This window comes from Dasypus novemcinctus, chromosome X (assembly GCF_030445035.2).
Source record: "Dasypus novemcinctus isolate mDasNov1 chromosome X, mDasNov1.1.hap2, whole genome shotgun sequence".
Lineage (NCBI taxonomy): Eukaryota > Metazoa > Chordata > Mammalia > Cingulata > Dasypodidae > Dasypus > Dasypus novemcinctus.
The window spans coordinates 80,058,797-80,125,749 of NC_080704.1; the positions used below are offsets into that span (position 1 = coordinate 80,058,797).

The 66,953-nt window shown below is 41.3% G+C and overlaps 1 protein-coding gene and 1 long non-coding RNA gene across 3 annotated transcripts; one reads left to right on the forward strand and one right to left on the reverse strand.

Moving 5' to 3' along the window:
* Positions 1 to 41,806: 41,806 nt before the first annotated feature.
* LOC139438049 (uncharacterized) lies at positions 41,807 to 44,228 on the reverse strand. The gene is made up of 3 exons (XR_011647926.1): positions 44,045 to 44,228; positions 43,210 to 43,255; positions 41,807 to 42,203 (listed from the first exon to the last, which is right to left on the reverse strand). It is a non-coding gene; the product is annotated as an uncharacterized lncRNA (long non-coding RNA).
* Positions 44,229 to 44,400: 172 nt separating this feature from the next.
* PIN4 (peptidylprolyl cis/trans isomerase, NIMA-interacting 4) lies at positions 44,401 to 58,978 on the forward strand. 2 transcript variants are annotated; one of them, XM_071213070.1, is made up of 5 exons: positions 44,470 to 44,576; positions 45,319 to 45,453; positions 48,714 to 48,787; positions 57,538 to 57,657; positions 58,060 to 58,241. In XM_071213070.1, the coding sequence occupies exons 2-5, from the start codon at positions 45,384 to 45,386 to the stop codon at positions 58,216 to 58,218; spliced, it is 423 nt and encodes a 140-aa protein (XP_071069171.1). In that variant the 5' UTR covers positions 44,470 to 44,576; positions 45,319 to 45,383; the 3' UTR covers positions 58,219 to 58,241. The 2 variants fall into 2 exon arrangements, with proteins under 2 accessions (XP_004450494.1, XP_071069171.1); XM_004450437.4 differs by lacking the exon at positions 45,319 to 45,453 and having other exon boundaries at positions 44,401 to 44,576; positions 58,060 to 58,978.
* The last annotated feature ends 7,975 nt before the right edge of the window (positions 58,979 to 66,953 follow it).

Genomic DNA, 66,953 nt, shown 5'->3' on the forward strand with positions numbered 1-66,953 from the left:
ATCCACCAGCCATGTGGGATTGAAACCTGCTCTCAATTGAGAGGTGGAGTGGGAATCACCACCCGAGTCCTCAGGATGGAAGAATAAAATATGGATTAGAAAGGACTTACTGGTATTACACTATAGAATTATTATGACTCTAGCAATGGAAGCAATTACATCATTGAAAGGAAACAGGGGAAGCGGACTTGGCCCAATGGCTAGGGCAGCCGCCTACCACATGGGATGTCCATGGTTCAAACCCCGGGCCTCCTTGACCTGTGTGGAGCTGGCCCATGTACAGTGCTGATGCACGCAAGGAGTGCCATGCCACGCAGGGGTGTCCCCAGCATAGGGGAGCCCCACGCACAAGGAGTGCGCCCTGTAAGGAGAGCCGCCCAGAGAAAGAAAGTGCAGCCTGCCCAAGAATGGCACCACACACATGGAAAGCTGACACAAGATAATGCAACAAAAAGAAACACAGATTCCCAGTGCCACTGATAAGGATAGAAGCAGCCACAGAAAAACACACAGTGAATGGACACAGAGAGCAGACAACTGGGGGGAGGGGGAGAAATAAAAAATAATAATAATAAACCTTTAAAAAAAAAAAAAGAAAGGAAACAGTGGCCACAGGAGTTGCTGAAGGCAGGGAGATGGAAAAGGAGGTGTGATATAGGGGCATTTTCAGGACTTGGAGTTGTCCTGGATGATATTGCAGGGACAGCTGCAGGACATTATATACCTGCCATAATTGACTGATTGGACTGGAAGAGAGTGTAAACTACAGTGTAAACTATAATCCATTCTGTGTAGCAGTGCTCCAAAATGTATTCATGAAATGCAATGAATGTGCCACACTAATGAAAGAAGTTGTTGATGTGGGAAAAGTGGGGGATGTAGGGAGTGGGGCATACGGGAACCTCTTTTTTTTTAATATAACACTTCATAAGATCTAAGTATCTTTTAAAAATAAATTTAAAATATATTTTTAAAAATACATTACAGTGGAGACAACCAGCAAGATGGCAGCAGAGTAAGGCACTCCTATAGTCAACTCACGCTACAGGGCACTTAGTAAACATCCAGGGATAGCTAAAGCACCTGTTAAGGGGCTCCAGGAGACCAGAAGAGCACCCTGCAACATCCTTGAAAGAATGGAAGGAGGATACTGCCCTTCTGCAGAAAAGATTCATAAGTAGAGCACTCCATGCCCCAGAGGCCAGTGGCCATCCTCCACTGGAGGCACAAGTCATCTTGGGAGCTATTCCACAGCTGGAATTGGAAACTCCATTTCCCAAAAATGGTGTAGGAAGAGACGGTTGGGCACCAACTTCAGCTACTGAAGAGTGAATTTGGTGGGCTAAAGTATAATCCTAAGAACAGCTGAAGTTTGAACCTGTCCAAGTCAGAAAAAGGCCAGGAGCCACTATTTTAACTCCACCCCTGGTACAATTGGAAGCAGATGGACTGAAAATCACAGTGCTGATAAGGACCGGCTTCTTTCCATTCAGATCAGATTGCTGCTGTATAAGGCCCAGGCCCACCTCTGGCAGGGAGGAAGCTGAGGGTATGTGTGCCAGCCTCTCTGGGAAACTACAGGCCACACTATGGAGGTTGGTAATCATCCCATTCTGGCGATACCAGCCACCCTGTTTGCTGTTCCATGGCTGGAATTGGAAGCTCCATTTCCTAAAAAGAGGGGAGGGAGAAACAGCCAGCCACCAACTTCAGCTACTGATTAGTAAATTCAACTGGCTAAAGTATAACCCTAAGAACAGCTAAAGTTTGGACCTGTCCAAGTCGGAAAGAGGCCAGTAGCTGCCATTTTGACTCTGCCCCCAGCATGAGGGGAAGCCGGGCTGATTGAAAATTGCAGTCATGGTAGGGACCCATTTCTTTCACCAGATCAGACTGCAGCCATAGCCTAGGCTTCAAGCCCACCTCTTAGAGGGAGGAAGCTGGTGCATCCTGCACCATCTTCTCTCAGTAACTGCAGGAACGCATGGTTGGCACAGAGTGAATAGTTGGAAATCTACTGGGGCAACTGCTGTCATTTTGGACCTCTGTGGCATAGATTGCTGTCCTCACCTGCAGCTCCATCCACACCCCAGGCAGGGAAGAAAGGGGCATGAAGTTTCATCAGTCTCTCTGAGCAACTACAGTCTAGGCCTGCCCAACTTGGATTATTACATACAAAAGAACAGATGAAGTAAAGAACAGAAAAAAACTTGAACAAAGTTTCAAGGAACTAAACGACAGCAAGAGATGTGCAAGCATACGTGTCATGGGTGTCCCAGAAGGAGAAGAGAAGGGAAAAGGGGCAGAAGGAATATTTGAAGAAATAATGGTAGAAATTTTCCCAACCCTATTGAAGGACATAGATATCCATGTCCGAGAAGTACAATGCACTCCCATCTGAAAAAATCTGAATAGACAAAGTCCAAGAACCTGACTGTCTCTCCTGCACAGAAGCAGCTGGGCGGCGTTGGAGGTTCTCCAGGACCAGGCTGTTTCGGGATTTTTGCAGGGCAGGAAGTGTCTGGACATTGATTTGGTGGGAAGGTAATGGAGAGGATTAGTCTATAAGATATAATTGAAACTATTGCATGGAGGTGAGAGCTGCGCGCGGGACGCTCCCTCCTGGAGTGAGTGGAGCCGCAGAACCGGCGCTGCGGCCGTGCTTTTTGGAGGCTCTGTGGTACTGGGGAATTTGGGAGCCCTGGGCGGGCTGTTAGGGGGTTGACAGGACGGGACACCTTTGCAGACCGATTTGGGGAGATAAACGGGAGTTTTGTTGTGAAGCGGGGAATTTTTGATTGCGGACACAAGTAATAGCGCTTCCGCCTGGAGCCCCACCCCCCCAAAACCGGCTGCTGATCTGCAGCGGACTTAGATTGCTGGCAATAAAGCGACGTAACCGGGAGGCTGTTACAGGGAGTGGCGGGGTGGGGGGGGACACGTCTGGAAGCAAATTGGGGGAATATTTTGTGAAGCTTGGGAATTTCAGTTTTGGACTCTGTTGTCGACATTTCTGGCTGGAGCCCCACCCCCGGGCCTGGCTTCTGATCTGCGTCATTAAATTGGCTCCAGTGTAGAGGCGCCCTCAGGTGGCTGTTCTGGGGGCTTACAGGGTGGGAGCTGTCCTGAAGCTGAATTGATGATACATCCACAGAATAGACCCCAGCGAGTGAGTGAATTGCGGGGTTCAGACACATAAGATAGAGTTTGCAGATCTGACTTCCCCCATAGAGCTGGCACCCAGCTGCGGGGATCCCTGAAGGCTGTGTTACACTGCGGTGCTCCCAGGCTCCCTGTTGACCAGATTTGAGGTTGCCAGGTCTGAGTCCCCTAAACCCTGTTGGCCCTCACCCCAGAGACTCACACCTCTTGAGTCTTCAATTTCTCAGAATTTCCATCCCTGAATCCATCACGCCCTGAGGTCCATCTGACGTCCTTGAATGTCCTAGCCCTCAATGTTTGCGTTTTTTCTTTTTTGTTTTGTTTTGTTTTTATTTTCATTTTATCTTATTTTATATTTTTTATTTTTAGTTTTTTAATGTCCTGATTGCTAACATTGCATTATCCCCTAGTCTTTTCTCCCAGCAAATCCCCCAAAGTCTGTTTTTTTTCAGTTATTTAGGGTTTTTTTTTGTTGTTGTTGTTGTTGCTGTTGTGGTTGGTGTATATCTTTTTTTCTTTTCCCTACCTGTTCCCCGCCCTTTACCTACCCCCTTTTTCTTTCTTCCTTTCTTCTCTTTTTTTCTGTTTTTTCTCTCTCTCTTGTCCCTCATTTTCTTCTTATTTTATTTTATCTTAATTATACAATAGGTGCTGCAGGGAACACCTCACATTTGCTGGGTTTCCTCATCCTCCACTGCCTCATCTCTGTGTGAATTGATTTTGGCTACCTACACTATCCCCTTTCCCCTACATCTTGATATCCTCCATCATCTACTGTCTCTCCTATATTCCACCTCCCTTTCTTTGATCCACAAAGTGTCTAATTCTTAATTTCTAATACCTTTGTTTTGTTTTCTGTCTGTTATCCACTCTTGAAACTATTACCTTTCTTTTCTCTTTCCCTCTCTCACGAAAATACTAGCTTTTTAATTCATACCATATTCCTCCTATATTCAGTCGACTACCTCATTATAGGTACTCTACCTACTGCTATAACTCTACACAACTTACATGAATCTAATATCCATCCTCCCAGATCTCATATTGTTGCTCTGTTAACATTTATCACCAATACTACTTTACACTTTTTCCTTGCTTACACAATTGCCTTTCCCTGGCCCTAATACTTTCCTTCAAAGTGAACTCAACCAGCAATAAGAAATGAGAATAAGAAGAACAAAGTGATAAAGAGAAGATATAACACTTATGCAAAAACAACAGCTAATGAATCCCCAAGACTAGACAAAGAAGCTAAGGAACTGATTAAACCCATCAAGATAAAATAATGACCAGACAGCAACAAAAATCTACAAACCAAACCAGTAATCAGGAAAACATGGCTGAATCCAAGAAACAAACTAAAAATCAGGAAGGGGAGCAGAACTTCACACAAGTAATGAAAGATCTCAGAACATTTATCACTGACAAATTTAATGAAGTAAAGGAAGAGGTTAACAACATGAAGACAACACTTGGAGGGGAAATTGCAGACATACGCAAAAAGATAACAGATATGATGGGAATGAACCCCACAGTTCAAGAAATCAAAAATACACTTGCAGCAAATATCAACAGACTAGAAGAGGCCAAGCAGAGAATTAGTGATGTGGAAGACAGTACATCGGAAATCAAACAGATAGTAGAATTGGTCGATAAAAAGATAGAAAAAATCCAGCTAGGACTTAGGGACCTGAATGATAATGCAAAACGCTCAAACATACATATTATAGGCATTGCAGAAGGAGAAGAGAAGGGAAAGGGGTCAGAAGGAGTGTTGCAGGAAATAATGGCTGAAAATTTCCCAAATCTACTGAAAGAGACAGATGTACATAACCAAGAAGCACAGCGCACCACCAATCGTCATAAACCCCAACAGGCCCACCCCAAGACATATACTTGTCAAATTATCCAACGCTCAAGACAAAGAGAAAATTCTAAAAGCAGCGAGAGAAAAGAAACCCATCACATACAAGGGGAGCTTCATAAGACTAAGTGCTGATTTCTCATCTGAAACCATGGAGGCAAGAAGGCAGTGGTATGATATAGTCAAGGTACTAAAAGAAAAAAATTTCCAACCAAGAATACTCTATCCAGCTAAACTAGCATTCAAAAATGATGGAGAGTTCAAAATATTCACAGATAAACAGAAACTGAAAGAGTATGCCAACAAGAAACCTCCCCTTCAAGAAATTCTAAAGGGAGTTCTCCAGGAAGAAAGGAAAAAACAGGACAGGCAGAGTTGGAGGAGAGTGTAAGAGCAACAAAAAAGACAAAAAGAGAAGGGGGAAAAAAAAGCAAACAAAATATGACAAACACAAGTCCAATCAAAATATGGCTAACTCAAATAATTCCTTGAAAGTAATAACACTGAATGTCAACGGATTAAACTGACCTATCAAAAGATTCAGACTGGGACATTGGATAAGGAAATATGACCCATCTATATGCTGTCTACAAGAAATACATCTTAGATCCAGAGACTCATGGAGGTTGAAAGTGAATGGTTTGAAAACAATAATACAAGCAAACAATACTAAAAAAAGGCAGGAGTAACTATATTAATATCAGACAAAATAGACTTTAAATGCGAAACAATTATGAGAGACAAAGAAGGATACTACATTTTAGTGAAAGGGACTATCTGTCAAGAAGATCAAACAATCATAAATATTTATGCTCCTAGCAAGGGCGCCTCTAAATATGTGAGGCAAATGCTGGAAAAACTAAGTGGAAGAATATATGCATCTACAGTTATAGTGGGGGATTTTAATACACCACTATCAACTCTGGACAGAACATCTCAAAAGAGAATCACTAAAGAAACAAAACATTTGAACAGTATATTAGAGGAGCTGGATCTAATAGACATATATAGATCATTACACCCAAACACTGCAGGATATACATTTTTCTCAAGCGCTCATGGATCATTCTCCAAGATAGACCATACGCTAGGCCACAAAGAAAGGCTTAATGAATTCAGAAAGATCGAAATCATACAAAATAATATCTCTGACCACAGTGGAGTGAAGCTGGAAATTTGCAAGGGTCAGAGGCCCAGATTTCACGCCATGATTTGGAAATTAAACAGCACACTCTTAGAAAAACAGCGGGTCAAAGAGGAAATCTCAAAAGAAATCAACGACTACCTTGAAACAAATAATAATGATAACACAACATACCAAAATTTATGGGATGCAGCAAAAGCAGTACTGAGAGGGAAATTTATAGCCATAAATTCATATATCAAAAAAGAAGAGCAAAAATTGAAGAACTAACTGCACATTTGGAGGAATTAGAAAAGAAAACAACAAAGTAACCCAACAGGAAGAAGAAGGAAGGAAATAACAAAGATAAGAGCAGAACTAAATGAAAAAGGAAATAAGAAAGCACTTGAAAAGATAAACAAGACCAAGAGCTGGTTTTCTGAGAAGATCAATAAAATTGACAAACCTTTAGTAAGACTAACAAAGAAAAAAAGAGAGAAGATGCAAATACACAAAATAAGAAATGAGAAAGGAGATATCACCACTGACCCCACAGAAATAAAGACTATCATAAGAGGATACTTTGAAAAACTATATTCCAACAAAAATGACATTTCAGAGGAAATAGACAAATTCCTAGAAACACATAAGCAGCCCATATTGACGAAAGATGAAATTGATGTCAACAAACCAATCACAAGTAAAGAGAGAGAATCCGTCATTAAAAACCTCCCAACTAAGAAGAGTCCAGGGCCAGACGGCTTCACAGGTGAATTCTACAAAACATTCCAGAAAGAACTAACAGCAATCCTGCTGAAACTATTCCAAAAAATAGAAACAGAAGGAACATTACCAAACTCATTCTATGGTGCCAACATCACCCTAGTACCAAAGCCAAACAAAGACACCACAAGAAAGGAAAATTACAGACCAATTTCTCTAATGAACCTAGATGCAAAAATACTTAACAAAATACTTGCTAATCATATTCAACAACACATTAAACGAATTATACACCACGACCAAGTGGGATTCATTCCAGGTATGCAAGGATGGTTCAACATAAGAAAATCAATCAATGTAATACACTATATAAACAGATTGAAGGAAAAAAAATCACATGATTATATCTATAGATGCAGAAAAAGCATTTGACAAAATACAGCACCCTTTCTTGATAAAAACACTCCAAAAGATCGGAATACAAGGAAATTTTTTGAACATGATAAAAAGTATATATGAAAAACCTACAGCCAACATTGTTTACAATGGAGAAATCCTAAAATCCTTCCCTCTAAAGTCAGGAACAAGGCAAGGATGCCCATTGTCTCCCCTTCTATTTAACATTGTCTTAGAAGTACTTGCTCGAGCACTGAGGCAAGAACCAGATATAAAAGGCATTCACATTGGAAAGGAAGAAGTCAAAATTTCATTATTTGCAGATGACATGAGCCTATACACAGAAAACCCTGAGAGATCTACAGCAAAGCTTCTAGAACTCATAAATAATTTTAGTAAAGTCACAGGTTATAAGATCAATGCGCAAAAATCAGTAGCATTTCTGTACACCAATAATGAGTAAGATCAGCAGGAAATCAAGAAACAAATACCATTTACAATAGTAAATTAAAAAATCAAATATTTAAGAATAAATTTAACTAAAGATGTAAAAAACGTATACACTGAGAACTATACAAGACTGTTCAAGGAAATCAAAGAAGACCTAAATAAATGGAAGAATATTGCTTGTTCATGGATAGGAAGACTAAATTTGATCTACACATTCAATGCAATCCCAATAAAAATCAACACAGCCTTCTTTAAGGAACTAGAAAAACTAACTATGAAATTTATTTGGAAAGGAAAGAGGCCCCGAATAGCCAAAGACATATTGAAAAAGAAAAACAAAATAGGAGGAATCACACTACCTGACTTCAAAACATACTACAAAGCTACAGTAGTGAAAACAGCATGGTATTGGCATAAGGAGAGACACACAGACCAATGGAATCACATTGAAAGTTCTGATATAGAACCTCATATATATAGCCATATAATATTCGATAAAGCCACCAAACCCTCTCAACTGGGAGAGAGTGGCCTATTCAACAAATGGTGCCTGGAGAACTGGATATCCACATGTAGAAGAATGAAAGAGGATTACCATCTCACACCTTATACAAAGATCAACTCAAGATGGATCAAAGACCTAAATATAAGAGCCAAGACCATAAAGACCTTGGAAAGCAGTGTAGGGAAACATCTACCGGACCTTGTAATAGGAAATGGCTTCATGAATATCACACCAAAAGCACGAGCAGCAAAAGAACTAATAGATAAATGGGACTTCCTCAAAATTAAAGCCTTCTGCACCTCAAAGGAGTTTGTCAAGAAAGTAAAAAGGGAACCCACACAATGGGAGAAAATATTTGGCAACCATATATCTGATAAGAGACTTATAACTTGCATATATAAAGAACTCATATATCTTGAAAACAAAAAGATAAACAACGCATTTAAAAAATGGGGAAAATAGTTAAACAGATACTTCTCCAAAGAAGAAATACAAATGGCTAAAAAGCACATGAAAAAAATGCTCCAAATCTCTAGCTATCAGGGAAATGAAAATCAAAACTACAATGAGATACCATCTTACTCCCATAAGATTGGCAGCTATGAAAAAAACAGAAGAATACAAATGCTGGAGAGGATGTGAAGAAATGGGAACACTCATCCACTGCTGGTGGCAATGCAGAAGGATACAACCATTATGGAGGACAGTTTGGTGGTTTCTCAAAAAACTAACCATAGATTTGCCATATGACCCAGCAATTCCACTGCTGGGTATATACCCAGCAGAACTGAAAACAAGGACACAAACCGATATATGCACACCAATGTTCATAGCAGCATTGTTCACTATCGCCAAAAGTTGGAATCAACCCAAATGCCCATCAACAGATGAGTGGATCAATAAAATGTGGTATATGCATACAATGGAATACTACTCGGCTTTAAGAACAAATACACTACAAACACACGCGATAACATGGATGAATCTTGAGAACCTTATGCTGAGTGAAGCAACCCAGGCATTGAAGGACAAATACTACATGACCTCAATGATATGAAATAAGCAAGCTGCCTCAGAGAGCTAGAGACTGGAAGATAGGCTTACAGGAAATCGGGGGGTGGAGGAAGGATGTGAGCCGACGACTGCAGGGGTGGAATCTATGATGAGCTGGCGGAAGAATTTCTTCAGATTATCTAATCCATATTATTGCCAGAAGCAGATATCACATGCCCAAGAATTAAAAGAGCAAGGACAAGAAGACAAATAAATATATACATAGGTACATACATACATAGAATAAAGATGCTGTTGCCCCTCCCAGAACTCTTTGCCTGGCTAGCTTCTACTTATCCTTCAGACTTTCCCTTTCCCTCAAGAAAACCTCCCTTCTCCAACCTCTTGATTAGATTACTTCTTACTATTCCCACAACTCCCTCGACTTCCCCTTTCATAAAGCTAACCATGTTTTATTGAAATTATTTGTCTACTATCTGTCTTTCCATGGATATGAGAAGTAGGGGTGATCCCTTCAGGTATTTAATAAATGTTTATTGAGCACCTGTGTTCTACAGTAAACAAAATAAACGAAGTCACTGCTCTTCTGGAACCTACATTCAGGAAAAGGGAGACAGCAAATAAATATATATTGCAGATAATGCGTACAAGTGGTGATAAAGCAGGTGAAGTGATAGACTGTGACATAAGGGAGGAGGCCAGGCCATTCTGAGATCGGGCAGTGAAGGAAACCCTCTCTACTATGGTCACTTAGGGCCTTTCCAGCCATTGGAGGGACTTGATATATTATTAGCAGAGAGGTTTGCTATCACTGGAAGCTTTGGAAACACACTGCTTACATTTCCAAAAGCTACCTCTCTTTGCTCTGTTGAAAGAGGGGTGAAAATGGGGAGGCTAATTAGGCAGCTAATGCAAGAGTTTAGACAGAAAGGATGATAACCTGACTTGAAAAGTAACTGGTGAAGGGAAATCAAAGATTCTATCCCAGACTGGGAAAAAGGCAAGATGGGAAAAGGGGCAGAAGGGAGGATGGTACAAGTTATACTCCCATAAGGCAAGGTTGTTTGGGGTCAGGCCCTAAGCATCACTCCTGCTTGAGACTCTGTCAGGGAAAATAAGTCGGGGAGCAAAGGAAGGAGCCACTAGGGCCAGAGGCAGAATAAGAGATGGACTTTTAGGGGGCCAGGATAAATGGGGAGAGCCAGGGACTCAAGGTGCTTCTTGGGATGGTGGGAATGCAGCTGCCATGTCTCCCTCTTCCCTCTTTCACCGCAGCTCCAGCCTTGGCCTTTCCTTTTCACCTCCCTTCCTCATGAGAGAAGCTGTGGACCTGGCCATGTCATTGTGTTCCTGTGTCACCTGCATGTTCCCCACCCTCCACTTCCCTCTGCTTACACAAAACCCCTTACAATACATTTTAAATAAAAACCTGGAAAAAACAAAAACAAAAACAAAAAGTAACTGGTGAAAAGTCATTTGATTCTGGATATATATTTTGAGAGTAGAGCTGGCTGGATTTGCAAATTGCTTCACTCTATTTCACAAATATATAGCCAGGTCTTTAACAAAGGACCTCTCTTTGTATTTGTTGAATGAATGAATGAAGACATGATTTTCAGGTCCTTCTTGTCTGGCACCATTTCCATTGACAGTGAAAATCATTAAGCGCTATGAAAACTGTGCATGTTTTGATATTGCCTTCAAAGTGGTTCTCACTTAAAGACTGTTAAGCAGATTGTGCAAGAAGGAGATCCAATCTGAGTAAGGGTCTCTTGCTTCCTGCCTCAGTGCTCTTATTTTTATTATTTTTAGGCTATTATCTATAGATAATGGATAAAAATCTGCTAGAATTTGTATTTGTTCTATGTAAGCTTTATGGCTGACTTTAAAATCTGTCATCGATAAATTTGCCCAAGTCATAAAAAAAAAAACAAAAAAAAACCCTCCAAGACACATACTAATCAGAATGTCAAATGCCAAAGACAAAGACAGAACTCTGAGAGCAGCCAGAGAAAAGCAATGCATAACATATAAGGGATACCCAATAAGATTAAGCACTGATTTCTCATCAGAAACGATGGAAGCAAGAAGACAGTGTTGTGATATATTTAAGATACTGCAAGAGAAAAACTGCCAGCCAAGAATCTTATACCAAGCAAGTTTCTCTAAAAAGTGAGGACAAGTTTAGAATATTCACAGATAAACAGAAACTAAGAGAGTTTGTAACCAAGAGACCAGCTTTGCAGGAAATACTAAAGGCTGCACTACAGTTTGAAATGAAATGACAGGAGAGAGAGACTTGGAAAAGTGTCTAGGAATGAAGATTATATCAGTAAAAGTAACTAAAAGTGTCAAAAGAGTGGTGAAAATAAAATATGGCAGATAAAACTCAAATATTTTGGAATAAACTTAAGGAAAAACATAAAGCACTTGTATTGAGAAAACCACAGCTCATTGTTAAAAGAAATTTTAAGAAGATCTAAATAATTGGAAGAACATTTCATGCTCACAGATCAGAAGACTAAATATCATTAAGATGTCAATTCTGGGAAGCAGATATGGCTCAAGCAATTGGGCTCCTGTCTACCATATGGGAGGTCCAGGATTTCATGCCCAGAGCCTCCTGGTGAAGGCATGCTGGCCCGTGTGGCAAGCTGGCACATGTGGAGTGCTGGCTCACACCTTATACAAAAATTAACTCAAAATGAATCAAAAACCTAAATATAAAAGTAAGAACCACAAAGCTTCTAGAAGAAAATGTAGGAAAATATCTTCAATACCTGGTGGTAGGTGGTGGATTCTTTTTTTTTTTTTTTTAGTTTTTCTTTAATATTTTAAAGTATTTTTAAAAGAAACTTAGATTACATAAATGTTACATAAAAAATAAAGGGAATTCCCATATGCCCTGCTCCCTCCCCCTCCCATGTTTTCCCACATGAACAACTCCTTCATTAATGTGGTACTTACATTATAATTGATGAACACATTTTTTTTAAAGATTTATTTATTTTATTTAATTCCCCCCCCCCCAGTTGTCTGTTCTCTGTATCTATTTGCTGCGTCTTGTTTCTTTGTCCGCTTCTGTTGTCATCAGCGGCACGGGAAGTGTGGGCAGCACCATTCCTGGGCAGGCTGCACTTTCTTTCGCGCTGGGCGGCTCTCCTTATGGGGCGCACTCCTTGCGCGTGGGGCTCCCCTACGCGGGGGACATCCCTGCGTAGCACAGCACTCCTTGTGCACATCAGCACTGCACATGGGCCAGCTCCACATGGGTCAAGGAGGCCCGGGGTTTGAACCGCGGACCTCCCATGTGGTAGACGGACGCCCTAACCACTGGGCCAAGTCAGCTTCCCGATGAACACATTTTGGAGCTTTGCCACTAAGCATGGATTATATTTTACATTGTAGTTTATACTCTCTCCCACACAATTTTGTAGGTTATGACAAGACATATAATGACCTGTATCTGTTATTGCAATGTCATTCAGGACAATTCCCAAGTCCAAAAATGCTCCCATGTTGTACCAGGTTTTCCCTCTCCCTCCCCTCAGAACCTCCAGTGGTCACTACCTCCACTTCAGTAATATAAGTTCTTACATTGCTAGAATCACAATAAATCTACAGTAGAATACCAGTAAGTCTACTTTAGTCCATGGTTCATTCCCCAATCCTGAGGATTCTGGGATGGTGTTGTCCATTCCATCCCTAATTGAGAGGAGGCTTTGATCCTATGGGACAGATGGATGGGACTCTCTTGCTTGCAGTTGTAGACTCTCCCAGTTTCTTGGGATGGTCGTTGTCCGGTGGTGGATTCTTAAGGGAGATGAGAGGAGGATTGAGATGGACTCCTGATGTTTAATGTATGTAGAAGTTTTAATCAACTTTACTGTAAAAATGTGAAAATGGATAGAGTTGATGGTAACACATTATAGTGAGTAACAACTTGTTTATAAATGGGAATGTGGCTGAAAGGGAAGTCTGGGGATGTAAATGCCAATTGACAGAAAGCTAGAGAATAATCCAAGGATGGAATAACACAGTAAACCCAGAGGTGGATAAGAGTTGTGGTTGATGGTACAGACGCAAGAGTGTCCTTTGTGAGCTAGAGGAGATGTACCTCACTATTGCAGGGTGGTTGGAATGTGGAGAAGCATGGGAAAATATATCTGGAGTGATGTATGGACTGTGGTTAACAGTAATAATGTAATATTCATGCATCTATGCCACAGATGTACTGTGTTGATAATGGGGGAGTATGGAAAATGTGTGCCTAATGTACACCACGGACCTGGTAATAGTCTGATGATATTTCTCATAATCTGTAACAAATGTTCCACCATGATGTGGTGTGTTGTTGAGGGGTGTTGTATGGGAATTCTGCACATGTATGATTGTTTTGTAAGTTCACAACTTCTGTAATAAAATATATGTTTAAAAAAATAATAGGCAGTCTTGCCCACACACCACGGAGAGCTGATGGCCCACAAGTGCCAGAGTGCTGCCCAGCCCACAAATGCCATGGAGTGCCACCCACCCTGCAAGCATCATGGAGGGCCAACTCAGCAAGGTGACGCAACAAAAAGGGAGACAAGTAAAAAGAAAACACAGAAGCATGCACAGCGAATGGACACAGAGAACAAAACAAGTAAGCCACAAGCAGGCGGGGAATAAATAAAAATAAATACAGACACACAGAAAAAGCACAGCAAATGGACACAGAGAGCAGATAGCAAGCAAGCCGCAAGGGGGGGGGGTTGGATAAAAAATTTTAAAAATAAAAAAATAAAAAAATAGGGTGGGTTTGGGGGAAAATATGCCAAATGTAAGATATGGGCATATTAGTAGTAAGATTTTGACATATTCTTTCATAATTTATAACAAATGTTTCACAACAATGCAAAGTGTTAGTGGTGGGTTGATGTTTTTGGCTATTCAGAGTCCCTTACCCTTCCCAATACATTTAATACTTGCCTTGACTTTTCTATTTCTGCATCAAAGGTTGTTGGGATTTTTATTGGGATTGCAATGAATTTTTAAATCAGTTTGGGTAGAATTGACATTTTAACAATATTGATTCTTCCAGTCCATGAACATGGAATGTTCTTCATTTATTTGTCTTCTTTGGTTTCTTTTAGCAATGTTTTGTAGTTTTCTGAATACAGATCCTTTATGCCCTTGGTTAAGTTTATTCCTAAAAATTTTATTCTTTTATTCACTATCATAATGGAATTTTTTTCTGATTTCCTCTTCAGATCACACATCAGTAGTGTATAGAAACACTACTGAATTTTGCATATTAATCTTGTATCCCACCATTTTGCTGAAGATCTTTAAAAAAAGAATGAAGTTGGAGGATTCTCAGTTCCTGATTTTAAAGCATATTACTTAGCTATAGTGGTAAAAACAGCATAGTACTGGCATGAAGAAAGACAGATTGACAAGTGGAACAAAATTGAGAACTCTGAATTAGACCCTAACTTATCAAGTAATTTTTGATAAGGCAGTCAAGCCCACCCAGCTGAGCCAGAAAAGTCTATTCAACAAATGGTGCTGGGAGAACTGGATAGCCATGTCCAAAAGAAATAAAGAGGACCCCTATCTCACACTTTATACAAAAATTAACTCAAAATGCATCAAAGACCTAAATATAAAAGCAAGAACCATAAAAACTCCAAGAAGAAAATGTAGGAAGACATCTTCAGGATCTTGTGGTAGGTGGTAGTTTCTTAAACCTTACACCCAAAGCATGAGCAACAAAAGAAAAAACAGATAAATGGGACTCCTCAAAATTAAATAGTCTGCACTCCAAAGGACTTTGTCAAAAGGATGAAAAGGCAGCCAACTCAATGGGAGAAAATATTTGGCAATCACATATCCTATAAGGATTTAATATCCATGATATATAAAGACATCATATAACTCAACAACAAAAAGACAAGCTACCCAATTTTTAAAACGGGCAGAAGATGTGAAAAAAACAATTGTCCAAAGAAATACATATGGTAAAGAAACACATTTTTAAAAATGTTCAACATCACTAGCAATTAGGGAAATGTAACTCAAAACTGCAATGAGGTATCACTTCACACCTATTAGACTGCCCAATATTAAAAAGTCAGAAAACTGTAAATGTTGGAGAGGATATGGAACTACAGGAACGCATATTCACTGTTGGTGGGAATGTAGAATGGTACAGGCACAGTGGAGGACTGTTTGGCAGTTCTTAAGGAAATTGAAGGTAGACTTGCCATGTGACCCAGCAACACCATTACTAGGTATATATCCAAGAACTGAGAGCAGTAACACAATCAAAGAACAGCACACCAATGTTCACAGGGGTGTTATTTGTGATTGCCAAAAGTTGGAAACAACCCAGGTTTCCATCAACTGATGAATAAATAAATTGTGGTATACACACAGAATGGAATATTATGCAGCTGTAAGAAGAAATGAAGGGAAGTGGATGTAGCTCAAGCAATTGAGCTCCCACCTACCACATGGGAGATCCCAGGTTCAGTTCCCAATGCCTCCTAAAGAAGGCGAGCTGGCACAATGGGCTGTTGCAATGGACTGGTGCAGTGAGCTGACACAACAAGATGATGCAATATGAGACACAAGGAGGAAAATATAATGAGAGATAAATAAAGCAGGGAGCAGAGGTGGCTCAAGCAGGTAGGCACCTCCCTCCCACATGGGAGGTCCTAGATTCAGTTCCCAGTGCTTCTTAAAAGGAAGATGAGCACACAACGAACAATGAGGACAAACAGTGAGGGGATAGGGAGAGATAAATACATAAAATAAATCTTTTTTTTAAAAAAAAAAAGGAAGACAAGCATACAATGAACAGACAGTGAGTGCAAGCAATGAGAGTGTGGGGAGAAATAAATAAATAAATAGAATCTTTAGGGAAGTGGATGTGGCTCAAATGATTGGGCTCCCACCTACCATATAGGAGGTCCAGGTTTTGAAATCTGGGACCTCCTGGTGAAGGCAAGTTGGCCCATGCAGTGAGCTAGCCCAAGTGGAGAGCTGACCAGTGTGGAGTGCTGGGCCATGCAGAATGTTGGCCCGCACAGAATGCTGCCCCACATGGGAGTGCTGGACCACACAAGACTGCTGGCCCATGCAGGAGTGCTGGCCTGCCTGGAGTGCTGGCCCATGTGGAGAGCTGGCGCGGCAAGATGACACAACAAAAAGAGTCACATAGGAGAGACAATAAGAGACTCAGCAAACCAGGGAACTGAGGTGGCATAAGAGAATGATCGCCTCTCTCCCACTCTAGAAGGTGCCCAATGAGAATTCAAGCAGACACAAAAGAACACAGAGAACAGACAATGGTGGTGAGGGGGAATAAACAAATAAATCTTTAAAAATAAATAAATCTTTTTTAAAATTAAATTGTCTTTTTTTAGAAAGATACATAGCTCACAAAAAATGTTACATTAAAAAATATGAGGTTCCCACATACCCCACCCCCCAACCCCCACTCCTCCCACATCAACAACCTCTTTCATCATTATGGCACATTCATTGTATTTGGTGAATACATTTTGGAGCACTGCTGCACCACATGGATTATAGTTTACATTGTAGTTTATACTCTCCCCCAGTCCATTCAGTGGGTTACGGCAGGATATATAATGTCCAGCATCTGTCCCTGCAATATCATTTAGGACAACTCCAAGTCCCAAAAATGCTCCCACATCTCATCTCTTCTTCCCTCTCCCTGCCCTCAGCAACTACTGTGTCCACTTTCTCCAGTGAAGCATATAACATGGATGATTCTGAAGAACATTGTGTTGAGTGAAGCAAGCCAGACACACAAATACTCTATGACTCCACTATTATGAACTAAATATATTGTGTCAACAATGGAGTTAATAATTAGAATATAGGTCACCAGAAAATAGGAGAGTAGAGAATGGAAAGCTGAGGGTTAATCTGAGCAGAATTGGTAAAAATGTTGTTTGTAAATCTTTGGAAATGAATAGAAATGGTGAAAGCACATCATGGTGTTTTGCAATTAGCAGAGCTATTATATGGGCATGACAGTGCTCAAAAGGGAAAGTCTAAGGTCATGTATATTATGAGAAGGAAAGCTAAACACTGCAACATGGGACTGTATAAGCAAGTAAAACCTCATGTAAAACACAAATATGAGTGATATGCATATATAAGACTATTTTTACAAAATATAAATACAAATATACTAAAAAGAAGGAAAAAGGATAGCAGCTATGTACAGCAAGGATAAAGAGATTGAGAGGTGATGAGTTGTGTTTGTTTTTTGTTTATTATTATTATTATTATTGGAATAATGAAAATGCTCTAAGAATGATTGAAGTGATGAATGCACAAATATGTGATTACACCAAATACCACTGATTGTACAATTTGGATGGATTTATGCTTTATTAATATGTATCAAAATTTATTTGTTAAAAAAATCCATCCAATAACTATGATTTCCTATTTTGGAAATACTGTAACCAAAATGCACTGTGCAAAAATGTTTTCAGGATACCTACGTTTTCCTTACTTTGATTATATATTACCTCGAAAGGATATGATTAATTTTCATTTTAACAATTAAAATATCACTGACCTTGTTGATTGAATGTTCTGAATCAAATAATCATTGTTTGGATAAATTATTGAAATGTATGATGTTTTTATATAAATAAAGTTATTTTTTAAAATGTAAATATACTAGAGAGAAGGAAACAGAATAGCAGCTATGTATGGCAGGGGAAGCTTAGAGATTGAGGGGTGAAGAATTTTGTTTGTTTTTAGTTTTTTATTATTATTATTGGAATAATGAAAATGCTCTAAAAATGACTGAAGTGATGAATTCACAGCTATGTGATTATACAAATACCATTGATTGTACATTTTGGATGGAATTATGCTTTATTAATATATATCAATAAAACTGATTTGTTTAAAAAACAGAGTTCAGGGGAAGCAGATGTGGCTCAAGCAGCTGGGAGCCCACCTTCACATGGGTAGTCCCGGGTTCGGTTGCTCCTATAGAAGATGAGCAAGATAGCGAGCTGATATGACAGGCTGTCGCAGAGAGCTGATGCAGCAAGATGATGCAACAAATGATGCAGCGAGATGATGCAATGAAGAAATACAATGTGAGACACAAGTCGGGGCAGAGGTGGCTCAGCCATTGGGTACCTCCCTCCTACATGGGTGGTCCCCCATGTAGGAAGACAAGCACACAGCAAACAGCGAATGCAAGCAACAAGGTGGGGGGGAGCAGAAAAATAAATAAAATAAATCTTTAAAAAATAAAATGTACCAGAGTTGTTGTAGTTCAGTGGTTGAGCAGATTCTTCACATATACAAGGTCCTGGGTTCAATCTCTGGTACCTCCTTTAAAAAGTAAAAAAATAAAAAATAAAATGTACCTAAAAAAACACATAGAGTTCAGGAGTGGATGTGACTCAAGCAGTAGAGCTCCACCTCCCACATGGGAGGTCCTGGTTTGGTTTCCAGTGACTCCTAGAAAGAAACAAAAACAAACAACAAGAAAACAAATTAAAAAAACTAACTCAATGGAACAGATGTGGCTCAGTGGTAGAACACTGGCCTCCCACATACAAAGTCCCAGGTTCAACCCCCAGTCCTAGTACCTCAGAAAAAAAATTTCTTGGATATGACACCGTATGCATGATCCATAAAAGAAAAGAAAATTAAGTCTTTTGCTGTGCAAAAGACACTGTTAAGAGGATGAAAAATCAAGTTAGAGACTGGGAAGAAATATTTACAAATCACATATCCAGCAAAAGACTTATATCCTAGAAGAGAGAGATGAGAAGAGAAGACAAAAAGAGAAATAGATAGAGAAGATCACACAGCGAATGGACACAGACAGCAAAAACAGCAGGGAGAGGGTAGGGGAGAGAAAAAAAACTAAATAGGAGGAGAGGATGTGGAACACACAGTTGAGTGCCTGCCTCTCACATGGGAGGTCCCAGCAGTTCCCAATGCTTCCTGAAAAAACAAAACAAACAAGCAAAAATAAATGAAAAGGGGACTTTTCAGGAGGGGGAGGCAAGATGGCGGCTGAGTGAACTTCCCGGTTACTAGCTCCTGGGGGGAATTGGCTGGGAGGCATTGGAGACTCTTTGGGACCGGCTGTTTCGGGATTTTTCCTGGTCCGGAGGTGTCTGGACATCGATTTGGAGGGAAGGTAACAGAGAGGATCCATCTGTGAAATATACACGGAGATCCCAGCTACGTGTGGAGGATTCCCTCCTTGGGTAGGCGGAGCCGAGGCAGCTAGCACCGCGCAGAGCCCCGGCGGGCGGCGGCCAGGGTACCCGAGTCCGGCCGAGCCCGGCTGAGCTGCGGCGGGCGGGGGGGCGGAGCCCAGCTGAGCTCGGCCGAGCCCAGCCGCGCCGCACCGGGTGGCGAGCGGGAGAGCCGAGCCGCGCTGCACCGCGCCGGGCGGCGGGCGGGAAAGCCGAGCCCAGCCGAGCCCAGCCGAGCTGCGGCGGGCGGCGGGCGGGGGACCGGAGCCCAGCTGAGCCCAGCCGAGCCTGGAAGCGGGGTTTCTGTTCTTGTCCCCAATATTCTTCTTATACTATTTTACCTTAACAATACAATAGGTCCTACAGGAAATACCTCACATTTGCTGGGTTTCCTCACCCTCCACTGCCTCATTTCTCTGAGAATAGATTTAGCCTATCTACACTATCCCCTTTCCCCTACAACTTGATATCCTCCACCATCTGCTATCTCTCCTATATTCCATCTCCCTTTCTTTGATCCACAAAGTGTCTAACTCTTAATTTCTAATACCTTTGTTTAGTTTTCCATCTGGTATTCGTCCCTGAAACTATTACCTTTCTTTTCTCTTTCCCTCTCTCACGAAAACAATAGACTCTTAGTACGTACCACATTCCTCCCATATTCAGTCGTCTACCTCATTATAGGTACTTTCCTACTACTATAACTCTACACAATTTACATGATCTAACCTCCATCCTCCCAGAACTCATATTGTTGCTTTGTAAACATATATCACCAATACTACTTCACACTTTTTCCTTCCTTACACAATTGACTTTCCCCAGCACTAATACTTTCCTTTAAAGTGAGCTTAACTAGCAATAAGAAATTGGAATAAGAAGAACAAAGTGACAAAGAGAAGATATAACACACAAAAACAACAGCAAATTAATCTCCAAGACTAGACAAAGAAGCTAAGGAACTGATTAAACCCGTCAAGAAAAAATGTTGACAAGACAGCAACAAAAATCTACAAACCAAACCAGTAATCAGGAAAACATGGCTGAATCCAATCAACAAACTGAAAATCAGGAAGCGGGGCAGGACTTCGCACAAGCAATGAAAGATCTCAGAACATTTATCACCGACAAATTTGATGAAGTAATGAAAGAGGTTAACAGCATGAAGACAACACTTGGAGGGGAAATTGCAGACATGCACAAAAAAATAACAGATATGATGGAAATGAACACCACAATTCAAGAAATCAAAAATACACTTGCAGCAAATATCAGCAGACTAGAAGAGGCAGAGCAGAGAATTAGTGATGTGGAAGACAGTGCATTGGAAATCAAACAGATAGTAGAAGTGGTCAATAAAAAGGTGGAAAAAATCCAGATAGGACTTAGGGACCTGAATGATAACGCAAAACGCTCAAACATACGTATTATAGGCATTCCAGAAGGAGAAGAGAAGGGAAAGGGGTCAGAAGGAGTGTTGCAGGAAATAATGAATGAAAACTTCCCAAATCTACTGAAAGAGACAGATGTACATATCCAAGAAGCACAGCGCACTCCACTGGTCATAAACCCCAACAGGCCCACCCCAAGACATATACTTGTCAAATTATCCACTGCTCAAGACAAAAAAAAAATTCTAAAAGCAGCAAGAGAAAAGAAAACCATCACATACAAGGGAAACTCCATAAGATTAAGTGCTGATTTCTCATCTGAAACCATGGAGGCAAGAAGGCAGTGGTATGATATAGTCAAGGTACTAAAGGAAAAAAATTTCCAACCAAGAATACTCTATCCAGCTAAACTAGCATTCAAAAATGATGGAGAGTTCAAAATATTCACAGATAAACAGAAACTGAAAGAGTATATCAACAAGAAACCTCCCCTTCAAGAAATTCTTAAGGGAATTCTGCAGGAAGAAAGGAAAAAACAGGACAGTCAGAGATGGAGGAGAGTGTAAAAGCAACAAGAAAGACAAAAATAGAAGCGGAAAATAAAATAATACAAACAAAATATAACAAACACAAATCCAACCAAAATATGGCTACCATAAATAACTCTCTAAACGTAATAACACTGAATGTCAATGGATTAAACTCACCTATCAAAAGATTCAGACTGGGACACTGGATAAGGAAATACGACCCATCTATATGCTGCCTACAAGAGACACATCTTAGACCCAGAGACTCATGGAGGTTGAAAGTGAATGGCTGGAAAACAATCATACAAGCAAACAACAACCAAAAAAAGGCAGGAGTAGCTATATTAATATCAGACAAACTAGACTTTAAATGCGAAACAATTGTGAGAGACAAAGAAGGATACTATATTTTAGTGAAAGGGACAATTTGTCAAGAAGATCGAACAATCATAAATATTTATGCTCCTAACAAGGGCACCTCTAAATATGTGAGGCAAACGCTGGAAAAACTAAGTGAAAGAATAGATGCATCTACAATTATAGTGGGGGATTTTAATACACCACTATCAACTCTGGACAGAACATCTCAAAAGAGAATCACTAAAGAAACAAAACATTTGAACAGTATATTAGAAGAGCTGGATCTAATAGACATATATAGATCATTACACCCAAACACAGCAGGATATACATTTTTCTCAAACGCACATGGAACATTCTCCAAGATTGACCATATGCTAGGCCACAAAGAAAGGCTTAATGAATTCAGAAAGATTGAAATCATACAAAACAATATCTCTGACCACAGTGGAGTCAAGCTGGAAATTTGCAAGGGACAGAGACCCAGACTTCACACGACAATTTGGAAATTAAACAGCACACTCTTAGAAAAACAGTGGGTCAAAGAGGAAATCTCAAAAGAAATCAATGACTACCTTGAAACAAATGATAATGATAACACAACATACCAAAATTTATGGGATGCAGCAAAAGCAGTACTGAGAGGGAAATTTATAGCCATAAATTCATATATCAAAAAAGAAGAAAGGGCAGAAATTGAAGAATTAACTGCACATTTGAAGGAATTAGTAAAACAACAACAAAGTAACCCAACAGGAAGAAGAAGGAAGGAAATAACAAAGATAAGAGCAGAACTAAATGAAATAGAAAATAAGAAAGCACTTGAAAAAATAAACAAGACCAAGAGCTGGTTTTTTGAGAAGATCAACAAAATTGACAAACCTTTAGCGAGACTAACAAAGAAAAAAAGAGAAAAGATGCAAATACACAAAATAAGAAATGAGAAAGGTGATATCACCACTGACCCCACAGAAATAAAGACTATCATAAGAGGATACTTTGAAAAACTATATTCCAACAAAAATGACAATTTAGAGGAAATTGACAAATTCCTAGAAATACATAAGCAGCCCATACTGACGAAAGAAGAAATTGATGATCTTAACAAACCAATCACAAGCAAAGAGATAGAATCAGTCATTAAAAGTCTCCCAACTAAGAAGAACCCAGGGCCAGACGGCTTCACAGGGGAATTCTACAAAACATTCCGGAAAGAACTAACACCAATCCTGTTGAAACTATTCCAAAAAATCGAAACAGAAGGAACACTGCCTAATTCCTTCTATGATGCCAACATTACCCTAGTACCAAAGCCAAACAAAGACACCACAAGAAAGGAAAATTACAGACCAATTTCTCTAATGAACCTAGACGCAAAAATACTTAACAAAATACTTGCTAATCGTATTCAACAACACATTAAACGAATTATACACCATGACCAAGTGGGATTTATTCCAGGTATGCAAGGATGGTTCAACATAAGAAAATCAATCAATGTAATACACCATATAAACAGATTGAGAGAAAAAAACCACATGATTATATCTATAGATGCAGAAAAGGCATTTGACAAAATACAGCACCCCTTCCTGATAAAAACACTCCAAAAGATCGGAATACAAGGAAACTTTTTGAACATGATAAAGAGTATATATGAAAAACCTAAAGCCAACATTGTTTACAATGGCGAAATCCTGAAATCCTTCCCTCTAAAATCAGGAACAAGACAAGGATGCCCATTGTCTCCGCTCCTATTTAACATTGTCTTGGAAGTACTGGCTCGAGCACTGAGACAAGAACCAGATATAAAAGGCATTCAGATTGGAAGGGAAGAAGTCAAAATTTCATTATTTGCAGATGACATGATCCTATATATAGAAAACCCTGAGAGATCTACAACAAAGCTCCTAGAACTCATAAATGAGTTTAGCAAAGTCGCAGGTTATAAGATCAATGCGCAAAAATCAGTAGCATTTCTATACACCAATAATGAGCAAGATCAGGAGGAAATCAAGAAACAAATACCATTCACAATAGTAAATAAAAAAATCAAATACTTAGGAATAAATTTAACTAAAGAGGTAAAAAACTTATACATCGAGAACTATACAAGATTGTTCAAGGAAATCAAAGAAGACCTAAATAAATGGAAGAATATTCCCTGTTCATGGATAGGAAGACTGAATATTATTAAGATGTCTATCCTACCAAAACTGATCTACACATTCAATGCAATCCCAATAAAAATCAACACAGCCTTCTTTAAGGAACTAGAAAAACTAACTATGAAATTTATTTGGAATAAAAAGAGGCCCCGAATAGCCAAAGACATATTGAAAAAGAAAAACAAAATAGGAGGAATCACACTTCCTGACTTCAAAACATACTACAAAGCTACAGTAGTGAAAACAGCATGGTACTGGCATAAGGAGAGACACACAGACCAATGGAATTGAATTGAAAGTTCAGATATAGAACCTCATGTATATAGCCATATAATATTCGATAAAGCCACCAAACCCTCTCAACTGGGAGAGAATGGCCTATTCAACAAATGGTGCCTGGAGAACTGGATAGCTATATGTAGAAGAATGAAAGAGGATTACCATCTCACACCTTATACAAAGATCAACTCAAGATGGATCAAAGACCTAAATATAAGAGCCAAGACCATAAATACCTTAGAAAGCAGTGTAGGGAAACATCTACAGGACCTTGTAATAGGAAATGGCTTCATGAATATCACACCAAAAGCACGAGCAGCAAAAGAACAAATAGATAAATGGGACTACCTCAAAATTAAAGCCTTCTGCACCTCAAAGGAGTTTGTCAAGAAAGTAAAAAGGGAACCCACACAATGGGAGAAAATATTTGGCAACCATATATCTGATAAGAGACTTATAACTTGCATATATAAAGAACTCATAGATCTCAAAAACAAAAAGATAAACAACCCATTTAAAAAATGGGAAAAAGACTTAAACAGACACTTCTCCAAAGAAGAAATACAAATGGCAAGAAAGCACATGAAAAAATGTTCCAAATCTCTAGCTATCAGGGAAATGCAAATCAAAACTACAATGAGATACCATCTTACACCCATAAGATTGGCAGCCATGAAAAAAAAGGAAGAATACAAATGCTGGAGAGGATGTGAAGAAAGGGGAACACTCATCCATTGCTGGTGGGAATGCAGAAGGATCCAACCATTCTGGAGGACAGTTTGGCAGTTTCTCAAAAAATTATCCATAGATTTGCCATATGACCCAGCAATACCACTGCTGGGTATATACCCATCAGATCTGAAAACAAGGACACAAACCGATATATGTACACCAATGTTCATAGCAGCATTGTTCACCATCGCCAAAAGTTGGAATCAATCCAAAAGTCCATCAACAGATGAGTGGATCAATAAAATGTGGTATATACACACAATGGAATACTACTCAGCTGTAAGAACCAATACACTACAATCGCACGTGATAACATGGATGAACCTTGAGAATCTTATGTTGAGTGAAGCAACCCAGGCATTGAAGGACAAATACTATATGACCTCAATGATATGAAATAAGTTACCTGCCTCAGAGAGCTAGAGTCTGGAAAAGTGGCTTACTGGAAATCGGGGGGTGGAGGAAGGATGTGAGTTAATGTCTGTAGGGGTGGAATCTGTGATGAGCTGGGGGTAAGTATGAGCACAAAGAAGGGACAAAATGGGGGCAAGGGGTTACCTTCGGGTGGGGTTTTCTGGGTTTGAGGGGGGCTGGGGATGGGAAGAGGGGTAATATGGTCCAAGAAATAGGTGGGAGGGAGGGGCAACATACAAACATGGGAGAGTGCCAGAAGTTCATTGAGAACTAAATGTTGAGTAAAACGTATCAAAGTATAAGTAGGAGGGTTACCTGGTTAGGACGCTCAGGGGGTATGGTCTGATGCGGGAGGACTCCGGAGGGAATAGCTGAAGGCTCATTTTGCCAAGGTGGGTTCTACCATTGGGTGGGGTGGACCCATATCCTGGGGAAGACTAATGCCGTCGAATAGAGAGAACTGTATCTCTCGTGAGAAAGGACGGCTCCCAGGGCATTAGATTGGCAGGCGTTGTGGGCCCTAAGGGGAGGGGAAAATGGGCGTGCAATGGATGGAACAAAGGTAAATAAGGGGGCAAAAGAGGAGTTATGTGAGAGTACACGAGGATGAATATAAAACAGCTAATATTACACCAAAAACATATAGGGGACGACAGACTAATAATGAAAACCATAAGACAAAACATAGGATAACTAAAAAATTTAGAAAACTGTACAACCTAAAGTATGGACCACATAGTAATCACAAATGTTACCTTGTTTGAAAACTATAGTTTCAGAATCTGTACATCAGTTTCAGGAAATATGATATGAATAAGTTAAAAGATTATTGCTGTGGAAGGGAAAAGGTTTTATGGTGGATCTGGGGAAATACTGTATATTGTATATATGAATTTTGGTGATCTAAGACTCTTCTGAAGCTGACATTATGTTGGGATTCACTTTACGGGAAGTTTTGGATCACAGAGTGGTTCAACAATGGCAGCGGAGGAATACTGATATGGGGTGTTATTGACAGGATATATATGGTTGACAGGGAGTTATACAGGGCATATGCCCAGGGTATATGGTAATGTCTATATATACTCATAGTGGAAACAATTAAAAACAACAGCTGGGGGGTTACTGGGCTCCTGGCCGGGGGGTCACTGTTGTGGGCCCTGGGAGAGCAGCGGCAATCCTCCAGGTGCAACGGCAAGAACCAGGAAGGAAGGAGGGCCCAACAGTGGGCTCTTGATACTAATGGCTACACTTTTGAGCCTATGCACCTGCAATAAGAACAAGGCCTAGAGTAGCATTGTGCCTGGGGGTTTCCTCCTGACAGCCTTCATGTTACTCAAATGTGGCCACTCTCACAGCCAAACTCAGCGTGTAGATGTGATGCATTCCCCCCAGTGTGGGACACGACACCCGGGGATGAGCCTCCCTGGCACCGAGGGATCACTACCACATACCAGCTGAAGAAGCAACTAGAAAATGACCCTGAATTAAAGATTCAATGCTGAACAGCAGAATATACCTGTCTACATATAATAACATGACTTCGGGAAGCGGTTTGACCTAATGTAAGGGGGAAAAGGAAAGGAGAAATGAGATTATAAGGCTGTGAGTCTCTAAAAAAGAGTCTGGAGGTTGTCAGAAGGAATACCCCTATGTACAACTGAACAGAGTCTAAGAGACAGATAAGGTAGATACAACCCCAGGTATTGGTTCTTTTGAGGGATAAAGAGACCACGGGTTCTATGGTCATGGCAGAAGGGGTTCACTGCCATGACAGATGGCCCTTCTTTGGAGCTGGTGTTTCTGCGTGATGGAAATGGACTCAGAGGGGATCTCTTTTCACAAGACTTGCATGCTACTTTATTGGAATTGTAGTCGGTGCTGGGTTTAAGATATATGTAGGGGATTTGAATCTCTGGACTGATAATATGACACCCAGGCCCAGAGCCTCAACAGACTTCAGCTCCTACACTTTGACTTATTGGACTTACTCCACTCAGCTAACATCGAGTTGAAGAAGGTCAACCACCACAACATGGAGCCTAGAGTGTCTACAACTAGAAGCGGGAAGAGTGCATCCAGTACCCATGTGCAATCTAAGCCCTCACTTGACATCGGTGTGCAATGGACACAACCAATCCAATGTCCACAGAGAAAATGTGGAATGGGTGTGGGAACGGTAGCCATGGGGGCTGCTGGGTGTGGGGAACGGGAGGAAGAGATGAGATGTGGAGGCGTTTTCGGGACATGGAGTTGTCCTGGATAGTGCTTCACGGACAATTACGGGACACTGTAGCTCCCCCCAGGGCCCACTGGATGGAACGTGAGAGAGTCTGGGCTATGATGTGGACCATTGACTATGGGGTGCAGTGATGCTCAGAGATGAACTTACCAGGTGCAATGGATGTATCACGATAATGGGAGAGAGTGTTGCTGTGGGGGGAGTGGGGGCGGGGGCGGTGGGGTTGAATGGGACCTCATATATATTTTTTAATATAATTAAAAATAATAATAATAAATAAATATTAAAAAAAAATAAATGAAAAAAATCAACTCATGGTTGAGTACCAGCTTCCCACATAAGAGGTCCCAGGTTCCGTCCCTGGCCCTGGTACCACAAAAAATACAAAAAAAAAAATGTCAATAGTAAAAAAGACGAACAATCCAATTTAAAAAATGGGTAAAAAACACATGAACAGATATTTATTTCACTAAAATGGATATACAGACAACAAATATGCACATGAAAAGGTGATCAATAGCATTCATCATTAGGAAAATGTAAAATAAAACCACAATGAATTATTTCTTACTACTGCTTACTTATTATATTTACTATTGTAAATGTGAATTTACAATTATCTCCAGGTAAAAAGTTTTTAAAATGCAGTTAGAAAATGGCTAAAAGACATGAAAAGACATTTCAGCAAAGTGAATCTATGGATAGCAAATAAACTCATGAAAATACTTTCAACATCAATAGCCATTTGGGAAGTACAACTTAAGAACACAATAAGATACTACTACACACCTACTAAAATGGATAAAATTTTAAAATAATAACAATATAAAATGCTGGCAAAGATGCTGAGAAATTTGTCACTTATACATTGTTGGTGGGAACGTAAAATGGTACAGCCACTCTGGAAAACAGTTTGGCACTTTCTTTAAAAACTAAACATATATCTACCATATGACCCAGCAATCACACTCTTGATTAATTATCCCAGGGAAATGAAAGTTGATGTCCACACAAAAACTATATGCAAATATTCATAGCATTTTAATTTTTAATAGCCAAAACCTGGAAACAACCAAAATGTTCCTCAATAGGTGAATGATTAAACAAGCTGGGATATATCATACTATTCGGCAATAAAACAGAATAAAATATTGATACATGCAACAATTTGAAATGATGTCAAAGGAATTATGCCTAGTGAAAAAAATCAATCTCAAAAGTCACATACTGTATGATTCCATTTATATAACATTCTTTAAATGTCAAAATTATATAGGCAGACAACAGATTCATTTTTCCCAGGGATTGGTGGGGAGTGGTTGAGTATAAAGGGGATAGCATAAGGGAGATATTTGTGGTGATGTAATAGTTCTGTATCTTGATTGTGATGGTGGTTACACAAATCTACATATATGATATGGCACAGAATGATACATACACATTGTATCAATGCTAATTACCTACAATTGATAGTGTACTATAGATATATAAGATATATAAAATGCAACCATTGGGGGACTCTGGGTAAAGGGAGCATGGACTTTCTCTGTACTGTTTTACAACTTCTTTGAATCTGTAATTATTTTAAAATCTAAAAGTTTAAAATAAAAATTTGGCTTTAGGGAAGCAGCTATGGCTCATTGGATTGGTCTCCCATCTACTATATGAGAAGCCCTGGGTTCACATCACAGGGCCGTCTTGTGAAGGCAAGCTGGCCCATGTCCGCTGAGAGCTGGCACAGCAAGAAGACGCACCAAACAGAGACAAGCAGACACAGAAGAACGCGGAACGAATAGGCACAGAGAGCACACAGCAAATAAGCCACAAGGTGGGGGGGGGGGGAATAAATAAATAAATAAACAAACAAATAAATAAATTTGGCTTTAAAGCAAAACTAGTTATGACACATTGTAAGGTTTATGACATATGAATAAGTAAAATGTATAACAATTGTATTAGTCAGCCAAAGGGGTGCTTATGCAAAGTACCAGAACTCTGTTAGCTTTTATAAAGTGTATTACTTGGGGTAGAAGCTTACAGTTACAAGGCCATAAAGAGTCCAACTCAAGGTACCATAAGAGGTACTTTCTCACCCAAAGTCTGTTGTCACATGTTGACACAAGATGGTGGGTAATGTCTGTGAGGGTGCAGCCTTCCTGCTTCCTTTTAAGACTCTGTGATCCCAGCTTCTTCCAGTCTCAGCTGTAGGCTGGCATAAGGCAATCACTTTCCCCAGGGCTCATATCTTTCTGGGCTCAGCTGCTCTCTTCTCTCCACAAAGTCACCTATAGACTATCAGACTCATCTCTCTTTCCAGGGCTGTGCCTATTGGAGCATTCTCTCTTCTTGCGTATCTGCTTCTGTGTTCTCCTTCTCTATGTATTTACTTCCATGTGGGAATCTGTTTTATTCCCACCAAGGGGGTGGGAACTCAGCCCTGCACGCCCTAATGACATGCTCACATAAAAACCCTAATCTCAATTTTAAAAAGTAAAAGAGAAACCTCTGAGTGTGATACAACCTAATACACCCAGAGGAACAGACCGGTTTACAAACAAAATCCAATATCTGTTTTTGGAATTCATAAACAATACCAAACTTCTACAACAATAATGATGCAAAGATTGGGGGGATGGAAGTACCCCCTTTGTAAGGTTCTTATACTATGAGTGAATGGTATGATATCACTTCCAGGAATACTGTTGTGGTAGGTTGAATTATGTACCCCGATTTAGAAATCTTCATCATCTTAATCCACATTTCTCTGGGTATGAACTCATTGTAAATAGGACCTCTTGAAGATGTTATTTTTAGTTAAGGTTGGCCCAACTGAATGAGGGTGGGTCTTAATTACTGGAGGCCTTATAAACAGAAAGTTACAGGAAGGAGCTGGAAAAAGGAAGTTAGCAGGAACCTGGAAGAGAAGGGAGAGGACATCACCATGTGACATGAGGCACAGATGCAAGCCAAGAAACCCCAAGGATTGTGGCAAGCCAGTACCAGATGCTACTCACCCCCAGAAGGAAGCAAGCCTTCTAGCCTCTGAAACCATGAGACAATAAATTCCCCTTGTTTAAGCCAACCCATTGTGTGGGTATTTCTCATAGCAGCCTGGAAAACTAAGACAACTCTGAAAAGTTAAATCTGTATTCTATGAACTCTATAACAGGAGTTCTTAACAAGGAGTCCATGAGCTTAAATCGAAATTCAAAAAAACATTATTTTTGTGGGGATGTGTTGGTGCAGGTGTGATATATTTATTAAATAATACATAGTATAGTGTGGACTTAGTTAGGGGTCCATGGTTTTCACCAGACTGGCAAAGGGGTCCATGGAACAAAAAAGGTTGAGAACCCCTTCTCTAAAGCAACCACTAAAATAACACAACAAAGAGTTATAGATAATAGCCAACAAAGGAGAGAAAATGAAATCATAAAAAAAATTAAGTCAAGAAGGCAGGAAAAGATGAAAAAGTCAACAAAGAACAGATGAGACTGATAGAAAACATATAGGAATAAGGTAGATTTAAACCCAACCATACTAATAATCACATTAAATGCAAATGGTCTCAATACCTCCAATAAAAGGGAGAGAGCAAACTAAAATATTAAAATATCTAATTAAACACACCCAATTAAAGAAAAACCTAACTATATGTTCCTGAAAAGAAACCCACTTTTTTGTTTTGGTTTTTGCTGCTGAAACCCAAGGAAGAACCAAGGAAACCCAGTGTAATATAAAGACACAGGTTAAAAGTAAGAGGATTAGGAAGCAGATGTGGCTCAAGCAATTGGGCTCCTGTCTACCATATAGGACGTCCAGGGTTCAATGCTCAGGGCCTCCTGGTGAAAGCAAGCTGGCCCATATGGCAAGCTGGGCCACGTGGAGTGCTGGTCTGCACAGACTGCTGGTCTGTGCAGAGTACTTCCCTGTGTAGGAGTGCTGCCCCATGCAGGAGTGCTTCCCTGCGCAGGAGTGCTGGCCCATGCAGAGAGCTGGTGTAGCAAGATGATGCAACGAAAAGAGACACAAAGGTGCAGCAGATCAGGTAGCTGAGGTGGCGCAAGAGAATGATTGCTTGTTTCCCACTCCAGAAGATTCCAGGAATGGTTCCCAGAGCCGCCTAATGAGAATGCAAGCAGACACAGAACACACAGCGAATGGACACAGGGAGCAGACAATGAGGGGTGGGGAATAAATAAATAAATCTTTAAAAAAATAAATAAAACGATAGAAAAATATATATCATACTAACACTAATCAAAAGAAAGTAGGGACACCTATATTAATATCAGTTAAAGTCGATTTCAGAACAAAGAATATTACCAGAGCTAAGGTCATTTCAAAATGATAAAATTGCCAAATAATCAAGAGACAAAATAATCCTAAACATGTATTTACCTAATAACAGAGCTTCAAGTTACTCATAGCAAAAACTGATAGAGCTAAAAAAAATAAAAAGACATAGGCAAAAAACACTATTTCAGCTGGGGATTTCAACACCCCTTTCTCAACAATTAATAGAACAAGTAGACAAATTCAGCAAGGATACAGAAGAACTCAACAACACCATCAACCAACAGGATCTAATTGACATTTATAGAAGATTCCACCCAACAACAGCAGAGTACATTTTTGTCTCAAATTCACATGAAACATTCAACAAAATAAGCCATTTTCTGGGCCAGAAAACAAAACTTTACATATTTAATAGAATAGAAATCATACAAATGTTAGAGATAAGCATTGGGTGCCTTGGGAGCACAGAGGAGTATCTAGTCCAGCCTGGAAGAAGGAGGAGAAAAGTATCAGGAGTAGGTTGTTTTAGTCTGCCAAAGCTGCCAATGCAATATACCAGAAATGTGTTGGTTTTTATAAAGGGAATTTATTTAGGATAAATGCTTACAGTTCCAAGGCCATGAAATGTCCAAATCAAGGCACCATCAGAAATGCTTTCTCACCAAAGATCGGCTGCTGGCAAATCCTGGAGTCCTGCCACTTGGCAAAGCAAGATAGTGGCTGATCACTGCCATTCCTGAAGTCCTCTCTCTCACTGCAGGGTCAAAATGGCAGCTTCCTTTCTCTGTGTGTTTCTGCTTCCAGTTCTCAATTTATATAAGGCCCCAGGAAGAGCGTAGAGACCCAACCTGGGCCATACCTCACTGATAAAGTCCAATTAAAGGCCCTAAAGCAAAATAATCAAGTGATCTAATCAAAGTTCCCTTAACTGAATCTAATCAAAAGGCTCTAGCTACACTGCTTTACAGGCACAGGTATGGGTTAGCTTAAGGACATAATTTTCTGGAGTCCACAAAAGGCAAACCAGGACATAGGTAGTACCTGAGCTTAGTCTTGAAAGATAAATATGAGTCAGCCAAATGAAAAATGGGGGAAGAGTAGAGTACGCATGATTGTTTTGTAAACTCACAACTCCTCAAATTAAAAAAAAAAAAAGGAAAGCAGATGTGGCTCAAGTGATAGAGCTTCTGCCTACAATATGGGAGGACCTGGGTTCAATCCCTGAGGCTCCTGGTGAAAAAGAAGAAGAGAAACCATGCCCACATGGCAAGCCAGTGCCCATACAAGTGCCCACGTGGTGAGCCAGTGCCCACGCAAGTGAGTCATGAAGCAAGATGATGATGCGACAAAAAGAGAAACAAGGGGAGAGTCAAGGTGAAGCACAGCAGAGACCAGGAACTGAGGAGGCACAATTTATAGGGAACCTCTCTCCACATCAGGAGTCCCCAAAATCGAATCCTGGTGAATCCTAGAGGAGAGAAAATGAGAAGAAAAGACAACACAGACAGCAAAAACAGTAGGGTGGGAGGAGAGGAAGGAGAATAAATGCATACATACATACATACACACATACATACATACATAAATACATAAATAAACAAATCTTTTTTTTAAAAATGGGGGGAGAGCATTCCAGATAGAGGGAACAACAAGTACAAGGGCATGGAGTCCTAAGAGAAATAGTAATGTGGTATGATTGCAGCACAGTGGGGACTAGCAAGAAATGAAGCTGCAGATGTGAGCATAAAGACCCTTAGGCCTCCAAGACTAAGGAGCTGGATGCTAAGCTATCAGATAGTGGGGAACCAATAAAGGGTTGTAATTGTGAGAGTGACAGTGTCAGATCTGTGTTTCTGAGTTCTCCTACAGGAATGCTGCACAGGGCAGTTTGGAGGGAGTGGCAGAAAGATCAATGTTCTGATGGTCCAGAGAGTGTGAAACAAGCTGTTTTATTTTCCTCAGCTGCTCAAAGCAGATACCATAAAATGGGTTCAGCTTAAACAATGGAAATTTATTTGCTTACAGTTTTGAGGCTGAGAAAACATTCAAATCAAGGCATCATCAAAGCAATGCTTTCTTCCTGAAGACAATCTGCCAACAATCCTGGGATTCTCGACCACACGGCAAGGCACATGGCAGCCTTTCCCAGCCTCTCTTTTCTCTTCTGGGTTTCATTGCTTTCAGCTTCTTGCTTCCTGTGGTTCTTCTCTCTCTTTGTCTGAATTTCATTGTCTTATAAAGGACTCCAGTAAGATCAGATGTGACTTCTCTACACATGCCTCTTTTGCCCCCTTTATTGAACCTGTGGTTGGTGCTGGGGTTGGTGTGTGTATATCTGGGCTGTCCATGTGCCAGCTGGGTCCTGAGCTTCAGCAGAAGTGCAACACCTACTCTCCAATTCATTGGACTCGCCTAGCACAGCTAACAAGGAGGTGAGGATGTACAACCACCACACCAAGGAACCAAAAGAGTCTACAAATGCAAGCAAGAGCATCCCATCCAACAGCCATATGGGTTCGAAGTTCTCTCACAATTCAAGGTGGAGTGGGCATCACCATCCCAGAATCCTCAGGACTGGGAAATAAAATATGAACGAGAGTGGACTTACTGGCATTCTACTATAGACTTATTGTGATTCTAGCAATGGAAGAAATTATATCATTGATGTGGAGACAGTGGCCACTGGAATTGCTGAAGGCAGGGAGAGGGAAAAGGAGGTTTGATATAGGGGCATTTTTGGGACTTGAGTTGTCGTCAGTGATATTGCAGGGACAGATGGAGGATATCATATATCTTGCCACAGCCTACACAATTGTGTGGGAGAGACTGTAAACTACAACATAAACTATAATCCATGCATAGTGGCAATGCTCCAAAATGTGTTAATCAGGGAAGCGGACTTGGCCCAGTGGATAGGGTGTCCATCTACCACATGGGAGGTCCACAGTTCAAACCCCGGGCCTCCTTGACCCGTGTGGAGCTGGCCCACGTGCAGTGCTGATGCACGCAAGGAATGCCCTGCCACGAAGGGGTGCCCCCAGTGTAGGAGAGCCCCATGCACACAAGGAGTGCATCCGGCAAGGAGAGCCACCCAGTGCAAAAGAAAGTGCAGCCTGCCCAGGAATGGCACCACACACACGGACAGTTGATGCAGCAAGATGATGCAACAAAAAGAAACACAGATTCCCATGCCATGGACAACAACAGAAGCGGACTAAGAAGAACAAGCAGCAAATAGACACAGAGAACAGACAACTGGAGTGGGGGGGGGAGGGGGAAGGGGAGAGAAATAAACAAAAAATCTTTAAAAAAAAACAAAACAAAAAAACAAAATGTATTCATCAATTGCAATGAATGTACCACACTAATGAAAATTGTTGATGTGGGAAAAGTGGGGGGTGTGGGGAGTGGGACATACAGGAACCTTCTGTATTTCTTTTTAACTAATTTGTTGAAGTATATCACTCATACATAAACATACATAAAAAAGTGTATAATAGTTGTGAACTTATAAAACAGACATATATAACATCATACAGGACTCTCATAACTCACCCTACCACCAATAACTTGCATTGTTGTTAAACCTTTTTAACTAATGATTAAAGAGCATTGTCAAACTATTACTGCTAAACAAAGTATTTTTCCCCTAACCAATCTGATTATTATTATATTTATATCATTTATATATGAACATACATAAACAATTAAGTGTATAGTAAAAGTTGTGAACTTACAAAGCAAACATGCATAACATCATACAGGGGTCCCATACATCAACCCTCCACCAACACCTTGCATTGTCGTGAAACGTTTGTTACAAATTATGAAAGAATAATGTCAAAATCTTACTACTAATTGTAGTCCCTTTCGTACATTTGGTGTGTTTTCCCCCAACCCACCCTATTACTTTTGAAATATATTTTTATGACAGAAGTTGTGAACTTATAAAACAATCATGCACATGTGCAGAATTCCCAAACAATACCCCTCCATCAACACATCAAACTGTGGTGGAACATTTGCTAAAGGTAAGATAATATCATCTGATTATTACCATGTCCATAGTGTACATTTAGCTCACTTTTTTCATACTGCCTCATTATCAACACAGTACATCTTTCGAATAGATGCATTATCAAAACAGTACATCTTTTGAATAGATAACATAAGAATATTAATATTACTACTAACCATAGTCCATAGAACACTCCAGCCATATTTTTCCCATGCCTCTCCACATCCCCAACACCCTGCAGCAGTAATATACATTTGCTCTAGCTAACAAAGGACACTCTTGCATCCGTACCATCAACCGCAATTCTCATCCACCTCTTAGTTTACTGTGCTATCCAGTTCTTAGATTATTCTCCAGCATTCTGTCAATTGGTATTTACATACCTAGACTACCATTTTCAGTCACATCCCCATTTATAAACTAGCTGTTACTCACTGTGTGTTACCATCCACTCTATACATTTCTACACTTTTATAGTAAAGCAAATTAAAACTTCTACATACATTAAATATCAATAGTCCATTCAGTCCTCCTCTTACCTCCTTTAAGAATCCACCAACTACCACCAGGCCTGAAGATACTTTCCTATAGTTTCTTCTGGAAGTTTTATGGTTCTTGCTTTTATTTTTAGGTTTTTGATCCATTTTGAGTTAATTTTTGGATAAGGTGTGAGATAGGGGTCCCCATTCCTTATTTTGGCTATGGATATCCAATTCTTTCAGGACCATTTGTTGAATGGATTGTTCTGCCCAAGCTGTGTGAGTTTGACAGGCTAGTCAAAAATCACTTGACCATATATGTGATGGTTTGTTTCTGAGCCATAAATTCGGTTCCATTGGTCTATGTGTCTGTCTTTATGCTAGTACCATACTGTTTTTTACCACTATACTTAGTAATATGATTTAAAGTCTGGAGATGAGGCCTCGCTTTTCTTTTTTATGATGTTTCTGGCTATTCAGGACCCCTTATCCTTCCAAATAAATTTGATGGTCATGTTTTTAATTTTTTCTTTAATGCTGGTGGAATTTTTATCGGGATTACATTAAGTCTGTATATCAATTTAAGTAGAACTGACATCTTAATGATATTTAGTCTTCCAGTCCATGAGCATGGAATGTTCTTCAAGTTGTTTAGAACTTTTTTTTATTTCACATTGAGTTGCCATTTTCTGAACACAAGTTGTTCACATTGTTGGTTGTTTATTTCTGACTATGTGAGTTTTATCTGTCTTATCTTATTTTCACCACTCTTTTGACAATTTTAGTTACTTTCACTGATATAATCTTCATTTCTAGACTCTCTTCCAGGCCTCTCTCTCCTGTCTTTTCTTTACAGGCTCTAGCACATCCTTTAGTATTTCCTGAAAATCTGGTCTCTTGCTTAGAAATTCTCTCAGTTTCTGTTTATCTGTGAATATTCTAATCTTGTTCTCATTTTTGATATAAGGATATAAGATTGCTGGATATAAGATTCTTGGCTGGAAGTTTTTCTCTTGTAGTATCTTAAATATATCAGACCACTGTCTTCTTGCCTCCATGGTTTGTGGAGAGAAATCAGCACTAAATCTTATTGGGCATCCCTTATATGTTATGCATTGCTTTTCTCTTGCTGTTCTCAGACTTCTCTCTTTGTCTTTGGCATTTGACGTTCTGATGAGTATGTGTCTCGGAGTTGGCCTATTCATATTTTTTTTGGATGTGAGTGCATTGTGCTTCTTGGACATGAATATCTATGTCCTTCAATAGGGCTGGGAAATTCTCTACCATTACTTCTTCAAATATTCCTTCTGCTCCTTTCCCCTTATCTTCTCCTTCAGGGACACCCATGACACATATGTTTGCACACTTTTGCTCAATTTTTTCCATTCTTTTCTTCATCTCTTTTTTTGTATGTTCACTTTCAGAGGCCATTTCTTCAAGCTCACCAATCCTTTCTTCTGCCTCCTCAAATCTGCTATTATATGATTCCAAGGTTTTTTAATTTCATTCATTGCACCTTTCATTCCCATAAGATCTGCTATTTTTCTATCTATGCTTTCAAATTCTTCTTTGTGCTCATCCAGTGTCTTAATATCCTTAATCTCCTTACCCATCTCATTGAATTTATTAAGGAAATTTGTTTGAACATCTATGATTAGTTGTCTCAACTCCTTTATGTCATCTGGAGGCTTATCTTGTTCCTTTAACTGGGCCACAGCTTCCCGTTTCTTGGTGTGGATTGTAATTTTTGGTTAGTGTCTTTGCATCTGGATTACTAGAGTATTTATTCTGGGTGCAGTTTTTCTCTTTAGTTTAGGGCTTCCTGCCCTTTCTCCCTTGCTGGTTGTGCAGTAGGAGCCAAGCATGTAGTTGGTGCTGTAAACTGTGGAGGCTCAAGCTGCCCTCATTGCACCAGGGACCAGTGAAGCTTCTTCCACCTTTCTCCTTTGCCAGGGGTAGGGACAGTCACAGCTGTGAGGAATAATCCAAGTCATGTGGGCCTAGACTGTAGCTGTCCAGAGAGACTGATGAAGCCTCATGCCCCTTTCTCCCCTGCCTGGGGCAGAGATGGAGCTGCAGGTATGGGCAGCAATCTATGCAGTGCAGGTCCAAGATAACCATAGGTGCCCCAGTAGACTTCCAATTTTCAGTCTGTGCCAGCCAAAGGTACCTGCACGTAGTTGCCTGTATAGGCTGATGCAGGGCCCCCCAGCCTCCTCCCTGCCAGAGGCGGGGCTGAAGCCTAGGCTAGGGCTGCAGGCTGATCTGGGTGAAAGAAACTGGTTCTGACCATCACTGTGATTTTCGGTCCTGGCTTCCCCTCAGGCTGGGGACGGAGTCAAAATGGCGGCCACTGGCCTCTTTCTGACTTGGGCTGATTCACACCCCAGCTGTTCCCAGGGTTTTATCTTAGCCATCCAAGTCTATCAATCAGTAGCCAAAATCGGCAGCCAACCGTCTCCTTCTCCTGTTTTTGGGGAAACGGAGCTTCCAATTCCAGCAACAGAATAGCTCCTCAGGCAGTTTGTGCCACCAGAGTAGAATCATCACCAGTCTCTGAAGCTTGGCCGGTAATTTCCCAAAGAGGCTGGCGCAGGTCCCGGTAGCTTCCTCCTGCTGGAGGTGGGGCTGGGGTCTAGGCTGGAGCTGCAATCTGACTTGAATGGAAAGAAGCCAGTCCCCACCAGCACTGGGATTTTCAGTCCACCCCGCTTCCCCTCATGCCAGGCGTGGAGTTAAGATGGCAGCTCCTGGCCTCTTTCTGGCTTGGACAGGCTCAAACTTTAGCTGTTCTCAGGATTATACTGTAGCCCACTGAATTTACTCATCTGTAGCTGAAATTGGTGCCCAACCATCTCTTCCTCCCCCGTTTTGGGGAAGTGCAGCTTTCAATTCCAACCGCAGAACAGCCCCGGAGGCGGCTTGTGCCTCCAGTGGAGGATGGGCACCATTGTCTGGGGCATGGAGCCTCTACTTATGAGCCTTCTCTGCAAATGGGCAGCCACCTCCTTCCACTCCTTCAAGGATGTGGCAGGATGCTCTTCTGGTCTCCTGGAGCCTCCAAACAGGTGCTTCAGGTAACTCCAGAGAGCTTGGGGTATTTACAAACTGCCCTGTAGCAGGAACCGACTCTAGGAGTCCTTACTCAGTCACCATCTGCTCCAGATCTTTTTTTTTTTTAATTTCTCTCCCCCCCTCCCCAGTTTCTGCTCTCTGTGTCCATTCGCTGTGTGTTCTTCTGTGATCTTCTGTGACTGCTTCTATCCTTATCAGCAGCACTGGGAATCTGTGTTTCTTTTTGTTGGGTCATCTTGCTGCGTCAGCTTTCTGTGTGTGTGGCACCATTCCTGGGCAGGCTGCACTTTCTTTCACGCTGTGTGGCTCTCCTTATGGGGTGCACTCCTTGGGCATGGGGCTCCCCAACGTGGGGGACACCCCTGCGTGGCACGGCACTCCTTGCACGCATCAGCACTGCACCTGGGCCAGCTCCACACAGGTCAAGGAGGCCCGGGGTTTGAACCACAGACCTCCTGTGTGGTAGGCGGCCACCCTATCCATTGGGCCAAGTCCGCTTCCCCAGATCTATTTTTAATTGTAACATTTTGTATGATCTATGTATCTTTTAAAAATAAATAAAAAATATATTTTAAAAAAAGACCCATCCTGATTGAGGTAGAACACACCTTAACCGAAGGAACCTCATCAATATGTTCTACTTACAATGGGTTCACTCCCACAGGAATGGATTAACTTTAAGAACATGATTTTCTAGGGGTATGCACAGTTCCAAACCACCACAGAGGCAGTGGGGAAGAGGGCAGGAATGAGTGCAAGAGACAATTAGTGGATCCTAGTTTCACGCTGATGAAGTATATTTGAAGGCACACTTGCTGAAGAATATGCTTGGTGAAGTGTTTAGGGTGAAGTACACTGATGTCTAGAAGTTTCTTTGAAATGCATAACAGATTACCAAATGAATATTTGATAATGTAAATCTAGCAAAATGTTCATTGTCCACTGTAAAATGATGGTGGGATGAAAGCTATTTCGGAGGCAGAATCCATGGGACATTGAGACCAGTTCCTGAGGGTGAGGATGCAAAAGAGCACTTCTGCCAATATCCTCTCTCTGCCTCTCTTTATTTTAGTGAAATCGAGTACAGTTTTACTTAATGGGAAAGTATAATCAGTATCTGTGAAAGAAAATCCAATTTAAAATACTTAAGTAGTGGAGCAGAAGTTGCTCAAGTTGTTGACCACCTGCTTCCCATGTACAAGGTCCTGGGTTCAATCCCCCATACCTCCTAAAAAAATATTTAAATAAACATGTCTGTATATAAAAGGAATAGTAGTATAATTACCCCATTAAGTTACTCTTCTTGATAGGGAATCGTCTCCCTTGAGAACAAGCGCTTGGGGCCACTCGGGATGCTTAGGTCTTCCAACTCCCTGACAAGGCATCAAGCACAAAGAAGTGTTTCCCACAGTGATAAGAGATGCTGAGGGCCTCTAATCTGTCATACCACTACAAAAGCAAAAGACAGTGGAGACAATGGAATGTCATGACTATCAAAAACAATAAGGAAGTGCAGAGAAGGGACAGTGGCTTACTATACCCATCATAGAGGGACTGCTACCAAAATGAATGGTGGCTAAGACCTTATTGAGCCTACAGCTGACTGCCCATTCTCCCAACAGGGCTGTGTTCTTTCTCCTTGCCTCTGTGTATTTGTGGCTTGGGAGGTAAGGCCAGCAGAGCAGAAAGAGGTGATCTCATAACATTCCAGGTTACTCATAGCAAACACGCCAATGCATAAACCAGAGTATAACTTTTATTTATGTCTCATGGAAAGAATATAAGTTGATCCTGGTGCCTTTTGGCCAGGGTGCACCCTCCCAGGTCTCAAGTCCCTGACAAGCTGACTTGGTCCTCAGTAGGTTAAATGTTGAAAATACACTGAAAACAAAAGGAGCTGGGTGTTCTTGGATGTTATTTAGGGGATGGCAAAGCCTAGGGGAGCACGGAATTTTGGGTAGGGTACCAGCATGGAAGTCAGACATACCCGAGTTTACAACGTGACCCTGCCACAGACCCCATCTGTATGTTTCTTAACTTCTCTGAGCCTGTCTCTTTGGCCCTAAAATGGCAACAGCAACAAATAAGGCCGCTGTGAAAACAAAAAGAGACCAAGAAGGGAAAGCACCTGGCCCATGGTACACATGCCGTTTGTGTTGGTTGCTCTCCACTGATTCTGATGAACACTGCCTCTGAAAAAAATTTGCTTCAGTAGTGTCTGGAACACTAATTTCTTCCAGAAACTATGGCTCTTTTGCTTAGACAATGCTGGACAATTTATTCCATTGCACAGGAAATCTTCTTCTCTGACTCCCTTCTCTAAAAAAAAAAACAAAAAACAAAAAACAAATGGGGAAGAAATTGCAGCCCTTTGGTTGTGGAGCAGGTGGGATGGGGCAGTGAGTCTGGGCCAAAGTCTATAAACCTCTGTCCTGGTAACAGCATTGTTAGCTTCCCTTTCCTGGTGCTCCTAGTTTAAGTAATGCTTGGAAAAATAGTCTAAAGTGATAATTAATAGAAAATACAACTGGCAGCCATTACTGGCTCTGACTCACTTGCAGTTGTTACCATGGTTTCAAGGCTTTCTTCCCCTCTGTTCCCTCTGCCCTCTCTAGTTAATTTGTCACTCTCCTTGACAGTCTGCCTCCACAGACTGGTTCAGCCTTAATCCAGTATGGAAGCTGGCATTTTTATTGTTTGCTTTGCCTTCTTTTATCCTGAATAAAAAAGAATCATGCATGTCATTATATATAAACAGAAAAAAATAAAAGTTATCCACAAACTCACATTTTAGAATGAACACAATTTTATCATAACTCCTTCCCCATCTTTTTCCTATGTACCCGTATATGTGCATATTGCATAGAGATAGTACATAACTTTGTATCTGGCTCTCTTAAAGTGGTTTTGACCTTGAAACCCCCAGTGGACCTATGCCCATCCTTTTCTCCTTGGAGTTGTTGGCCTGTAGCACTGCTTTGGGCAAATTCAGCCATTTATATAGGCTTGATTTTTTTTTCTGCTGTTATTATCTGTTGGAATTTACAGAGCTCTCACAATGTTCCAGGCACCAAAGCATTTGCCAGGCACATGAGCCATTTAATCTGGTTCTTCATTCAGATAGGAATTCTAGTTGACTTTATACCCAGTCTGCAACTGCCATAGCCAATCACAACAGGAAAGGTTCTTTCCATTGAAAAATCTGAAGTAAGGGCACTTCCTGTGCCTCCTGGACCAACGAATGTGAGGCTACACTGCCATTGTCAACACTCCCTCTCATCTCCCAGCTGGACCTGGAAAGTTAGTATCAGGGATGGAACACACCTTGAAAGTAGAGGAGGAAAGCAATGATTTCCTCAGCACTGGGTATGTTCCCCAGAATTGATAACCCAAATCTGAAACAAGAACTGCTCAAGATGTGTCCAGAGGTCACATCAGAGTGACATGAGGGAAGCTGCTTGTTACATCAGAGTTGTAGATGAGGACAATCTCAGAAACACCTCCAAAGCTGACGCCCTAGTTTGGGTATGAGGCAACTGCCAACTCCAGTAGGTCATGCGGTGGTTTGGAGCTGTCATGTACCCCAGAAAAAAACACATTCTTTAACTTAATCCATTCCTGTGGGTGTGAACCCATTTTAAGTAGGACTTTTTGATGAGGTTACTTCAGTTAAGGTGTGGCCCATCTCAGTCAGGATGGGTCTTAATCCTATTACTAGATTACCTTATAAGCAAGCCACAGGAAGCAAGAAGCTGAGCATCAACGGAACCTGGAAGAAGAGGAAGAGGTCAGGAGAGGCCATTGTATTACCATGTGATCCAGGAGCCCAGGACCAAGGATCACAGGCAAACAGCCAGCCCCACAATGCCAGTCTTCAGAAAGAAAGCATTGTGTTGATGATGCCTTGATGTGGACACCTCAAAACCATGAGCTAATAAATTCCCATTGTTTAAGCCAACCCATTGTATGGTATTTGCTTGAGCAGCAAAGGAAACTAAAACAGGTTGTATCCAAATTGAACTGAGCTGGAGGACCTATATATTCTGGTTGGTGGTAGCAAGCTAGGACAACTCTTGGAGTGGAGAAAAAGCCCTGATATTATATACAAATTACAGTGATGGAGGGCGGGACTCACAGAAGAGGAAAAAGAGTGCGAGCCACAAATTCAAAAAGATTCACTTCAAGCTAACACTAAGTATGAGCTAGCCATTGTTATATGTGCTTTACAAAATTTAATTCTCTTAACAACCTGTAAGTAGGAACCTTTTTACAGATCATGAAACTGAGCCAGGGAGAGGTGAGGTAACTTCCCCAAGGTTACAGAGCTCATAAAATAGAAGGTAGAGCAGGGATTTGAAGACAGGCAGCCTGGCTCCAGAATCCATACTTTTAATGTCTACAGTATGCTGCACCACCATAGAAATTTTGGAAAATACCCAGAAGCATACACAACGATCTGTACTATCGTTGTACTATCACCACTGGTCACATTTTGCTGTATAGCTTTCCGGTCCTTTACATGCATGTATTATATAGCAAATGGAATCAGATTCTATACCTCGGTCTGTAACCTTCCTTAAGGGCACTTCTCCTATCTGTACCCTTGGCCTTACAATCGTCATGTTAAAATTATCCTTTTGTATGGCTGAAACATTTAAGGAGTACCCAACTGAGAAGGACAGTTAGACTTCTTGCAGTTTTTCCTCCATCGCGGACTTCTGCAAGAAATGCTGGGCAGCGGGTGCAAATAAGAACTGGAGAAAGAAACAACAAAAATCGTGGAGGAGGAGTTTACCCGCCCTAACTCTACTTCTGGCTCCACCCTCTACCGAGTGTTAAGCTTCTTATTGGTCAGATATCTTCAGCCCCATTGGTCGGAGGGTGAAGGTCCTGGGTCTGCCCTAGTCTGTGCCTGCTTCCAAAGCCGCGGTAAGAATGGCTGATTGCGATGCTGCTTTCCGGCATTGTTTACGACATCCCCAGGAGGTCCTAAGGGGTTTTGTTAAGGAAACGTTAGCAGTGGAGTGTTCGACAACAAATTTCGAAGATGCCACCTAAAGGAAAAAGCGGTTCTGGAAAAGGAGGGAAAGGTAGAGTGGCCAGAGCAACAAGGGAAAATGGGGGTGTGCGAGGAGGGATCAGACAGGAGACCTCCAAGGTCCGCCGGGACGAAGGCAGCGGATGGCCGCGGCCCCGTGTTGCTACCATAGATTGTGTCTGGAGTGCCTCCAGTGAGGCTGAGAGGACAAGTGGCACAAGGACCTACTGGAGTTGTAAGAGCATTTTGGGGTATGGTGCAGGAACTGTCCTGGTAGGTGGTAGAAGCCAGTGGGAATAGTTACTCGGAGGTGATGATTTAGGATTATTTCAAGGAGTTATTGGGGCTCTAAATTTTAATCTTATCAAAAGTCAGCAATGAAAAGAAGTCCACATTGATCATGTTCCTTAAAGTTCCCTTTGAAGTGTACAGGATGCCATGTCTGTCATCAGAGAAGGGCTCGTCTATTGAACAGAAATGTATATTTCACTCGCCGTGCTAGGCGCTAAGGATATAAAAATAAGACTCAAATCTTACCTCCTGAAGTAGTGGGGAAGGCAGAAGCACAGTAATTATAAAGCATTGTGCTGAATTCAGTGCTGAGAAATGCATATGGGATATTATGGAGACTGAGGAAGTGTCTCATCTAGCCTGAGGAACAGGAAAGGGAAGACTTCCTGGAGATGACTTAGGCAGGCCAAGATGGGCAGAGGAGGGTAAGGCAAAGCCTAGCTGACACAGGGTCCAGCAGCAAAAGAACTGAGGTGAGACACAGTATGGTGTATACCTTACAGTGTTGCTGGAACAAAAACTCAAATGGAGAGGGTAGCAATGAAGACAGAGAGAAATCAAATCATACATGATGCAAAGAACAGTGATTAAGAGTCAGGAGACCTGTAAAGAAATTGCTGCAATTGCCCTGGTGAAAGGTAAGGGTAGCCTGAACTAAGATAGTGACTGGGATTGGAGAAGAGAGAACAAATTCTATAAATGTTTAGGATGTGAAATAGGACTTAGTGATTTATTGGCTGGGGATGGGAAGGGACATGGTATAGTTCTAAGTTTTCTGGATTGGATTTCTAACGTGATGTTGGTTCTGCAGACTAAAATCAAGAATATTTGGGAGCAAAGGTGGCTCAGGGAGTTAAGCACCTGCTTCCCACATGGGAAGTCCCAAGTTCAATCTGCAGTGCCTCCTAAAAAACAAACAAACAACAAGCAAAACAAATGAAAAAACCAACTCTGGGGTGGTGATGTGGCTCAGTGGTTGAGTTCCAACTTCCCACACATAACCAGCCCCAGTACCTAAAAAAAAAAAAAAAAAAAACTTGAGCAGGATGAGTTTGCTTTTGGATATGTTGAGTTTGAGGTATTTGTTGGACATCTAAGTGGAGACATAGTCAGAAGGTGGTTAGAGTCCAAAGGAGAAATGTAGGTTGTACCGGTAGGTTTAAGAAATTATTAACATGAAGATGATAGTTGAACCCATGAGTGTATGAGATTACCCGTGGCTGGCTTATAGAATGAAATAAGCAGAGGGCAAAAGATTTGATCCTCATGTTACCAAATTTTATCTAGATTCTTGACTATGCTGCAGAAATGAATTTCAAGAGCACATCGGGTGAGTTAGGCCAGTAATTTACTCAGGTAGGGAGGGACGAGAAATGGGAGATCAGAGGTTCCAGGTAGAGAGAAAGGGGCCGAAAAGTGATGAAGAGAGCTGATTTACAGATTACAGTTTCCCATTATAGGTTATAAATGCCCAGGTTTTACTTGCATGGCCACATGGCAGAGGAAAAACAGGAGAGCTGTGTGCAGAGGGCAGGGACAGGTCCACAGGTGAGAGAGAGCACAAGTGCTTGTTCAGGCCTTCCGCTTGGCTTTTTGAACTGTTAAGTTATCCCACCCCTTTACTGGGCAGGGGAGGAGTTCCAGCTGTTCGCTATTTTGGTTGAGTACCCCACCCATCAATCCCCCATGAGGGCCCAATGATAAAGTCCTTGGGGACTATTTGGGGCTTCTCCTGGCTTCCAGAAGAAGCCTTTGTTCTGAATGGCAGAATCTTGGGGAGGGTCTACTAGCAGCCATCCTGGGGGTTATTGATGTCCACATGGGCTCTCCTGTCAGGTTCCAGATGCATCTGTTGCTTCCCTATCTTACTAGCCTGCTTGACTGGGGCAGAGAAAGAGACAAATAGATACAGGAAATGCAGTAGAGTGGTGTCCCAGAGGCCAGAGAAAGCAAAAAGTTTCAGGAAAGAGGATATAGCCTATCAAGCACAGCAAAGAGGCCAAATTAGATAAGAACCAGAAAAATAGTTCTGTTTAGATTTAGAAATGAGAGATAGTCTTAAGGCAAGAGTAGTTTCAGTGGAATTGGGAAGATAGAAGCCATACTGTAGTGATTAGAGGATGGAACAGGGAAGTGATAAGGCAGAGATAATGGGTGTGGACCTCTCTAGAAAGTTTTAATTTAAAAAACATGGAGGGAAACGGACTTTGGCCCAGTGGTTAGGGCGTCCGTCTACCATATGGGAGGTCCGTGGTTCAAACCCCGGGCCTCCTTGACCCGTGTGGAGCTGGCCATGCGCAGTGCTGATGCGCGCAAGGAGTGCCGTGCCACGCAAGGGTGTCCCCCGCGTGGGGGAGCCCCACGCGCAAGGAGTGCGCCCGTGAGGAAAGCCGCCCAGCGTGAAAAGAAAGAGCAGCCTGCCCAGGAATGGCGCCGCCCACACTTCCCATGCCGCTGACGACAACAGAAGCGGACAAAGAAACAAGACGCAGCAAATAGACACCAAGAACAGACAACCAGGGGAGGGGGGGGACATTAAATAAATAAAAATAAATCTTTAAAAAAAAAATGGAAATTGGAGGGCAGATAGAGGAGGACAAAGGATTAAGGAAAAACTTTGTTTCTTCAGAATGGGGAAAACTTGGGCATGAGGATGAGATGAAAGAGCAAGTAGAGTTAGAGAAGTGAAGATACAGGGGAGTGAGATTTAGGAGAAAATAGGGTCCAGGACAGAGGTGGAGCAGTTGACCTTTGAATAGGAGAAGGAACACCTTATGCTTGGTATCAAATTGGGGCCAGGGAAAGGAAAGGGGTGGAGGTTATAGAAGTTAAAGTAGAAGGCAAGGGTACTTGCTAAGACTGAGGGGCAGGGACTACGTAGGGGTCTTGAGGAGAGTGGTAAAGGTTTGAAGGTAATGGGAGAGGCAATGAAAGAAACACAAAATAAAAGGATTGCTTTCAGGGCTGAGAGTTTCCCGTGCATACTATGCTGGTCTCCCATCCTGGAATGACTCCTCTTTATCCTTGTCCTTTCTTCACCTGGTCAGTGCCTGTTCATACAGGAACCCTTCCCTGACTGGCTAAAATGTCCCACTGTGCTTCCCTAGCCCCTTGCCCCTAACTGTCTCTTTGCACCTAATGCATTCTACTTAAATGATCTTTTTACATATCTGTCATCCCCACTAGAATATGAGTTCCTTGCAACAACCTGTGGTTTATTCATCTTTGTATTTTCAGTAGCTGGCACTTAGTAGTTACTTAGGAAACCTTTATTGAGCTTAACCCTTAATCTGGCAGTAGCTCCCAGGAATGCCAGCGTCTCGCAGTCAGTATGCTGCCCTTGACACAGAAGTTGACATAGTAAAATGACATAGGTAAGATGCTGGCTGTGGTTGTTAACCTGAATATCAATAACTTTTCTTAGGAAGGCATCAGTAGACAATGTACTAGCTTCCAGGGATTTAGAAATAAATGCAGTCTTTAGTCAAATATGTATAGTGAGAAATCTTTACTTAAATCTTTCTTTGGAGATTTTTACTTTTCAAAATTGTGAGTGCACTAAGGCATAATTTACAGTGTTTATTAGAAATCTTACAGAGCTCAGGGGTTTTCCCTTTAAAGACAGGATTTGAATTTGGGTCCATAGAATCTAGAGACTCTGAAGCTCTCCTTCACCCATTTTCTCACTCATTTGTGAAGGGTTTATATAGGGCATGAATTTCTGGTTTTAAAAGACGTGGGCCACAGATTAATTTAGCTTGATGTAATACAGTGTTTGGCAGAGTTCTCTTTTGAAGCTTGGTGCTGTGACAGAAATATCAACTTCTATTGTGTGTTGGACTTTTCTGTAATTAGTGAGGTACAGTTTGAATGAGTACCTGTCATCTCTTCTCCAAAGGGGGAGCAGCCTCTGGGAGTGACAGTGCTGACAAGAAGGCTCAGGGTCCTAAAGGTGGTGGCAATGCAGTCAAGGTGAGTTATTATTTCCTTTTTTTTTCCATGTTAAATATAAATAACATATATATAAAAGGGTGTGTGTGAAAGAAAAAGGCAGTTTGCTTATTAATTCAGTCTCAGAGGCTAGCCTAACACTGATATAAAATTAAGATAACAAAAATTGGAAAATATAGACCAGTGTCACTTATGAATAGTAATTCCTTTAAAATATTTTCTTAGTGGTTAAACAGATTCCTGCTTCTCATGTATGAGATCCCATGTTCAATCCCTGGTACCGCCTGAAAAAAAAAGGTTTCATTAACATTAGAAACATAATTTCACATTACCAGGAATCAATCAAATAAAGAGTGAAAGACCTTTTAAAAAAATTTTTCTCAAATGATTTCTTAGACATCAGAATTTCTTCATACTCTTAGTATTGGTCCTCAAAATGTATTGAGTTACATCTTCCCAGTAAGTGAATAAGTTATTTCTTGGGATGAAATCATATTTTATGAACCAAGTTTATAGGTAAGTGTTAAGAGGCACCTCTGCTGAATAAACAGGCTCAGCAAGGGCTCAGGTTTCATTAGATAGCTTCCCCACTGGTGAATTGCAAGCCAGGGCCCTCACTATGAAAATGGGGGTAGAAGACAATCAGCAAATAACTTCTTAAAGTGCTAACCTAGTAGTCCCAGAGGAGTTTTGCCCTGAAAAACTCTGCAAATGGATAATGAAATCTGCAAATGGAACTATACTAAGTGCTATATAACAAGGCACTTGCTGTGTTTTAGCCAGGACTTGGGAGCCTATACATTGATTCATTCATTCAACAGGGATTTGGTGATAGTATGTCCTCTGCCAAGCACTGTACTAAGTTTTGGGGAGTAAAAAGTTAACAAGATTTGGTCTCTGTCATCACAGTCTAGTTGGGGAGCAGTTAGGTAAATAATTAAATTTCACTGCTGAAAGATAAGTTCAGTAATGGAAATGCATCATACAAGTTCAATAATGCATATGCACCATATATATATATACACATATATCTCATAAATGGTATGGGCTATTCTGCCCATCTTTCTACTCAATGAACATATGCCCCAGAGAGAGAGAGAGAGAAACAGATGATATGAATCTGCTTTTTTGTACTTGGCCTCCATCCTTGTATGAAATTCAGCCATGTTAAGTGGGATTCTGGTGTCCCGAGATAGGTCTCTATAAAGCATGGCCCCTAAATACGATCCAGTGTTCAATTGAAGAAGAAGCCATTGTTACAACTCTGGGGGCTGGGGAGACTGACATGTTGGTCTCCAGTATGGCATCTTCATAAGGGGTATTCTAGGGTAATTTTGGCTACATACAGTTTTCACCTAATGTGCTTTCTAGGCCCAAGGCACAGAAGCACAAGCATGCAGGGGACAGCAAAGGAGTACTGGAAAGGAGAAAATATGTCAGGGAGCATTACAGAAGCTGAGGAGAGAGTGGCAGGCAGGGGCCTAGAAAGCAGTGCACCTTATGTATGGATTTTGCAACCTAACCTTAGAGACTATTCCTCTGTTGTATATGGCTTTAAAGAGGCATCTTGTCCTCTCTGGAAAAAAATGAATAAAAAGTTCATTGTAGCTATAAATGAGGTATATGGAAAGGAGTGGCATGTAATTAATAGAAAAGTAGATGATAAGGGTTTTTTCACTAAATATTTTGAGAAAATTGTAGATTCCCATACAGTTATAAGAAATAATATAGAAATTGCATGTATCTTTTACCCAGTTTCCCCACAATGGTCACATCTAGTACCAAACCATAGTTCAACAGGATATTGGCATTGATACAGTCAAAATACAGAATGGCTGCATCACAAGGATCCCTCCTATTACCCTTTTATAGGTATATCCCCTTCCCACCCACTACTACCTCCACCCCTTCCTTAACCTCTGGGAGTAACGAATCTGTTCTCTATTTCTATAGTTTTATAATGTCAAGAATGCTGTATAACTGAAATTATACTGTGTGTAACCATTTTGGGATTGGCTTTTTTCACTCAGCATAATTCTCTGGTGATCTCATTCCAGTTATTGCGTGTGTCAATAGTTTGTTCCTTTTTATTACTGAGTAGCATTCCATGGTAGAACTACCAGAGTTATGTTCAACCATTCACCTGTTGAAGGAGAGCTGAGTTTTTTTCAGTGTTTTTGAATGCCCCATCAGTGGAGGGACCCTGGAATCCACCAGCCTCTTACTGTCTAGGTTTCTTCCATATTCTGCCTTTCTCCTTTAGGCTCCACTCCTGTGCCTACACCCTGCCCTTGTCATCACTATGAGCTGTTCAGCTCCTGAAATCCACCTGCTCACCACAGCTTCCCTACTTCCCCTTCACTTCCTGCCTCCCCAAATCCTGTTTTTCTCCTCACACAGACCTCCAGGTTTTTGAGCCCACCCTGTTCTCCCAGGCTTTGTGTTTGTTCCACTATTCACTGTATTGCCTGTAAACTGGAAATTAAATCTAAGGGCTTGATAATTGAATTGAGCAGCAACTCATTTTCCTTTCAGTCCTCCACTGCATCCACCTGCAAAATTGCAACTTCAAGATCATTCCAGTGGTCTGCTTTCTTTGCACTTAAACTCAGAACTATTGGGCCCTGTCAGAGAGACACATGACCTTGGGGATTAGGGACCACTAATGCATTGTCTGTAACCTTACCTAGGCCCCCGAAACTCCTCAGTAATCTTAGAACTTGATAGATTTTGAAATAACTTCAAACAGGAAAGTTGCAAACATAATACAAAAATAATACAAATAGGGAAGCGGATGTGGCTCAAGTGATAGAGCTTTCGCCTGCCATGTGGGAGGACCTGAGTTTGATCCCTGGGGCCTCCTGGTGAAAAAGAAGAGAAAGCATGCCCACGTGAGTGCCCGCGTGATGAGCCAGTGCCCCGCACAAGTGAGTCACACATAAAGATGATGATGCAACAAAAAGACGATGGGAAGCGGACTTGGCCCAGTGGTTAGGGCAGCCGTCTACCACATGGGAGCTCCGAGGTTCATACCCCGGGCCACCTTGACCCGTGTGGAGCTGACCCATGTGCAGTACTGATGTGCACAAGAAGTGCCATGCCAGCAGGGGTGTCCCCTGCATAGGGGAGCCCCACACGCAAGGAGTGCGCCCTGTAAGGAGAGCCGTCCAGCACAAAAGAAAGTGCAGCCTGCCCTGGAATGGTGCGGCACACACAGAGAGCTGACACAACAAGATGATGCAACAAAAAGAAACACAGATTCCTGTGCCGCTGACAACAACAGAAGCGGACAAAGAAGATGCAGCAAATAGACACAGAGATCAGACAACCGGGGTGGGGGGGGGAAGGGGAGAGAAATAAATAAATAAATCTTAAAAAAAAAAAATCACAATAAAAGTAAATTACAGAGCAATTCCTTTAAAAAAAAAAAGTGTAGCCTGCATAAGAATGGTGCCACCCACTCGGAGAGCTGGCACAACAAGATGACGCAATAAAAAGAGACAGAGATTCCCGTGCCGCTGACAACAACAGAAGCAGACAAAGAAGACGCAGCAAATAGACACAGAGAACACACAACCGGGGTGGAGGGGGGAGGGGAGATAAATAAATAAATAAATCTTTAAAAAAGAGAGAGAGAGACGAAGGGGAGAGTCAAGGTGAAACACATCAGAGACCAGGAACTGAGGTGGCGCAATTGACAGGGAACCTCTCTCCCCATCAGAGGTTTCCAGGATTGAATCCCAGTGAATCTTAGAGGAGAGAAAATGAGAAGAGAAGACAACACAGCGAAAACAACAGGGCAGGAGGAGGGGAAGGGGGAGGGGAATAAATAACTTTTAAAAAATAATAATACAAATAATACAAAATAACTCTAATATACCTGCTACCAAGATATCCAGATTTATCAGCTTTTAACATTTTGCCTCATTTGTTGTATCATTCTTTTTATCTCTAGCTATCTACCTACTAAACTTTTGAGAGTAGGTCATATACATTGTACATCTTCACTGTTTAATGCATCTATATATATTTCCTAAGAAAAAGAATATTCATTAAGTATAGTTATCCAGGTAAAGAAATTTACCATTGATATAAAGCAGTCTTTATTCCTTTTTTTTTTTTTTCAGTTGTCCCAGTGGAGTCTCTGGGGATGATTCTAATGTATAGCCAGGGTTGAGAAACACCAAGGTAGTCTCGTGGGATTGGTGTGAGGATTTAATGAGATAATACATGCAAAACACTTAGCACAGAACCTAGCAAATATTAAGTACTCAATGTTTTAATATTTTTATTACTTTCACAGAGAAAATGGAAACCAGACCTATAGTCAAGAACTTGACCTTCCAGCCTCCTAGCAACAATATTATCTTCACCCACACCTCCCATCTCTCTCATCTCACCTTTATTCCTCTAACTAATCCTTCAGGGAGTACTCTAGATACCAGACCTTACTCCTTCATTTTTTCCCACCCTCCTTCTTTGCTCTGTCTTCAACCTTTCCCTCTTTACTGGATCTTTCCCTTCAGTCTGAAAATATGCCCAGGGATCGTACATCTTCAAAATACATGCATGACTTCAACCCTTTTCCTCTAACTAGAGCTCTTTCTCCTTTTCTAACTTGAGTGCGTACCCCCATGCTCGTTATCGTCCCATTTACCATTACTTCCTCAGTCAACCTTCTGCACTCTGGCTTCTGTGCTTAACACTCTGAAATTTCTTTTGCTAAGTAAATTTATTATACTTATTGCCTGATTTTTTTTTAAAGATTTATTTATTTATTTATTTCTCTCCCCTTCCCCCCCCACCCCAGTTGTCTGCTCTCTGTGTCTATTCACTGCATCTTCTTTGTCCGCTTCTGTTGTTGTGAGCGGCACGGGAATCTGTGTTTTTCTTTTTTTGTTGCGTCATCTTGTGTCAGCTCTCCATGTGTGTGGCACCATTCCTGGGCAGGCTGCACTTTCTTTCACGCTGGGCGGCTCTCCTTATGGGGCACACTCCTTGCACATGGGGCTCCCCTACACAGGGTACACCCCCATGTGGCACGGCACTCCTTGTGTGCATCAGCACTGCTCATGAGCCAGCTCCACACAGGTCAAGGAGGCCCGGGGTTTGAACCTCGGACCTCCCATGTGGTAGACGGATGCCCTAACCACTGGGCCAAGTCCGCTGCCGTTACCTGATTTTTTTTTGAATTACTTAATCCTATTGACCATTTCCTCCTTGAAACTTTCTCCTGCCTTAGTGTCTGTTAACAAACTTTCTTCTATTTATTATTAGGTCCTTCCATTTTATTTTGCTTTTGGAGCTTCTTTTTTTGCTTGTTGCCTAAACATTGATATTCTCCACCGTTGCTTGTAGCCAGCCTTCTTTCCTCATCCTCTTTTCATTCTGCATAATCTCCCTGGGTAATCTCATCAGCTCTCCCTGTTTCAACTACTACCTCCATGCTGATTGCTCCCGAAGTTCTGTAGCTTGAATCTCTTCCAGGTGTCAGACCCAGATATACAGTTGCCAGGTGGTCAGTTACACTTGCAAACCCCACAGGTACTGCAAACTCACATCGAACCTGTTAAACTGTCCAAACCAAAATACCCATTTATTAATTTATAAAATGGCAATGGGATTCCCTTTATGTGACCATAAATGCTCATGTGTACTTCCCCAGTAAATGAATCAGAAAGTTGCTTCCTCAGTGTGAAGGCAGAAAGAGAGCAGTCTGGAAGCTGTTTTACCCAGGACAAATTGAGGTTTGATGCACCATCCTTGTCCCTCAGCAGGCCATCTCTCTAGTGTCCAGATTGCTTATCCCCATCTCTAATGGACAATGCTGGGCACATTCTATAGAAATTTGCCCCTCTGAACCCTGATTTTTGACACATTCTTTCCTTTGATATGTTCATATCTTCAGTGTGGCTCCTCCAGTCAGGAATTATTCCTGTGGGCCTAGGACACTCCACTTAACCCCCTCAAATTTCAGTAGTTTAACCCTGAGTGCCTAGTTTGCTTGTCTCTGAATTTATAAAGGAGACACCCTTTGTGCCACACATACCATGTACAGTTTGAATCATTCTTTTTGAATGAGAAATGGTAGATTCTGTAAAATATATATTGATAAAATCATTTTATAGAATATGCTGGGTTTTTTAAACCACAGCTTTATGTAAATGTAGATCAAATTTGAATACTTTTGTAGGGTTGAATATTAATATTCAACAGATAATACTTATTCAAACTGGTGAATTGTGGGGGATGGGGGAAGATTTTTACCCATGGGACCTCTTTTGGTAAAGAATAATTCCTATTGGGGAGGTTTTCATATCATGCCCATTCTGATAATGTAATAGCAACTACCATTTATTGAATGCTAGCTGCATTATCTCAGTCATCACAACTCTTTGAGGATACATAATACTGTTATTTTCTCCAGTGCACAAATGGGGAAACACTTAGAGCTTTAAAGACTTGCCTGAGATCATACAGCAGAATTGGGATTTGACTCCAAACTCTCAACCATTATTATGTTTCCACTGAGGTATATGGTAAAAAATGAAGGCTATCCACAGCCAGATGCCTGTTTTCCAACTAAATCAGGTTCTAATATAAATACCTAATACAGGGTGCCTAAGAGTTACCTCCTGAGAGCCTCCATGTTGCTCAAATGTGACCACTTTCTAATCCAAACTCAGCATGTAAATGCATTACCTCCCCCTCAGCATGGGACATGACTCCTGGGGATGAGCTTCCCTGGCAACGAGGGATTACTACCAATCAGTAACTGGTGATGCAACTAGAAAAAGATCTTGAATAAAAGGGGGAAATGGTAAAGACAAATGAGTTTATATGGCTAAGAGTCTTCAAAAAAGAGTTGGGAGGTCATCAGAGGGGTTGCGCTTATGCATGCCTCAGCAGGATCCCAGAGACAGCAAAAATAGATACAATCCCAGGTACTAGTGCTCCTGAGGGCTATGGAGACACACAGGTTCTAAGGGTGTGGCAGATAGCTTTGGAATTCAGTGCCTTGCCAGTGGGCCCTACTTTGGAATTTGTGTTCCTGAGTGTGATGGAGTTGGACTCAGACGTGACCTTTCTACACATGCCTCTTCTGTCACTTTTACTGAACTTGTGGTTGGCACTGGAGTTGGTGTATACTCAGACTTGAATCTCTGGACTGTCCATGTGCCAACTAGACCCTGAGCCTCACCAGAGTTGCAACTCCTACTCTCCAGTTCGTTAGACTTACCCAGGTCACAAACGGAGGTGAAGATGGTCAGCCATCACACCAGGGTACTGAGAGCACCTACAACTGCAAGCAGGAGAATCGCATCCATCAACTATGTGGGATCTAAACCCCCTCTTGATCACCATCCCAGGGTCTGCTGAGACCAGCTCAGCCGTAGGTCTGCACAGAGGGAAGGCAACACAGAACTGAAGAAATAAAAGGACAGAAAGAAAGACACAAGAGAAGAAACAAAGGTGGGAACAGGAGACTTCACAGCTTTTGGATCTGAGAGCCTCATCCCTAGTTTTCACATCTATTTATTTGAAAGCTAAGGAGCAGCTGTTTGCTACAGGAAGCAACTTGCAACATCTTATACAATAGCAGAAAACAACTTGCAACATCTTCTACAATAGCAGGAAGCAACAAATAGGTAAGCCAGTTTGCCACAACAAGGGTCCACAGGATGGAGGAATAAAATATGGATTAGAGTGGACTTACTTTTATTCAATTATAGAACTAGTGTGACTAGTAATAGAAGAAACTGTAGCATTGATGTGGAGAAAGTGGCCATGGTAGTTGCTGAGGGCAGGGACAGGGAAGAAAAAATATGATGTGGGGGCATTTTCAGGAGTTGGACTTGTCCTAAATGATATTGCAGGAACAGATGCTGGACATTATATATCCTGCCATAACCCACTGAAAGTACTGGGGGAGAGTGTAAACTACAATGTAAAGTATTATCCATGCAGTGCAGCATTCTCCAAAATGTATTCACCAAATGCAATGTATGTGCCACAATGATGAAAGAAGGTTGTTGATGTGGGAAGAATGGATGGGTTGTGGGGTGGGGTATATGGGAACCTGTTATATTTTTAATGTAACATTTTTTGTGATCTATGTATCTTCAAAGAAATATGATTAAATAAATAAATAATTTTAAAATTAGAAAAAAAAGGGCGGCGGACTTGGCCCAGTGGTGAGGGCATCCGACTACCACATGGGAGGTCCGCGGTTCAAACCCTGGGCCTCCTTGACCTATGTGGAGCTGGCCCATGCGCAGTGCTGATGCGCGCAAGGAGTGCCCTGCGATGCGGGGGTGTCCCTGGCGTAGGGGAGCCCCACTCACAAGGAGTGTGCCCCATAAGGAGAGCTGCCCAGCGCGAAAGAAAGTGCAGCCTGCCCAGGAATGGTGCCGCACACACGGAGAGCTGACACAACAAGATGACGCAACAAAAAGAAACACAGATTCCTATGCCGCTGACAACAACAGAAGCAGACAAAGACGACGCAGCAAATAGCCACAGAGAACAGACAACTGGGGTGGGGGTGGAAGGGGAGAGAAATAAATAAATCTTTAAAAAAAATTAAAAAACAAAACTGATACAGGAAATGGGGTTGTGTTTGTCACCCAGCTAAGCAGACTTACAGGATTTTTAGTTGCCATGAGCTAATGTGGTTTCTCTCTCACGTGAGTAATCCAGACTTAATTGCTCTACTGTGAGGAATCATTTGGGCCTCAAGATAATATGTGTACATACTTTTTTTCTTGTAGGTCAGACACATTCTTTGTGAAAAGCACAGCAGAATCATGGAAGCCATGGAAAAGCTAAAGTCTGGAATAAGATTCAATGAAGTGGCCACACAATATAGTGAAGATAAAGCCAGGCAAGGGGTATGATGGTCTTACCTTTTAAAATTATATTTCCCCCACAGTGGAAACACAAAAATAGGGATCATTTCTATGTTCTGCCATTAATTTTAGCCATGTCTTGGTTTAAAGATCTTAAAAGCAGAAATGTTCAACTTTTAAACAGTTGAATAAGGGTCACATATGTCTGTGAAACTAGGCAGGATCAAATTGGTATAGCCATCTTAAAAGCCCAGCAGTATTGTGAGTGCTTATGTGTTCAGTTTCGGGTTAGACCTCTTCCACCTATTTGTCCTTGTTGAGCCTATTCCTTTACAGCCCAGATGAATAAACATTAGCATTCACGTAGGGAAATTCTCTCATGCTACTCTAGAACTGTTCCCTCTTCAGGGCCATTTGACATTTTGTGTCTTTTGGATTTTTCAGGGTGACTTGGGTTGGATGACCAGAGGGTCCATGGTAGGACCATTTCAAGAAGCAGCATTTGCCTTGCCTATAAGTGGACTAGATAAGCCTGTGTTTACTGATCCTCCAGTTAAGACAAAATTTGGATATCATATTATTATGGTTGAAGGGAGAAAATAAAATCATATGAAAGACTGAATAAACTTTCTACATTGTTTATTTCTTTAGAAGGTATTGAATAACTGTTATAAACTGTCAGTGTGGGTTTGTTGGTGCAAAATAGAGTGGGTGTAGGTTAGTGTAGGTATTTAGTTGGTAGTTTTCAAAGCAAGTCAGGCAGACTCGTTTTAACTTATATCCCTTTTCCTCCCAGAACTACTTTATCTCATTCTCAGCATGTCCCATAAATTAATTCAGAAACCATCTCTAGGGCTTACACTCTTGATGCAACTAAAAATACTGGGCATCAAATCAATAGATTACTACATGAGAGCCATAAAAAAGTTCTTGGACAATACTTGTTTTACAAGTTGGCCAACTTTGACCTTACAGAACAGATGTTATTAGCTCCAGTTGTTATTTAAATGCTTAACATAGTCCATGACACATCAAAGCCATTCAACATTAACTCCTTTTTTTAAAAAAATAAATGTTTATTGTAGAAACAAAGGCATTTAGTCCTGCCTGTGTTGTTTGAACTAGACTAAGCAGCCACTCACCGACTGCTGGTTGAAGGGAAAAATGTCAGCATAAAAAGAATATGAAAAAAAAGGATAATATGCAATTCTCAACTGTCCCTTCCAGGGCCAAATTCTAGGTATCGACATTTTAAAATATTTAAAATGCAATATTTATGACATAAAAAAGAAGTATAAAGAATATTATGAATACTGTATACCTACTATACTGCTTCAGCAATAAAACTTTGCCAAAACAACTACATTATTCTTGACAGTGATTCTTTTAACAGTGTTCTCTCCTTCAGCTGCATTTAATTGGACATTATGCCTACATCGTGGCAACTTCACCTAAAGGCCTTGTTTAAGAAGGTCTTTCCCACTTCAAAAGATTCAAGCACCCCATCAGGTTATGCATCCATGAGATTTTCCCTACTGAGACTAGTGCATATTCCATTCCCAGGGATACACAGATATACCATTATGATATATAGAGATGTTCAAAATAATAGGTACAAGAGTAATGATGAAACTACTTTAGAAACCACATTCACAATGTCTCTAAAAATATATTCTGAAAATCTAATATAAATTTCTAAAAAAAACTTTATATCCTAGCTGGAGTCCTTGCTCAGGACATTGGTTTGCCCAGGATACTAACCAAATGCATGGATGTCATCCACAAAGAAAGGAAGCCAAAGTGCTAGAAAGATGGACTAGAAAAAGTAAACTAGCTTCTGTCGCATAACAAGAAAGCAATTATTGCTACCATGTGAGACAATAGGGCATGAATTGGCCTCTGATAACAGACAAACCTTTAGGAAGTTAGTTTTTTACTGGCAACTAAGATTCTGAAGGAGTTGGTAAATGTAAAAATTAAAAACTTATAAAGATGTACATTATAGCATATGCATTTAATTCTGCTCTGAAATTGCATCTTTTTCAAGTTCAGTGTTTAAACACCAAACCTCATTCATAGTAAAAATAATTGCAAATTAAAACTAAAACAAGATTCCACTTTTCAACTACAAGCTTGGCAAAGTTCAAAAACCTTTAACATATTGTTGGTGAGGATGTGGGGAAACAGGTACTCTTTTTCATTAATGGTAGGAAGGTGGGAATATAAATTACTATAACTTCTATCCAGAGGTTACGCTTATGTAATTCTTAGGCAAGTCTCACTAACTGCCTCAGTAAACAAAGCCTCAAACAGGTGTTCCTGAAACAGCTGAACACTATAGACTAGACACACAACCCCATGAAACCTGTACCCCATTGGTGGGCCTTACCTTGAAATATATGATAACCTATTTCCCCAATACAAAATACTTAGACTCATTTATAATTTCACTACTCATGATTCTTCTACCCCTTTTATTTGAACCTATAGTTAGCACTATACCCATTAAATATATGTCAATCTGTTCATATGCCAGTTGAGCCATCAATCTCAGGAGAGTTGCAGCCAACAAATCCTCTCCAGTTCATCGGACTTGCCCAGAACAACTAACAAAATGATGATGGACAACCCCCAGCCACAAAAGTAAAGAGTATCTACAAATGCAAGCAAAACATTTCCTTCCATCTGCCCCATAAGATCTAAGACCACTCTCATTCTGAAGCAAAGCAGGCATCACCATCCAAAAATCCTCAAAACTGAGGAATGAACAAACATAAGGGGGAATGCAAACATGGACTAAAGTAGATTTATTTTTATTGTAGTAATGGAAGAACTTCTGATACTGATATAAAGAGAGTGGTTACCAGAGGTTTGAGGGGAGGGGGAAGAAAGAATAAGTGGAACATAGGGCATTTTTAGGGACTTGGAATTGTCCTGTAAGCTACTGTAATGATGGATACTGGCCATTATATATTTTGTCAAAATCTGTATAATTGTACAGTGAAAAGTGTAAAACCATAACGTAAACTATAGACCATGGATAGTAGCAGTGCTTCAATATCTGTTCATCAATTTTAACAAAAGTAAGATGTTATTAATAGGAAAAATTTGAGAGGGGAGGGGGTGGGGTATATGGGAATCCCCTATATTTTTCTTTTTCTTTTATTTTTTTTTAATTATTTTGTTTTATTTATTTCTCTCCCCTCCCCCCCAGTTGTCTGTTCTCTGTGTCCTTTTGCTGTGTATGTGTTTTTTTCTTTGCCCGCTTCTGTTGTTGTCAGCCGCACGGGAATCTGTGTTTCTTTTTGTTGCGTCATCTTGTTGTGTCAGCTCTCCATGTGTGCAGCACCATTCCCGGACAGGCTGCACTTTTTTTCGCGCTGGGTGGCTCTCCTTACGGGGCACACTCCTTGCGCGTGGGGCTCCCCTACATGGGGGACACCCCTGCATGGCACGGCACTCCTTGTGCGCATCAGCACTGCACACGGGCCAGCTCCACACAGGTCAAGGAGGCCCGGGGTTTGAACCAGGACCTCCAATGTGGTAGGCGGATGCCCTAACCACTGGGCCAAGTCCGCTTCCCATATTTTTCATTTTAGATTTATTTTTATTTATTTCTCCCCCCTCCCCTGCCCCCAGTTGTCTGTTCTCTGTGTCCATTAGCTGTGTGTTCTTCTGTGTCCTCTTGTATTCTTGTCAGCAGCACCAGGAATCTGTGTCTCTTTTTGTTGTGTCATCTTGCTGTGTCGGCTCTCTGTGCGGCACCATTCCTGGGCAGGCTGCACTTTTTTCACACAGGACCGCTCTCCTTACGGGGCACACTCCTTGTGCGTGGGGCTCCCCCATGCGGGGGACACCCCTGTGTGCACTCCTTGCACGCGTCAGCACTGTGCATGGGCCAGCTCACCACATAGGTCAAGAGGCCCTAGGTTTGAACCCTGGACCTCCCATGTAGTAGGCAGACCCTCTGTCATCAGTTGAGCCAAATCTGCTTCCTCCTCTATTTATTTTTTTTGTCTTTATTCATTTTTTTAATATTACATTCAAAAAATATGAGGTCGCGATATACCCCCCACCCCCCTCACCCCACTACTCCCCCCATAGCAACATTTTCCTCCATCATCATGAGACATTCATTGCATTTCATGAATATATCTCTGAGCATTGCTGTACCTCATGGTCAATGGTCCACATCATAGCCCACACTCCCATGTGCCATCCAGTGGGCCATGGGAGGACCTACAATGTCCAATAATTGTCCCTGCAGCACCACCCAGGACAATTCCAAGTCCTGAAAACGCCTCCACATCTCATCTCTTCCTCCCATTCCCCACACCCAGCAGCCACCATGGCCACCTTCTCCACACCAATGCCATATTTTCTTTGATTACTAATCACAATAGTTCATGAATAGAATATCAGTAAGTCCACTCTAATCCATACTCCACTCCTCCATCCTGTGGACCCTGGACTGGTTGTGTCCACTCCACATCTATGTCAAGAGGGGCCTAGATTCCACATGGACGCTGGATGCAATCTTCCCACTTTCAGTTGTAGGCACTCTTGGCTCCATGGTGTCTCCCCTTTATCTTTTATGTAATTTTTCTGTAATCTAAAACTTCTTTAAGGTGTTGGACTCCCATCTTGGGGAATCCTGCTATGTTCTCAGATAGAGGGGCGGCAGTCTCTCAAGAGCATAGGCAGTGCCTAATAGGACAGGCCAGGCCAGTATGTCAAGCCCTCAGTGTTGTTGCAAGTAACAATGAATCTTGTTCTTCAAGGAGAGAAGCATGGTGGTTGCCATGAGTCTGAGGAGAGGGGGAGGAAGGAATAGGATAGATGGGACATGGGGCATTTTGGGGACATTGGAATTGTTCTACATGATCTTGCAATGATGGAGACAGGCCGTGTTAAGTTTCGTCAAAATTTGTAAAAGTGTGCCTTCCAAAATGTAAACCATAATGTAAATCATTGACCATGGTTAGTAGCAATGTTTCAATATTTGTACATCAATTGTAACAAATGTACCATCCACAGGTAAAATGTTATTAATAGGGGAAATGGGGAGGATCTTGGGTATATGGGAATCCCCTATATTCTGTACATGACTTTTCTGAAACCTAAAACTTCTTTGAAGTGAAAAAAGTAAGGAAACAACCAGCCAGATGTCAGAGAGTAAGGAGCTCCAAGAGTCAACTCATGCTACAGGGCAGTTAGTAATCTCCCAGAGCTATCTAAAGCACCTGTTTGGGGTCTCCAAGAGACCAGAAGAACATCCTGCAACATCTTTGAAAGAATGGAAGGAGACTGCCCATCTGCAGAGAAGATTCTTAAGTAAAGCATTCTATGCCCCAGAGGCCGGTACCCATCCTTCATTGGCGACACAAGCCACGTCAGGAGCTGTTCCGTGGCTGGAATTGGAAGTCCACTTCACAAAAACAGGAAAAGAGGAGACAGTAGAGCACCCAACTTCAGCTACTGATGAGTAAATTTAGCAAGCTAACATATAATCCTAAGAACAGCTGAAGTTTGAACCTGTCCAAGTCAGAAAGAAGCCGGTAGCCAACATTTTAACTCTGGCCCTGGAGAAGTTGGAGGACTCTCATCTCCAGACTTTAAATCATATTACCTAGCTACAATGGTAAAAAAAAACAAACAAAAAACAGCATGGTACTGGCATAAAGACAGACACATACCAATGGAACCAAATTGATGGTTCAGAAACACCCTCATATCTATGGTCAAGTGATTTTTGACTAGCCTGTCAAACCAACCCAGCTCAGGCAGAACAGTCCATTCAACAAATGGTGTTGAGAGAACTAGATATCCATAGCCGGAAAAAGGAAAGAGGACCTCTATCTCACACCTTATACAAAAATTAAAACGGATCAAAAACCTAAATATAAAAAAACCATAAAGCTTCCAGAAGAAAATGTAGGAAAATACCTTCAAGACCTGGTGGTAGGTGATGGATTCTTAAAGGAGGTAAGAGGAAGTTTTAATTAACTTTACTGTAAAAATGTGGAAATATAGAGTTGATGGTAACATTATAGTGAGTAACATCTGGTTTATAAATGGGAATGTGACTGAAAATGGTAGTCTAGGGATGTAAATGCCTATGGACAGAAAACTAAAGAATAATCTAGGGACTGAATATCACAGTAAACCCAGAGGTGGATGAGAACTGTGGTTGAGGGTTTAGAGGTGTCTTTTGTGAGCTAGAGCAGATGTACATCACTATTGCAGGGTAGTGTGAATGTGGAGAAGCACGGGAAAAGCACAACTGGAGAGACCTATGGACTGTGGTTAACAGTAATAATGTAATATTCATGCATCTATGCCAGAGATAAACTGTGTTGATAATGGGGGAGTATGGAAAAAGTGTGCCAAATGTATGCTATGGACCTGGTAGTAATCTTATATTATCTCATAATATGTAACAAATGTTCTACCATGGTGTGACTTGTTGATAGAGGGGTGTTGTATGGGAATTGTGCATGTGTGCACAATTGTTTTATAAGTTTACATCTTCTGTGATAAAAATATATTTAAAAATTAATAATAGAGTGGGTTAGGGGAAATTCACCAAATGTAAGATAAGGACTGTAGTTAGTTGTAAGATTTTGACAGTATTCTTTCATAATTTGTAACAAATGTCTCACAATAATGCAAGTTGGTGGTGGTGGGTTGATGTGTGGGACCCCTGCATGACATTATGCATGTTTGCTTTGTAATTTCACAACTTTTACTATATATTTGTTTATGTATGCTCACATATAAATGATATAAAAATAATAATAGGGTGGGTTGGGGGAAAATACTTTGGTTAGTAGTAATATTTTGAGGGTGGTCTTTAATCATTAGCTATAAATGTTTCACAACAATGCAAGCTGTTGGTGGTAGGGTGAGGTGTGAGAGCCCTGTATGTTTTGTATGTTTGTTTTGTAAGTCCACAAATACTACTATACACTTATTGTTTATGTATGCTTCTATATGACTGATACACTTCAACAAATTTTTTTAAATGTAAATGAAAAAATAAGACACTGGGGGAATAAATGGAAGAAAATGTCATCGTACATGCAAGACAATGCCTTACAGTGATGAAAGCCATAATGCCAAAACTCTTTATTTTTTAAAAGATACTTAGTAACATAAATGTTACACCAGAAATATAGGAATTCTCATATGCCCCACTCCCCACATCTCCCACACCCTCCCACATGAACAACATCCTTTATTAGTGTGGCACCTTCATTGCAATTGACAAATGCATCCTGGGGCATTGCCACTGAGCATGGACCATAATTCACATTGTAGTTTACACTTTCTCCCACACAATTCTGCATGTTATGGGAAGATAAAAAAGGGCCTATATCTGTCATTGCAATATCATCCAGGATGATTCCCAAGTCCTGAAAAAGTCCCCATTTTACACCTGTTTTTTTTTATTTTAAAGATTTTATTTATTTCTCTCCCCTTCCCTGCGCCCCCCCCCCCACCAGTTGTCTGCTCTCTGTGTCCATTCGCTGTATGTTCTTCTGTGTCTGCTTGTATTTTTGTCAGAGGCACCGGGAATCTGTGTCTTTTTGTTGCATCATCTTGCTGCGTCAACTCTGTGTGTGTGGCACCACTCCTAGGCGGGCTGCACTTTCTTCGCGCTGGGCGGCTCTCCTTGCAGGGTGCACTCCTTGTGTGTGGGGCTCCCCTACACGGGGGACACCCCTACATGACACAGCACTCCTTGTGCACATCAGCACTGTGCGTGGGCCAGCTCATCACATGGGTCAGGAGGCCCTGGGTTTGAATCCTGGACCTCCCATGTCATAGGTGGACACTGTATCCGTTGAGCAAAATCCACTTCTCTTACACCTGTTTTTTCCCTCTTCCTGTCCCCAGAGCCTCCAGTGGCCACTGCCTCCACATTAGTGATGTAATTTCTTCCATTGCTAGAATCACAGTAAGTCTATAGTAGAATGCCAGTAAGTCCACTCTAGTCTATAGTTCATTCTCCAGTCCTGAAGATTCTGGGCATAGTGATGTCCTTTCCACCTCTAATTGAGAGGGGGTTTCAATTCCAAACTCCCGATGGATGGGACTCTCCTGCTTGCAGTTGTAGGCATTCTCATTTCCTTGGTATGGTGGTTGTCAATCTTTCTCTCCTTATTAGTTGTCCTGGGTGAGTCCAATGAACTGGAGAGTAGGTGTTGCAACTCCACTGAGGCTCCAGGCCCAGCTGGCATATGGACAGCCCAAAGTTCATCTCTTTGATGTATACCTACAAACTCCAGCACCAACAGGTTCAAATAGAAGGGACAGATGAGCCATGTGTAGGGAAGCCATAATTGAGTCCCACTCTGTCACTCTCAGGAGCACATACTCCAAAGCAGTTTGGCTGAGTTTGGCTTAGAGATAGGCCACATTTGAGCAACAAGGAGGCATTTGAGCTGAGTTTGGCTTAGAGAGAGGCCACATTTGAGCAACAAGGAGGCTCCCAGGAGTATACCAAATTTAAAAAAACAATTTTATTACTTCAAATCATTTTTAATTTTTTGTATTTTGTCATTTTTAAAATTACCATTATTTCATATTCTTCTTTTCTTTGGTTATTTTGTTCACTTCACTTTTGAATAAGTTTTGGATCACAGAAGGGTTACAACTGTGGCAGGGGAGGGTCACTGGTGTAGGGTGTTAATGATGGGGGATCAATTGGAGGAGGTTCACCTGGGGCATTCCAGTAAGGCATATGAATGAGTTCAGGTGTTCATGGAACATTGTCATGGTAGGTGGAGATCCACACAATAACTGAAAGAATATCCAATTCCCTTCCTGGGGGATTCTGCCACATTCTCTAATGGGACCACAAGAATTCCCCAAGTACAGGGGCAGTGACTAGTGAAGGAGGATGGACCATTGATGGGCCCTTGATATTGATGACTGTACTTATGAAAATTTTCTTTTGAAATTGAAACTTAGGCTAGTATTATAGGTTGCCTAAGAGTTACCTCCTGAGAGCCACCCTATTGCTCAAATGTGGTTTCAAAGCCAAACTCAGCCCATAAATGTATTACCTCCCCCTCCCCCAGCATGGGACATGACTCCTGGGATGAGCCTCCCTGGCACTGAGAGATTACTACCAAGCACTAATTAGCAATGCAACTGGAAAAAGACCTCAAATAAAAGGGGGGAAAGGTAAAGACAAATGAGTTTATGTGGCTAAGACACTTCAAAGTGGGTCAGGAGGTCATCCCAGAGGCAACGCTTATGCACATCCCAGAGGATCTCATAGACCGCCAAAGTGGATACTACCCCAAATAGTGGGGCTCCTTAGGGCTCTG

Excerpts from the sequence above, each read along its gene's own strand:
- PIN4 (XM_071213070.1), top strand. The coding sequence starts at position 45,384 with ATGATGCAAAGAACAGTGATTAAGAGTCAGGAGACCTGTAAAGAAATT. Across the intron at positions 45,454-48,713 it reads TGCAATTGCCCTGGTGAAAG|GGGGAGCAGCCTCTGGGAGT; the intron begins GTAAGGGTAGCC and ends TCTTCTCCAAAG. Across the intron at positions 48,788-57,537 it reads GTGGTGGCAATGCAGTCAAG|GTCAGACACATTCTTTGTGA; the intron begins GTGAGTTATTAT and ends TTTTTCTTGTAG.